Raw genomic sequence first — 69,656 nt, 5'->3', positions numbered from 1 at the left:
CTCTCTCCCCTCCTCTCCTCCCTCCTCTCCCCTCTCCTCCACCTCCCTCCACTCACTCCTCTCCTCTCCCCTCTCCTCCACTTCCCACCCTCCTCTCCTCTCTCCTCCACCTCCCTCCCTCCCAGACTTCATTGAGGGGAGCTCTGAACCCCAGGACTGGGTGCAGCAGCAGCAGGGCTAGTGTGTGTTTCTAACCCTGCTGAAACTCTTGGCTCCTGATCTTTTCAATATTAATAATAACAGACTTCATTGAGGGGAGTTCTAAACCCCAAGACTGGGTGCAGGGTTAGTTTGAAGCCTTGCTGTGCTGTGTTGAGAGGGCTGGCTCTCCCAGTGTCTTTTATAGTCCTGTGTATTGTATTTGTATGCAAGGTAAAAGGGAGATGGCCTATATTTGACTGCTCAAAATGTCCCGTTTGTGTCTGAGCATATTAGTAGTAAGAATCGTCCACAGCCACTGATACACACTCAGATAATCCAAAATATTCAACAACCCACTCTCTGGCCCCAGGATTTCATCCAAGACCAGGCACTTTTAAATGTCCCTTGAGTTGGGTTTTTTTTGGTTACTTTTCCCTGCGCCTTGTTTGCAGTGGTTTGTAGTTCTGTGGTTAAATCTATACAGAGTTGTTCTCTTTTGTCTCTGAATCTGCTTTGATCTGCATTGAGCTTGTCTGGAGATTCCTAAATGCCGGGTACAGGACTGCTTGCCTCGTTGTATGCAAGTCATGTGGCTTGTCTCTCTGCCAGCCCTGCCTACTCTCTCTGCATGTCCATACGGATCGTTTGAGAAGGGTATAGCCCATTCTGGTCCCATTCTGCCAGCCTCATTCTGTTGTAGCTGCCCTATGCTTGTGCTAGCTGTGTCCTGTAGTTTAATACAGAACTGGAATTGCATTGTCATTGCAGTGCTCTGTCTGTCTGTCTGTCTGAATTGCCATTGACAACAGGCTATAGTTTTAATATGGGACACTTATATAGGGCAGTGCCTTCCCTTTTCTCTCTCTCTCTCTCTCTCTCTCTCTCTCTCTCTCTCTCTCTCTCTCTCTCTCTCTCTCTCTCTCAGACAGCTAACACAGGGAACCAGGATCGTGTTTGTTTGTTTTTTCCCCAGTGGAAATAAAAGGTAATTCGTCCTTGAGATGTTGTCTGACTGAGGAGGGAGGAGGGGAGGAGGGAGGAAGAGAGACCCCTCTAAAAAGAAGGTTACAAATATAGTCAGGCAGAAAGACAGTGATTCTGTGCCAAGATGCAAAGTGACCAATGGTAGCCTCATACCGTTTCATCTTAATGTCCACTGTGTGAAGATCATTGAGGGTATAGTTAGCATACTGTGGTCCCATTCTACCAATGGTATCCTATTGCAGCTGCCCTATACTTGTGCTACCATTATAATAATACAGAATATAAAATAGTTAGTTCTAATGTATGGGTGCAGAATAATAATAATAATAATAATAATAATAATAATAATAATAATATAATAATAATAATAATAATAATAATAATAATTTGGTTGCCTCATATTGTAAATCACACAGTAAAACTGTTTTAATAAACACACACATTCACAGCCCCCGGTAACCATGGAGACGTCTGGGACGCTTACCAAGGCCCTTCGCCGCTTCTGTGCGAGCAAACGGTGCAGAGGGAGAGATTAAAGAGAGCGGGGACAAAAACAAAACCAACCAGCCGCTTCAAATAAATACATATTTAAGTGAATGAATGGATGTTTGTTCTGTGAATACTAATTAATACTACGACAGCAGAGAGAGAGAGAGAGAGAGAGAGAGAGAGAGAGAGAGAGAGAGAGAGAGAGAGAGAGAGAGAGACCATTTTTTTATTCTGGGGCTGGTTTTTATATAAATACATTGAAATGTGTGTGTGTGTGTGTGTGTGTGTGTGTGTGTTGTAAACGCTATTACTGCATTACATTAGAAACACGTCTCCCGTAGCGACAACCCGATATTCTGCCTAATTATATTAATTAGATTGTTAGGGTCTGAATCTTAAACAGGATCTGCTCTAAGTGCCGCTCTGGAGGCAGCTGTGCTAATCTGGGTTTGGAGTACATGTCAGTTTCTCCTCATAGTTGTAGGGTGGCTCTCTATTGTTCTTCAGGGGAAAGGGAGACAGACGAGAGAGAGGAAGAGAGAGAAATGCTTACCCATGCAGAAACGCAAATAAAGGACTCACGCACGCACCCTCTCACGCACATTGTGCGTTAAGGGAGCCGCTCGGAGCAGCTGGGTCTATTAACCATCTTAATGGCTTGTTCTGCTTGCTCTGAGTTACTTTAACGCACCCAGTCTTAAGACACACACACACACGCAGGCAGACACAAACACACAAACACAGTTGCGCACACAGGCACTGACACTAGAGACACAAGCACAGCTGTGTTTGTTTAGGATTTTTTTTTACATTGACTCCCCTAGAGTGTAGATGTCCTATTCTAAAAGTTCCAGACACCTCGCACCAGCACAGCGTGTGCGATCACGCTGTCTGCTCCAGACTTTAGCCCCTCTCTCCTCTGTCTCTCAACGCCAGCAAGTTTGTCTCTCTCTCCCCTCTCTCTCTCTCACGTTCCAGTTCAAGTTGAACGCTACAGGACAGGCGTGAAATAAAGAGAATTGTATTTGTGAGTCGGGCTCTGCGTGTCTCTGGGCCCCCCCCCCCTCTCCTCTCCCCCCAGAAAGACCTGCAGGTTCTCCTCTTAGCTCTGGAGACCTCTGTTCTGTCTGCCAGCCTGCAGGAGGTGGAGCTTCCTGTACCTCTCACAGCGGAGGAAGTGGGTCAGTCTCAATCTCACCGCTGTGGCACGGTACAGCGTCTCTCCTCTCTCTCTCTCTCTCTCTCATCCCTTTCTCCTCTCCCTGCAGCTCCGGTAAGGAGGTTTCCTCGGCGACGGTGGGGAAGATTCGGGACCTGGCCTCATTCCGGAGACACTTCCGGATGGGCTTCCTGACGATGCCGGCGTCCCAGGAGCACGCGTCCCTGCCCTGCGCCGGCAGCCTGGCCCCGCGCTCGCTGTCCTGCCACTCGGTGGGCAGCGGGGCGGAGAGCGCCCCGCCGAGCGGCAGGAGACCCCCGGCCAAGCCCAAGCGCCACCCCAGCACCCGGCTCAGCACGGCCAGCGACCCGTGGTGCCGCGAGGAGGGGGGCGGGGAGAAGAAGCCCGGTGAGGGTCCAGCAGGTCGGGTGCTGCGGCATCTCTTCAGAGTTCTAGATCAACCCTGTCAGGGTTCAGATGGTTATTAGCGGCTGTCGTCTCCAGTTAAAGGTTCTAGGGTCCTGCTTTGTGGGTTCTAGGTCCAGGTGCAGTGGATTCTAGGTTACTGGGTGTCCACTGCTTTTGTATAAGACAGCGTTGAGTTCCTGAGCCACTCTGATCTCGATATTTGAGGCTCGGGGGTCCAGTTGTTAAGAAAAGGGCTTTGTTACCAGGGTGTTCAAATGCGGGCTCAACCAGACTCGCTGTGCGAGGGACCCTGAGCGAGTCACTGAACCTCCTTGTGCTCCGTCCTTCGGAAGAGATGCAAAACAAACGAGGTCCTATTGGAAGTGACTCTGCAGCCGCAGTTGTTGATGAGTTCACCCCTAGTCTCTGTAAGTTACTTTGGATAAAAGCTAAATTAATAATAATGATAATATATTATATGTTTCTATTGTTCTTTCTTCATTTCCCCTGCAGCTCTGAAGAAGTCTGATTCCGGGGAGCAGCAGGGGAGGAAGGCACCCCCAGCGAAGCCCAAGAGGAGCCCCAACACCCAGCTCACGGTGTCCTTCAACGACACAGGGCACCCCAACACCCACCCCGTGGGAGGCAGGACCCCCCACCCTCGCTACACCCCCACAGAGCCCTCACAGCACCCCCAAACCCCGAGCCCAGCCGAGCCCAGCCAAGACGAACCAGTCTACATAGAGATGGTGGGGGACGTCTACAGGGAGCCCCAAAACCCCGCGGGGACCACCGATTCGGACTCTGACCAGAGCGAGGCCATCTACGAGGAGATGAAGTACCCCCTTTCGGAGGACACCTCGGGGATCCCCAAAACTAGAGACTGTAAACATTCCGCCAATCCCTCCCTGGTCCTCCCACCGCCGCCCTCCCAAAACCCCGCGAAGGACGGCAAGCCGAAACGGGACGGGACCCCGAACCTGGCCATCTCCCCAAATCCTCCGTGCGCTCGGGCGGCCACCCCCTTTTCCCTCTCCAAGAACTGCGAGATCCCGCCCCCTTTCCCCAATCTGCTGCAGCAGAGGCACCCCCTGCTGGCCTTCCCCCAGCCTGCGGCTTCGTCCAGCGGGGTCAACGTGACCCAGAAGGGGCTCAAGCTGGGGACGGTCAGTGTCCAGACTGGCCAGTCCAAACCCACAGTCCTCCAGAACAGCAACTCGCCGTCAGCCAGTCAGGCTGCGGCCAGCGCGGAGCCCACTCACACACAACGAGGAGGACCAGGAACAGGAGAGGGCGCTAAAGATCTCTTACTGCTGCCCTCAGGCAGGGCACGCAGCCACTCCACCCCCCTCCCCCATCCTCCCAACCCCCAAAACCCTCAGAAGCCTGAGAAGGAGCTTCCCAGCTCCCACAGCATGAAACTGAGCAAGTCCATGCTGCCAGTCTCCCAGCAGCAACCCACCGCGGGCAAAGACAAGGTCCCAAAGCCAGATAAAACTGACTCCTTCCCCCCTCGCTCTGGCACCCCCTCGTCCCGGCACCTCTTTTCCAACCGCAGCTCAACCCCCCTGCCGGACCACTGCATGGTATGGACCTACCCCTCCGGGGGGCTACAGAGACCCCCAGCCTATGAGAGCCTGAGGGGGTCGCCTGGACCAGCTTTGCCCAAAAGCAGTTCCACTTTCCTGGCCGCTCTGCCGCACTCCAAAGGGAGTCTCGGAGGTGCCCGTCAACAGCCCCCCTCTAGTCTCCCCGTCGCTCCTGGGTTGGGGGTGGGAGGTGACCCTAAGGGGGTTTCCAGCCCGGTCGATGAAGGACTGCACAGGCCGTTGCAAAGGAGGGCGTCTTGCAGCAGAAGCCGCAAAGACGCGGACAGTAAGTGGCAGGCAGGTTTAATAACAGCGGTTGGCATTAATTTATTTGGCGGATGCCTTTACTACTAGAGGCGTGCTGATGCCTTTTAAGAAGTGATTTAAAACCGACAGGTATGAAATACATCCTCCCATTAATGCAAAGAACTAGAAAAGCGGTCCTTCCCTCACTTTTACAACCGAGGACCAATCAATGGTGTTTAAACTCTGCAGTTAAAAGCCGATTGGAAGCCAATTCTCTTCTCATCCTGGGCGCTGGCGGGTTTTTTTGACTGACGTGCCAAGTCCGTAACATTGGCGATCGGTATATTGTAAAGGTGAAGGAAGGACAATTTTTGAAATCAGCACGGTGGTTAGTAAGTGTGTGTTAATCTATTTAATACCTGCACACAAACACTCCCTAAAGGCAATAATGAGTCGTTGTCCCATTTCATGGGGTGTCTCCCCTGGTAAAGGCAGAGCGGTGTGAAGGGCGGGGTGTCTTACACTGGCTGATCATTAGCCCTAGCGCCGCGTTAGGCAGGGACTGCTCCTCCTCTTCCCTTCCACACACAGAGATCCTTCCAGTGGAAACGTTTGCCAATGAGTTTGTGAAGTCTCTTCCAGCGTTTCTGCACGCAGTGATGCGGAGTGCTCAGTAGCTGTGGGAGGCTCTCTGATCGGTTTTGTGCTTCCTGTCCCCACCTCCCTGCGGTTCCCTCCAGAGCCAGCGGAGGACGCTAGAGCATGGAACGGCAGCGGCGACGCCCCCAAGGAGGAGAAAGGGCTCGGCCAATCAGGGATCCCCGTGCGGAGCCAGGCTGCGGAGGTGGGCTCAGTTAAGGGGGTACCCAGGTCCACACTACCCCAACCCTGTCAGACATTTCCTGCATACCATCGAAATGGAGGTAAGCATGGCCAGGGCAGCTGTGATAAGAGTTTCCAACAGGAAAACACTAAGTGTAATCAAGCACTGAGAGGTCTGGCAAAGCATAGGGAAGCATTTTAAAGCACAGAGAGGTCTGGTAAAGCACAGGGAAGCATTGTAAAGCACAGAGAGGTCTGGTAAAGCATAGGGAAGCATTGTAAAGCACAGAGAGGTCTGGTAAAGCATAGGGAAGCATTGTAAAGCACAGAGAGGTCTGGTAAAGCATAGGGAAGCATTGTAAAGCACAGAGAGGTCTGGTAAAGCACAGGGAAGCATTGTAAAGCACAGAGAGGTCTGGTAAAGCATAGGGAAGCATTGTAAAGCACAGAGAGGTCTGGTAAAGCATAGGGAAGCATTGTAAAGCACAGAGAGGTGTGGTAAAGCACAGGGAAGCATTGTAAAGCACAGAGGTCTGGTAAAGCATAGGGAAGCATTGTAAAGCACAGACAGGTGTGGTAAAGAATATTCAAAAACAAGCAATGGTAAACTAACCTGTACCTAGTTTTTTTTTTTTTTTTTTTTTTTTTTTACTTGTCGCTATATGAGCTCTCCATGCATAAAAGGGTTAAAACATTCCCAGTGGGAAAAGCATGTGTAACAATGACTTTGCAAATTTACCAGGGTACACTTTTATAAGACTGGACAAGGGTCTATAAGATGGGAATTATTATTATTATTATATTATTGTTATTATTATTATTATTATTATTTTATTTTTAGATTTTGCTTGTCTGGGTCGCTCGGCTTCCACCTCTGGAGTGAGACACGCCTCCACCAACGTGCAGAGACAATGCAGCCTCCCTCGAGGGGTCCTGGGACAGGTAGGGGAGGGGGGGGGGGGGTCCTTACAGGAGTGTCCTGTAGCAAAACCATAACACAGTGCAACACAGCACAAAGAGGTACGGTAAAGCATAGGGAAGCATTGTAAAGCATAGAGAGGTGTGGTAAAGCATAGGGGAGCATTGTAAAGCACAAAGAGGTGTGGTAAAGCATAGGGAAGTATTGTAAAGCATAGAGAGGTGTGGTAAAGCATAGGGAAGTATTGTAAAGCACAAAGAGGTGTGGTAAAGCATATTATCAAACCATGGTAAAGTATGGTAAATGCGTTGTATAGCCATGGGAAAGTCTCCTCTAATACAGACAGACAGTGAGACACACTCACTGAAACAAGGACAATGGCACATGCACAGCCACACACAGGAGGTATATTAGTACTGATACGAGGGCGCCCTCTTGTGTTATTTAATGAGATTGCAAGATTACATGTATAATAAGCCATGTTCTGAAAATAATAATAATAATAATAATAATAATAATAATAATAATAATAATAATAATAATAATAATAATAATAATAATAACAACATATTTCCCTTTCCCATCTCCCCTTCCTACAAGGAGGAAGAGGGGAGAAAGGGGGTGACTGACTATGCTTTTAGGGGAGAGTAAGAGAAGGGGGAGAGGAGTCTCCCAGCTAGAGGGGAGAGGGGTCGAGGTCGCCTCTGGGGGTGGTCGGGTCGGGAGGACGAGGGTCGTCCCGGGAGTTGCGTCCCAGCCCCAGGTCGTCCCAGGCTCCAGGCTCTTCGTCGAGCTCCAGCTCCAGCCCAGCCCAGCCGCCGAGCCCCGCCCCAGCCCCAGCTCCAGCCTCTTCCTCAGCTCCAGCCCCAGCCCCAGCCCCAGCCCCAGCTCCAGCCTCTTCCTCAGCTCCAGCCCCAGCTTCAGCCTCTTCCTCAGCTCCAGCCCCAGCCCCAGCCCCAGCCCCAGCTCCAGCCCCAGCTCCAGCCCCAGCCCCAGCCCCAGCTCCAGCCCCAGTCCCAGCCCCAGCTCCAGCCTCTTCCTCAGCTCCAGCCCCAGCTTCAGCCTCTTCCTCAGCTCCAGCCCCAGCTTCAGCCTCTTCCTCAGCTCCAGCCCCAGCTTCAGCCTCTTCCTCAGCTCCAGCCCCAGCTTCAGCCTCTTCCTCAGCTCCAGCCCCAGCCCCAGCCCCAGCGTGATGGAAAGCTGCTGGAGGTGATCGAGAGGAAGCGATGCCTCTGCAAGGAGATCAAGGCTCATCGGAGACCAGAGCGCAGCCTCTGCAAGCAGGACAGCATGCCCATCCTGCCCAGCTGGAGGAAGACCCCTGAGACACGCAAGAGCGGGACCCCGCCCTGCCGCCGGCAGCAGGCTGTGCTGGTACGGACGGGTCGACCTCCTTCTGGGGACCGTGTGCGTCTCGTCCGACACGGCTATTGGCTAGACTCTCTGGAGTGGGGGGGGGGGGGGGGGGGGGTCATGGGCTCGGGCCCGTCGGGATAGCACCCCGGAATCGAGGGGATGGCCGGAGTGGAGGGTCAGCTGTGTGTCAGGTTTCGCCTCCCTCCTGCCATAGCACTGTCAATGAGGAGGAGCAAAAGGGATGTCGCGTATACCAGGATTAAGCACCTGCCATAACAGTGTCAGTGGGGTGTGGCATTGGGGCTACCTGCCATAGCAGTGTCAATAAGGTGTGGTTTAGTGGCTACCTGACATAGCACTGCCAATAGGGTGTGGCATTGGGCAGCCTGCCATAACAGTATCAATCGGGTGTGGTATTGCGCAGCTTGCCATAACAGTGTTAATGGGATGTGGCATTGGGGGTACCTGCCATAACAGTGTCAATGGGGTGTAGTGTGGGGGCTACCTGCCATAACAGTGTCAATAGGTATGTAGTGCAGGGCGGTGCACAGGTGTCTAAGACATCCTCAATGGTTTTGATTCCCACAGTACTCCAGTAGCACCATAGACATGTATTGTGAAGGCTAGATGGGTCTGGCGTGGGTGGCTAGGTCTTGTTATGCATCTCTACGGCAGAGAGCTAGAAGTTGAAGGTTTGGTCACAGCTTTGATCGTCAAAAGCACGAGACATCGAACACTAAAGTCCTTGTTTGCGTCGCATCGTGTCGTCTATCAGATACAGACGCCCTGGAAGAGAAGCGCCTGCTCATGAAGGCTTGACCACAGAGACACGGACTGACCCCATGTCCTTGCAGGCAAGGCAAGAAAACTGAGAACGAACTTTCACCCCAGCGTGGCGCCAGACATGTGAAAACGAAAAGACATTTATTCGATTTTTTATTTATTTATTTATCTATTTATTTATTTATTTCTTATTGAAAAACTGTCCGCATGGCTGAGATAATGTATGGAATAATTTATTGAGCTGCTGTCACTTTAGCAGAGGGGGAGGGGGGTCAGCGAACTCAAAATAATTAACGATAGCTCGAAATCTCATTTTGAGTAACTGGCCTTGTGCCTGCCTGGGGAATCCTAAAAGCCAAGCACTGGACGGCTGTCCTCAAGGCAGCGTGACCTTTCAACTCTGCCTCTACTGGGGTGTATTAAATTTGAATCTACCCCCACATAGACTGTAACTGCAAACATTCATTGAAAAAGCTCGCTAGTCCAGCAGTTAAAGGGGGCTTGATACCAGGAGGTTCAGATCCTGGGTTGGCCACTGTGTGTGGGACCCTGAGCAAACAAGCGAGGTCCTATTGGAAGAGACTCTGCAGCAGCAGCAGCAGTTGTTGATGATGCAGAGTTCACCCCCCTAGTCTCTGGAGGTCTCTTTGGGTAAAAGTCCTGGCGATTAGGATCTTCCAGACAAGCTCAAAGCAGTTCAGAGGCAGTCCTGGGAAGCGTACGGATTTGTGAATGGTGTTTTAAGCTTGAGAAAAATATGATTTCTAAGACAAAAAGAAAACATATTGGTTCACATATAATTTTTTTTTAAAAGCGATATTTAAATTGTATTGGCGTAGCATAAATATTTTATAGTAAAGCGGTGTGATTACGTAAAGCATATATTTATATATCATTCGCCACACTGTATGCATGCCAATACTTATAGATATATATTATATATATATATATATATATATATACTATATCTAAATAGCGGTCTGTATATACCATATTACAGGCTAGCCAAGGTTCTGTATCCAAAAGTGTATTTTACAGGATATAATGCAAATATAAATGGAAAAATATAAAGGAAATATATTTTCCTTTCCGAATGGTGAAATGGCTTGTTTTAATTATAACGACGACATCGTGGGAGTTGTAGCTAACGATGCGTCGCACCTGGATACATGTATTTATCCGTGGTTTATCCCTGTTATGTATTTATGTGTTTATTTATTTATTTATTTATTTATAATCCCGTCTCGTATTATTTCCTGCTGTTCGCGCTTCATCACACCGCAGAACTTGTTTGAATCTTTGTTTGGTTTTCTCTGGTGAGTTTTAGTGCCGTGGTTCAACAGACCAGGTTAGGAAACTGAACACGCGTGTCGGCCATCTGGGCTCCAGCTCCTCCGCAGCTTTGTACGCGCAGCTGACTCTATGGTGGAGCCAAAATGACGTCAGTTTCCTAACGTCCCGCTTTACACTTCGTTCAACCGGCACTTTGCAGTACACGGGCCGACAGTGACACCTGGTGACCAGAAACGTGTACTGCCGAAAAACTCCTTCCATTTTGACATTTTGCAGGGGAATTATTGCAAAAGCGACACAAGATCCAGAATCAGTGGTGAGGGGCAGTCTTTACATTTTGCTACAAATTATGTGCTTTTTTTTTTTTTTCATAACATGTTGTTTTATAATGACTTGGAATGTGAACTATGAGGTTATTTAAGAGTAGCTGATTGTACAATGTGTTAATAGATTAGGAGAGGAGGGCTATGCATTATTATTATTATTATTATTATTATTATTATTATTATTATTATTATTATTATTACTGTAATTTTAAAGAAGTTCTAACCCATTCTCTTAACTCTTTTTAGCACCTGCAACATTATCATTGCACATTTTGTTTCCTGGTTTATTTTTCCATGTTTTACTTACAAACTTTCAAAACCAATTTGCAGTGGCAATGAAACCATAAAAACATATTGTTAACCAACAATAACTACCTGGGAGCAGCAGCAGCAGCAGCAGCAGGGCTAGTGTGAGTTTGTAACCCTGCTCAAACTCCTGCCTCCTGATCATTTCAATATTAATAATAATAACAGACTTCATTGAGAGGAGCTCTGAACCCCAGGACTGGGTGCAGCAGCAGCAGGGCTAGTGTGAGTTTCTAACCCTGCTCAAACTCCTGCCTCCTGATCATTGCAATATTAATAATAATACTAGACTTCATTGAGGGGAGCTCTGAACCCCAGGACTGGGTGCAGCAGCAGCAGGGCTAGTGTGAGTTTCTAACCCTGCTCAAACTCCTGGCTCCTGATCATTTCAATATTAATAATAATAGACTTCATTGAGGGGAGTTCTGAACCCCAGGACTGGGTGCAGCAGCAGCAGGGCTAGTGTGAGTTTCTAACCCTGCTCAAACTCCTGGCTCCTGATCATTTCAATATTAATAATAATAACAGACTTCAGTGAGGGGAGCTCTGAACCCCAGGACTGGGTGCAGCAGCAGGGCTAGTGTGAGTAACTCCATTGAAACAATGCATGTCAGTCAAACCTCTATAAAGCAATGGCTCAAGATGACATAATTATGATTTCTTAGCCCCCTCACCCTTGTAGTGTGTACTGTGTTTGTGTGAAGGTAACAGATTGAAAAATTAAAATGTACAGCTGTTCTGAACTTAGTGTGTGAGAAAAGAGGTATTGATAAGCTTCTTGCATTAAAGATTATATATATATATATATATATATAATATATATATATATATATATATATAATATATATATATATATATATATATAGTAAAAGTTAATAATTTAATTATATTCAAATAATTATTAATCTTACCACTACTACTAACTATATCTATTACCATTATTTATGTTTTTATTTATATTCCCAATGTTGCAATTTTTTTTTTTTTTTTGCCAAATGGTCCTGTATAAACGATTTTGTAAAATGATTCTGTGCACTGCTATTAAAAGCAAACATGACAATGTAACCCTTTGTTTTTTGTGTTATTTATTTTGATTACTTGTGCGAACTGAAAAGTCCTTCTCAAAGTGTATCAAAGCATAGAGAAGAGAATGAACCAGTCTCTTCTCAAAGTGTAGTGAAGCACAGAGAAGAGAATGAACCAGCCTCTTCTCAAAGTGTAGTGAAGCACAGAGAAGAGAATGAACCAGCCCCTTCTCAAAGTGAAGCACGGAGAAGAGAATGAACCAGCCCCTTCTCAAAGTGTAGTAAAGCACAGAGAATGAACCAGCCCCTTCTCAGTGTAGTAAAGCACAGATAATGAACCAGCCTCTTCTCAAAGTGAAGCATGGAGAAGAGAATGAACCAGCCCCTTCTCAGTGTAGTAAAGCACAGATAATGAACCAGCCCCTTCTCAAAGTGTAGTAAAGCACAGAGAATGAACCAGCCCCTTCTCAAAGTGAAGCACGGAGAAGAGAATGAACCAGCCCCTTCTCAAAGTGTAGTAAAGCACAGAGAATGAACCAGCCCCTTCTCAAAGTGAAGCATGGAGAAGAGAATGAACCAGCCCCTTCTCAAAGTGTAGTAAAGCGCATCGTAAAAGCACAATGCAGTAAATCTCGAAACCGCGTCCAAAGTGTCTTTATATTAGTAAGCAACAGCGCCACACAGTGAACAGCTTGTGTATTGCATGCACACATTTGGTGACGTTGACTCTTCTAGAAAGACTGTCGATCTAGCCTAGAATAAAATGTCTATAGCAAGCAGGACGGAAGAGCAGTTGCTGGATTCACGGTCAAAGACCCCTAAAACAGAAATCAAATAAAAATCAAATAAAACATTAATAAATAACACAGTATTCGTGTAACAGCAGTAATGAGAAGCGCTCAAAAGACAAGGGATTTACTATTGATTTTTAAAAACACACTCACACGTTTTAACTCGACGTTTACATTGTTCGAAACTAACCCAGTTCAGGCTGACAGGGAGGCGGTATTGAAGGCAGTTAATATTGAAAGAAATTAAGATTGAAAGACTCCCGGCAGGGTAGATCTTAAAACCAGTCCTCTATTGTACATGTACTGGGAACAAAGGGAGAGGAGAGGAGGGGACAAAAAAAACCCAACAACACAAAACTTTTTTCCCTGCATAATGAAACAGAGAGCGCTGCGGAGACTGTTGGGGCGTTAGTTCTCCCGGGTTGACACCAGAGGGCGCTGTTGCACTAGATTTCGTCGCCGACGAACGCACAGAACTGCAATGCATTTGAAGTTTGTTGCCGTCTACTAAAGCCTGGATTTTTGAGCAGACAGACTTGAGCATCGAATAGACAGTGAGGCAGGTGGACAGACAGACAGATATTGACTGGCTAAGGCAGTAACACGCATTTTGACCCACACCCACAAGAACACACATACAGACTCACACGTACACACTGTCACACACACACACACACACGCACACTAAAGCAGAGGGACTGAAAAATAAAAACTTGTATGAAACATTTAAAAAAAAAAAAAAATTTCTCGAAGTAATTTAGACCAACGTGCTTTTGAGGGTATTATTTTGCTGCCTGACAACCGAATATCCGCGTAAAGGTTTCCTATAGAAAAAGGCGCAGTTGAAAATATGAAACGCTCTGGAACAGATTACTAAACACGGGTATGAGATACTACCTTTATATTATTAAAAAAAAAAAACGGTTTTTTTTCGTTTTTTTTTTAAATAAAACCTTTAACATTTTAGACGGTATGGGGTAATGTGTAGAATGGCATCAGAACATGTTCGATAATAACTACGGTTTATGAAGGAAAACAACAGAGTGTTATTACACAACAGTGCCGCACAGAGGACAGAAAAGGAAATGCAGGCATCTTAATTTTTTAAGATGCGGGACCCAGTCCTTAAATCGAACGTATTTCACTAAAAGCACGATTTGCCAGGCACTGCCATTCCGTAGCGCGGTTTCAGATCTCCAGCTCGAAAGAGTCGCGATTGCAGCTCTGTCTCTGGTCTAATGGAAATGCGTAATCCGATGCAAATTGTAGCATTGCAGATCTATAGATGAGCAAACGAGGTGTTACAATGAGGGAGCTGCATGAAGTGGAATCGCTTCTTGCGTTGTCGGGGCAGGCACCTGTAAAAGTGGGAGGCGCGCAGACTGGCCGGAGCGCAGACACGTAGAGACCCGCTTATCCGATCATCCTGAAACTTCATATAAACGCTACAGAGGACAAATCGACCGAGAAAGAGAGCGTCTGTCTGCACGGCACGCCTACACTTCTCCGAAGCTCCTCAAACAGCCACCAGACATGGAATTTTCTAATTCTCAGTCTATTTTATTATTATTATTATTATTATTATTATTATTATTATTATTATTATTATTATTATTATTATGCACGAGGAAATTCTAATCGCGGTGTCGGTCGATGAATACCTATCTTCGCCCCACCCCCCCCCCCACCCCTCACAGTCCACCCCGGTGGGGGAGGGACAGTCTAGACGTCACTCGCGATAGGGAAATTTATCGGCCAGAGGATGGGTCTAGGTAGTTGGTCAAGAAGGTCCCCCCCCCCCCCCCCCCCCCCCCCCCCCCCCCCCCACCCCCACACACACGCACGCACGCACGCACGCACGCACGCCAGCTGCTGAGCGGGTTACTGCAGTCAAACAGACTGATACACCTTGAACTGGAAGAGACGAGCTCGGTAAAGCGGGGCTTCGCAGCACAGTGAAGACATCCTGTATGTAACCCTATATTTCTATGCGATCTATGCATGTTTGTATAGATCTATAGATACTTCGTTTATAAGCTAAAAAAAAAAGGCTACCTATAGGCTTCATATTGCTACTGAAGATTGATTCGTTGTATTAGGGTTATTAGTAGGGTTTCAAGGAAGAGCCATGTCAGGTAAAGATAAGAAAGCTTGCGGAGACGTGTTGGATGACTGGAAAGAATTCTTCTGGAACCCGAGGACCCGTGAATTTATGGGCAGAACCGGGAGCAGTTGGGGTAAGCCGATAGAGGGTTTATTTTACGGGCGTCGAACCTTCGGGCGCTCTTTGGAATTGGTATTCTATTCGGGTTCTGGAGGAGAACCGTTCTGCACACAGTGTTCCAGTAATGCTTCTGTATTCGAGCGCCCGCAGGGACAGAATCTTGCAGATGTTTCTGCGGTTCTGTCCGCATAGGAAAATGAAGGGGGGGGGGGGGGGGGGGGGGGGGCAGGACCAGGGGGGGGGGTGGGGGGGGGGGGTGGGGGGGGGGGGGGGGGGCAGTATTTAGCCCGGGGGGGGGGGGGAGGGGTGGGGGGGTGGTGGGGGGGGGGGGGGGGGGGGGGGGGGGGGGGGGGGGGGGGGGGGGGGGGGGGGGGGGGGGGGGGTGGGGGGGGGGGCGGGGGGGGGGGGGGGGGGGGGGGGGGGGGGGGGGGGGGGGGGAGGGGGGGGGGGGGGGGGGGGGGGGGGGGGTGGGGGGGGGGGGGGGGGGGGGGGGGGGGGGGGGGGGGGGGGGGGGTGGGGGGGGGGGGGGGGGGGGGGGGGGGGGGGGGGGGTAGGGGGGGGGGGGGTGGGGGGGGGGGGGGGGGGGGGGCAGATTTTATGTCATTAGATATAATAACAACAGGGCAATTAATTGCTATAAAGTTTGTGTTCAAGTTAACAAGAAACGCGTGTTGTATGTCTGTATTGCGAAGAAGCAGCCACGCTGTTTTTTTGTTTTTTTTTTTAAATCAGTTCTTATATATTTGGCAGCCCGGGTTTTGCGGTAGACGCAGTCAATTAAACCAGAGAGACTGCGCAGAGCAAACCTGGAATTGTAAAGATGCTTAGATTTAAAAAAAAAAAAAAAAAAAAAAAGCTTACGTGTTCACCTGCGATCGATAGGTCTGATCAGTTGTGGCTTTGTGCGCTGTTAAATCGATATGCTGCACCCCTTCACCATACAGCCGCACTTGCTCGATTAATAGTGGATACAGGCTTCTGAGAATTTCTTCAGTAATATGTGTGTGTGTGTGTGTGTGTGTGTGTGTGTGTGTGTGTCTCCCCCTATCCCTTCAAACCCCCCCTACCTCCTCAATCCGTATCTATTTTATGAAGCGCGATTTCAAAGGAATTATTATTATTATTATTATTATTATTATTATTATTATTATTATTTATTAGTAGTAGTAGTATTATTATTATAGCATGGTCAAGGACAGCCCGCGTTTTATAATGTCGTTTCATTAAGGGCAATCCGCATCTTGCTATCCCCTCTCGCCCTGTTACTCGAAGGTAGCATTGCTTGTCATAATCTGCTCTTAACTCTGCAGCGCAGCGTGGCGCTGGTCTCCCTGTGTGCCGGCATCAGTCGTTATTCCCAAGGAGTTTTTATAACTGCATAGGATATTCATAGAGATGTAGCCTAAACACACACACACACACACAGGCACACACGCAGACACACAGACACACACACACACAAAAGCGTGCAGTATGTCTTTCAAACACAATCGTTCTGCATTATTGCTTGTTTCTTTATTATTTGTACGATTACTCGAATGTTTTAGCCCCTCTCTCCTCTCTCTTCCTGTAAACCCCCCACCTCTCGTTTAATAAAGTAACCGCAATCAGATTATCCCTTCAGCCCGTTCTCCGAGCCGGCGACTCCCTTTCTGATATTTGTTTTCTCCCACTTTATTTGATATAAATGTGCTATTAATGAATGCAATTAACAGCATATTAAACAATCGCTTTGCGGTGTGAAATGACAGCATATTGAATTCGATCTGATAGCACTCCCTGTAACGCGTACCCACACAGAGAAAGCCCTTGAATTAATTAATCAATGCGGAGAGCGGCACCTCCTTCAGCTTTAGTACCGGCAGAATAAGAGGGGGAACGGGGGGGGGGTCAGAGAACCAGATCGACCGGTTAGTTGTCAAAAAAGAGTCCTGCGGCCGAATTTAGAATTCCTAAACGGGATAATTACATCTAGGTAATATAGAATTGGTGTTGAACTGTGTAGATATGTGTGTGTGTGTTTCTACTTTCTATTAGATATACTGCCGTCAAAAAGTATTTGCTGGTAAACGAATCTGAGACACAAGCAGGTGGACCCGTTTCTATACATTCCTATAAGAGCACTGCATAGGAGATCGCAGTACAGGCGAAACCTGTTTAATGGCTTCACAGGACGTGGTATATACAGTAACCAATTCTGCCTCGCTTGGGACTGCGCAATGGAGCGGAGTATCTACGCAAAATCTAACACAGCAGTCTACCTCCAAAAAATAACAAAATATTTAAATGACAAACTGTTGTAACATATGTGTATACAGCAGAAACAGTGGGCAGGTGTAATCCAGGTATGTATCCATTTTTAAGACTCTGTTATGTAAACACGCATTGACGAGGTACCGGATCCGATTGGACAGGTGCGTGTTTACGCAACACACTTCAAGATTCACTTGACTTGGTGTTGACCCGCGCAGTCCGATTCAAACTGGTTTTAGGCAGATCACCGCGGATTCCAGAATCGACAGGTTTCCGGTCTGTAGAGGCAGCAAGGATTCCACGAAAGGAATTTTTTTCGCTCCCCGTTTTGGTGTCTATAAGAAGGCGGCCAATCAATCTACAGAGGCAATTCAGTGTTGCAAAGCCCCACGATGGGGAAAAAGAAGCGGCACTGCCTATCAAAACAAGCCCAACCCAGTGGGGGTTATAGAAATTATTATTATTTTTTTTTTTTGGCAGTTCTAGTTTTGCATGTACATTGGCAGCTGTCAGTCACGCAACCCGCGACTCGCAATCTAAGCCCAGTTCCGCTTATTATAAGCATAGTGCTTCTGCGCGCGTAATGCGCTGGGTGCTAGGAAATAATTGTTTTCCTGCATAAACGTGACGACATACAATTTTAGGGGGGTCGTCTAGCAGCTGGTACCCCCTCCCCCCTCTTCCCTCCCCGCTGGAGAGCCAAGAGGATTTAAAGCTATAAAGGATTATGGTCATTAATGAGGGATTAGGGTTTCCAGTGTCTGTGCTGAACAGAGACAGTGTACAATATACAATGCAAAGGCTGGCACTGGGTTCATTTAATCTGTTACTGATTATGAGACAAGCGAACATTAGTCATATTTCACACATTTTTGGACAGCCCAAAAGTATATGAAAGTGCTACCACCACTCTCCACAGGGAGAAACTCCATACCAAGGGGCTATAGTGGAGACGGTTGTATTAAGCTCTGGCCAAAAGTTTTGCATCACCTAAATTTTAGGACTGAGACAAAACAACTGTATGGACATCATTTAGATCTTGTATTTAACGCCATGCAATCAAAGACACTGCAAAAGTCTATACCGGAAGCCAATACTTTCAGGGCGTCTGTATTTCGGGTTTTTATTCATTTCATTTTACGGTGCTTATTTCAGAGTTATTTTCGAGTTTCGTGTGAATCGTTTCGGGACTCTCGCTTTTTTATATGAAACGATTCGTTTTCGTTTACTTTCATTTTTTTCCTGTCACAGTGTGTACAGTCACTCGATAGTACTGTGCTGTCTTTGCCGGCTTCCACAATGAAATCCTAATGGGCACGGACAGCATTCTTTGGGGTTTGTTGTTTGTTTAGGATATTGCTTTACCAGACCTCTCTGTGCTTTACAATGCTTCCCTATGCTTTACCAGACCTCTCTGTGCTTTACAATGCTTCCCTATGCTTTACCAGACCTCTCTGTGCTTTACAATGCTTCCCTATGCTTTACCAGACCTCTCTGCGCTTTGTAATAATTCCCTATACTTTACCATATCTGTGCTTTCCCATGGTTTGCCATGCTTTTGCTCTGCTTGACTACACTGTGCTGTGTTGCTATGGGGAGCTCCTGTAAGGGATGTCTCAGGTGTGCAGTGAGTTGTTGTGCTGGCACTGAGCAGTTTGTCTCATATCTGCTCTCCTGTCTCTTTCCAGCTCTTATCCTTCTCTTCTACCTCGTCTTCTACTGCTTCCTGACTGGCCTTTTCGCTCTTACTATGTGGGTGATGCTGCAGACCCTGGATGACTACAAACCGACCTACCAGGACCGCCTAGCCACCCCAGGTAAGCAGGTGTGATAGAGGGGTCCGCGAGGGTCTCCCCTGGTAAAGGTGCGGCCGCATGGCGTGCAGGGGAGAGTCACACAGTCAGGGGAACGCAGGGGTCTCCGAGGGTCCAGCACCCAAATACAATCATTTTTGTTTAAAAAAAATCTATATTTTAGTTCCTTCAGATTTAAGACTGCACCACTGAATCTTTCTCTCTCTCTCTCTCTCTCTCTCTCTCTCTCTTTCTCTGCAGGGATGATGATTAGACCCAGATCTAAAACACTGGACATTACCTACAGTATGTCCAACACAGAGACATGGGACGGCTATGTCAACACGCTGAACGAATTCCTGCTGCGTGAGTACAGTCTTTCACTGCCTCGTTTTCCACGACATTCGGATTTCCCAAGTAATTCCCTTTAACATTTTCACGAGAAATAATTCAAACACACCCTCCACAACTATTAAACCCTCGATAGTGCTGAACTTAGTAAACTCAAAGACAAACGCTTCGACTAGAAGTCTTTCTCAGTGTCTTCAGTGTAAATTCAATAGCAAATGTTTCAATTAGAAGTCTTTCTCAAGGTCTTCAGTGTAAATGCAATGACAAACCCTAGCTAATGGGAAGTTAGCTATGACTCAATGTTCAAAAAGACAGTTTGGGAGAGTTCAGGCTTTTCAACTTGCGCGCGCCCCAATGCATTCTGGTCCGTTTTACCTGTCTCAGGTACCACTCACAGCAGGACTACGCTTCCCAGAATGCATTGGGATGTGAGTTGAAAATCCTGAACTGTCCCAAACTGGCCTAGTGAACACACAGGATATTAATTATTAATTAATAATAAATATCTAATCTAATTATTAATTAGTCATTTAACAGTCACCTTTATCCAAAGCGACTTACAGAGACTAGAGGGGTGAACTCTGCATCATCAACAACTGCTGCTGCTGCAGAGTCTCTTCCAATAGGACCTCGTTTGTTTTGCGTCTCCTCTGAAGGACGGAGCACAAGGAGGTTCAGTGACTCGCTCAGGGTCCCGCACACAGGGAATCAGCGGCTGAGCCGGGATTTGAACCTCCTGGTATCAAGACCCCCTTTCTTTAATCACCGGACCCCCAAGCCTGCTGAAGTTCCATCTCTCTCTCTCTCTCTCTCTCTCTCTCTCTCTCTCTCTCTCTCTCTCTCTCTCTGCAGCCTACAACGACAGTATCCAGGCAGCCAACAATTACTTCTGCCCCCCCGGGCAGTACTTCACTCAGGACGATAGTGACAATGTGCGTAACAACCCGAAACGCTCGTGTCAGTTTAACCGCACCATGCTGGAAGACTGCTCCGGGCTGGAGGATCAATACTACGGCTATAGAAACGGACAGCCCTGCGTGCTGATCAAGCTGAATCGCGTGAGTACCGGGAATCCGTCAAAAAAAAAAAAAAAACAACTATTGGATTCAAAATAAAATCGTAAAGACGAAAAAAAATTTTACAAAAAAAAAAACCGCCCCCCCCCCCCACTGACTGACTGGATGAGTAAGAAGTTGATTTAAAAAAAAAACAAACTATGCGAATAGTGAGGTAAAAAAAATTGATTACCAATATATAACAATAAAATATTGTTGAAAAATGTGTATTTAAAAAAAAAATATACAAATAATTGATCGCTTATGACAAGATCCCAGACCTTGCAGTGAAGCTGAGGGTCAGCGCTGAGGATCATGGGAGACTGCCCTGTAATGTTTTGTATGGTTTACAGGTTATTGGGATGAAACCGGGCGATGGAGAAGCTCCATATGTCACCTGCACAGGAAAGGTAACATATTTTCCCCAATTTCATTTTAACATTTGGCGAATCTCCTAACATTAAAGTAGCGAACAAAAATAAAACAGTCCATTAATTTTCTCTGCCATGCATATCATATAAGTCTCACACAAGCAGGTTTTGAAAAAAAAAACACTTGTTATGTCATATCTGGTTCTACACTAGGTTAAAGAAATCTCAGTTTGCAAGCCCTGCTTTTATCTTGCACTTCCTTCTTAACCTGGAGGATTGTCCTTTACTGGCTTCCTTCCTATCGGTCAGCTGCTCCCCCTATTGGCTGACACGTGAAATGGCCAAGGAAGTAAAGTAGAAAACGACTTCCTGGAAAGCAAGGCATGCAAACTGAGAACTTTCTTTAATGTACAGCTGTACCAGACGATTTGAAACACGTTTGCCGTGGCATATTCCTATCACAGCTGCACATCTGTCACCAGTGTGGCCAATAGAATAGGGGGTAGCTGCAGTTGCAACAGTTGTAATCTTGATAGCATGCCCCACCCCCCCGACATTCTAGTTTCATCGCTTCATTTTTTTTCGGCTTGTGTTCGTTTGTCAAACTGCATGTCTCCTCCATCATTTCATGCTGCCCCTCTTTCTCATTCACTCCCTTTCAGAAATACAAAGTGAGCAAGGATACCTGGGTAAGAGAAGCATGTGTGCGTGAGACTCCTTGCTGTCGCTGTGAGTGCTTCTTAATGCTGTTGACTTGATCAGTCTGCCTGGCTTTGACTGTGGGAGCTCAGGGGGCTGCTCTTCAGTTCGGGTTGTAGGCTACAGCCTGAAAGCCTTTTAGTAAGCATCAGCGCCACCTAGTGCACAGCTAGGGTACTGCCAGCAAAGCAAAAGGAAACTATCCAAAGTGATGGATCAAAACACAGCCACTGCCTTACAATTGAAACATTGAACATCTTGAATTAAACACGAGATATGAGTAACAGCAATAAGAACCATCAGGGAAAAATCTAGTCTAGTCTTTGATTCATAAAACATCCGAGCATTCGAGCATTTTACAGCTGCTGGGATTACGGGGTTAATGCAGTCTGGCTGGACGCCCCGGTGCAGCAAAATGCTCTAACTTGCTCCTTAGTCAAGTAGATAGTAACGACAAAGAAGCTTTTGTGTTGTTGAAGTGAACAGGCAGGCAGGAGCCAGGAGTTTGAACAAACAGGCCCTGCTCAATCTGAATGTGAGCGGGTCTCCTCTCTGTCATTCCCTGGTGTTGCGCTTCAGACATTCCGGGTGGTTGTGGGTCCCGCTGCTCCAATACTGAGCTGCCATCACCTTGACTTTAAGCTGCTTGGAGCTTGTCTGAAGAATCCTAATTGTTGGGTACTGAACAGCCTGACTCATTCCATTCAACCTTTCACCTCTGTCAGCCACGCCTACCATGTCTATAAATATATACTATATACAATATGTATAATTGAGGGGAGTTCTGAACCCCAGGACTAGGTGCAGCAGCAGCAGCAGCAGGGCTAGTGTGAGTTTGTAACCCTGCTCAAACTCCTGGCTCCTGATCCCCAGGACTTGCAATAGCAGCAGCAGGGCTAGTGTGAGTTTCTAACCCTAATCCTGGCTCCTGATCATTGCAATATTAATAATAATAGACTTCATTGAGGGGAGCTCTGAACAGGACTGGGTGAGGTGAGGAACTCTGAAACTCCTGATCATTGCAATATGATAATAACAGACTTCATTGAGGGGAGCTCTGAACCCCAGGACTGGGTGCAGCAGCAGCAGCAGGGCTAATGTGAGTTTTAACCCTGTTCTTGTTGTCTGTTCACAGAAAGAAGACTCTGATAAGATTGGAGAGATTGTCTATTTTCCTCCAAATGGCACCTTCAATCTGATGTACTACCCTTACTATGGCAAACAGGCCCAGGTAAGCCACAAAATGATAATGAAGAGATACAGTCCAGCACTAAACAGTTGATTCGATCTGCCTATACCCTGATAAACCACAGCTGGCTTTTTAGAGCATTTTACATCACCAGGATTTACCCTGGATTAAAGAAATAAGGGTCTGTTACAAAGAACGCTAGAGAGAGCGAGGCAGGTTTTAAAATATATTGAACATGAAGGGCAGTGAATATACTGTCAGGGGAACACTGGAGGTCTGCGAACGGATTTCTAAACAGTGATTAATACAAACCTGCAATGCAGACATGGGGCTTGGATTGGATTAGACTGCAGATGGAAGCGGCCACAGTTTGATCTGGAGATTAAATGTTATGGATTTGTATGGGAATTTGAATGGGAAATACCATTGTGACACCACCTCACTCTTTTTTTGTTGTCCCCCTCTCAGGTGAACTATTCCCAGCCACTGGTTGCGGTGAAATTCCTCAACTTGACCATGAACACCGACATTAACGTCGAATGCAGGATCATGGCAAAAAACATCAAAGTCGACAACGAGCGAGACAAATTTGCCGGCCGCGTCTCCTTCCTATTGAGAATTGACAAGATATAAAAAAAAAAAAAAAACATCCTGGCCCTCATCTCCCCTTTCCTTCTGCTCCCCCAAACCAACCCCACCCCCATAAACACCCTCCTCCATATATATCATTATATATTATATATATATATATATATATAATATATTATATATATAAAAGTGATTTTCAATGACTTGCTAAATCGATTATAGCAAGCTCTCTGGATATTCTGAAGAGGACAATAACACTGATGAAGAGATTGTGAAGTGGAATTGTGGGTAAGGGGTACAGGGGGGCAGGGGCTGTTCTGAAGAGGGGTGTCTCTTGTTGTTTGTTTGGGGGAGAGGGCTGTTAGAATGTGTTTTCAACCCCCCCCCTTAATGTCTCCTACATCCACCACACCAACCAGAAAAACTATTAGAACCCAGAAAAGAGGCGGTGGCCACCACGGGACACACTTCTTTGTAAACCAAGGCAATGCTCACAGAAAACTCACTGGTCTTTTTCTTTCTTTCTTTCTTTCTTTCTTTCTTTCTTTCTTTCTTTCTTTCTTTTCTTTCTTTCTTTCTTCTCTTCTTTTACTCACTTCTCTTTCTTTCTTTCTCTCATTCTCTCCTTTTTTCTCTCTTTATTTCTTCTCTTTCTCACCTCCTCTATTTCTTTCTCTTTCTCTACTCTTTCATTTTCTCCTTCTTTCTTTCTTCTCTCTCTTTTCTGCTTCGAGTCTTGTTGCCAACACAATTCACAAACCACCTCCTCACAAAACATACAAAAAAAACATTTATGTATATATCAAGAATTAAATCAATACATTAATTGTTTAAATGAGAGATGTGTGGCAGAGCAGGGGGAGGAGAGGGAAAATGTAGTCCAGACCTTTTAAAGCTGGCTTAAAAATGATTCTGAAGAATAACAAAATTTCAGAGTTAACCACGGGCTTGTGGTCCGTAGAGGATTCCTGACACATTGCAGTTTGAAACCCTGCATTAACATTGCGATCTGTGAGCAGAGATCATCCTGGAGACAATTAAAAAAATTAGAAATGCCTTTTAATAGCTCGAATCTGGGACTATGAACACTCGTTCTCAGTGGCTTCTTTCGTTCTTCTTTTTCACTCTCTCCTTCCTTATTGGTCACATCACGACCCTTGTCTTCGACTGATAAAAAACCCAGACCTCTCTCTCCTGCTTCCTCTTAACAGTCAATTCTTGCATCTCTTGTCTTTTTTTTATTTTACAACAGGCTGTTTCCTATACTCTGCTACAAAATTAATTCCCTCTCTCTGTCTTCTACCCTTTCCCATCTCTCCTCCACTCCATCTCTCCTCCACCCCCCCCACTCCGCACCTTGCAAATACTGCCTTGGCTTTTGGCTTTGTTATTTTATTTCCCCTCATTTTGGTTATGAAATAAAAATGGAAATCCAAATGTGTGCACAGATGTAGTTTAAACGTTTTACCATAAAAAAGCAGGGATGGGAATAAGACTCCCATTATTGTTCAGCAGTTTCACTATGAGTTTAATAAGACCATTCCTGGGCTTTGAATTAAGATCTGGTGACTAATAAGAGTTTAATAAGACTCACCGACCTTAAAAGCTGTGACACGATAGTTCGTGCTGCTTTGCACTTAGAGTCTTATTTCCAGACCACTTTGACGAAACGTATATTCTATATATGTATATATATATATATATATATATATATATATATATATTATATATATATATATATCTATATATATATATATATATATATATATAGTGGTAGAGTAGTGGGAGGAAAGAGGAAAAATGTAGTCTAGGGTTGTGATAGAGGACTACATCACCCAGAATGCATTGGTGTTTCCAATCCTGGTTCTAATTACAAGCTGAAGGCATTCCGGTTAATGTAGTCTTCTCGCATACCCCTGGACTACATTTTCCCTCCATTTTTTCTCCCAGTTTTAATAGTAAAGGCTATGTGAGAAGGTATTCATTACAAAGCCCTGCTTCTTACTCCTTTATGAACCCTTGCACGGCTTATTTGTAAATCTTTGATCGATGTAATCAGACTCAAGTTGTTGCTGAGAATGAATTTGTAAAATGCTGAAATGCATCTTTCCCACCCTTCAGTTAGGCTGCCCAGACCAATTCAGACATCAAGGTATCTTGTTTAACTTGACAAGCGAATAAAATGGGGCACAAACAAAAATAAACAGTTGTTCCATTTAAGTGTGTTATTCATTCCTGCTTCTCCTTCCTGTACTGCTAGAGCGCTCCGCAGTGTGGAGAGTGGAGTTCTCTTTCCTGTACCGCTACGCTCTGCTAGAGCGCTCTGCAGCGTGGAGAGTGGAGTTCTCTTTCCTGTACCGCTAGAGCGCTCTGCAGCGTGGAGAGTGGAGTTCTCTTTCCTGTACCGCTAGAGCGCTCTGCAGCGTGGAGAGTGGAGTTCTCTTTCCTGTACCGCTAGAGCGCTCTGCAGTGTGGAGAGTGGAGTTCTCTTTCCTGTACTGCTAGAGCGCTCTGCAGTGTGGAGAGTGGAGTTCTCTTTCCTGTACCGCTAGAGCGCTCTGCAGTGTGGAGAGTGGAGTTCTCTTTCCTGTACTGCTAGAGCGCTCTGCAGCGTGGAGAGTGGTGTTCTCTTTCCTGTACTGCTAGAGCGCTCTGCAGTGTGGAGAGTTGAGTTCTCTTTCCTGTACTGCTAGAGAGTGTGGTGAGTTCTCTTTCCTGTACTGCTAGAGCGCTCTGCAGTGTTGATCCCCTTACTACCAATGCAGAGTGGTTGGGTGAGAAACTTTCTCTTCAACCTCAGAAATCTGTCTAAGGAGTGCCAAGGACAACACTACATTGAATACTGTACCTCTCTTGCTAGTCAACACTGAAGAATTTTTGGGGGGTAAAATACAGAACAAATGCCCACCCCTCCACCCCCAGCCATTCAGCCTTGTTAGTTACTGAATAATATATTTCTGAACCTGTAGTACAGCTCCAGAACTGCCAGGAACTAGAGAGGATTGTGATGACACAAAAGTATGACATCACAGTGGCCTGGGGTCAGCTGGCATCTCCAACGCAAAAAGCTTCTGTTTGAAAAAATTCACTAGATGTGATCGAAAAATGACAAACTCTGTTTTAGATCAGCTGCAGTGACTTTTTATTGTGCTGATTGACAATTGACATCACGAAGATGCTGCAGAATGATCGGTCCATCTCGGGCAGGCGTTGTGACTCTTGGTCTCCCGGTTGGTGGCCCGTCATTGACAGAGTGGGTCTGGTTATACCATCTCGCCGGGTTTGAAATCGCTGGCTGTGAGCCACAGTCCGCTGCCCCAGTCCAGCCTCCAACATGCCGATCGCACGAAGGCGCTGCTCTCTCGACAGACGTGGCATATTGCTTTTTTTTTTTTTGTGATTTTCTTTATTGCTTTTATTCAAGCTTGTAATTCAACAGCTGGAATCACTCCATATCCAGCGTCCAAGCTACTGTCTCACTGATTAGGTGATTAAGTGCATCAGTCTTTCACAGTCACTCAAGCGTGGTCAAGGATGAATGAACGAGTGACTGAAAACAAGCCAAAAACATTTCATCAAGGTCCATCATTTATAGACCTTATTTTTGTTTCGAAAATAAATGTGTTATAGTAGTGATAAATTTATTTTGATGCTCAGTGTGTATATAATATATATATATATATCTATATATATATATATATATATATATATATATATATAGATATATATATATATATGATATATATATATATATATTATCTATATTCATATATATATATATATCGTTAAAAAAGTCTTAGTGTTTGTTTTTTTTGGCATGTTAATTTTAGCAGAATTAATAGCATAGCCACATATCTGGGACTATCCTAGGTTAAAGAAATCACAACTGCTCTGACAGATATATAGGAATTATTTCTCAGCTGCGTTCCCTTTAAATTTCTGCAGCAAAGAGAGAGAGCGAGAGCGAGAGAGAGAGAGAGAGAGAGAGAGGAGAGAGAGAGAGAGAGAGAGAGAGAGAGAGAGAAGATGGGTGGATTTTGCAGAGCTGCTGTTTCGGATGCTACAGACCCCCCACCCCCGCAGACTGTCTCTCTAGCTGCTCATGCTCGGTGCGTCTCTCTGCATCTCCCCGCAACATGCACAGAGCTCAGGGCTGTCGGGGGGGGGGGGACGGGGGACTGCACCTCATCGTTATGTAAAACGATTAGGATTTAAATCCTTCATTCCTGTACAACTGTATGTGTGTTTGAGTGTGTGTGTCTGTCTGTCTTTGTGTGTCGATGTGTCTCAGTGTGTGTGTGTTTGCCTGTGCGTCTGTCTCTGTGTGTGTGTGTGTCTGTCTGTGTGTGCTTTGTTGTGTGGAGTGTGACAGACACACACAGCTGTGTGTGAGTGACAGTGTGACGGACACGCAGCTCAGTCTGTGTTGTCACAGTGTGTGTGTGTGTGTGTGTGTGTACGGACTGACAGACTGTCACACAGGTGTCTGTCTTTGTGTGTCGATGTGTCTCAGTGTGTGTGTGTCTGCCTGTGCGTCTGTCTGTGTGGTCGTTTGTGTGTGTCCAAGCCGGACCGCAGACAGCAGACAGCAACACACCCCAACAGCTGTCACACACACACACACAGCACACAGACGGAACACACACACAGGACAACACAGGAGTGTCTGCACTGGAAGTCTGTCTGCTGTGTGTCTCTGTGTGTGTGTGTGTGTGTCTCTTAAATAATCCCCTGCTGTGTTTTCTCTAATCTCGTCTCTTCTCAGTATAATCTTGCTCGCTCTGCCTACAATATATCTCCTTTCTTCTCTATTGGATTTTGATGCCATTCTCCTCTCTTCCCCTCATCCATCCCTCCATCTGGAAAGAGTTGAACCCCCAGCTCACCCTCCCACCCAGCCTATTAAATCACTAGCTTTAATATCTGCTAACCCTGCACTGTGCTGCAGTGCTGTCATTCACTCTAGCTATCCCCATCTCTCTCTCTCTCTCTCTCCCCATCTCTCTCACTCTACCTCTCCCCATCTCTCTCTCTCACTCTCCCCATCTCTCTCTCACTCACTCTCCCCATCTCCCGCGCTCACTCTACCTCTCCCCATCCCTCTCTCATCTCTATCTCTCCCCCTCTCTCTTCATCTCTCCAGATGTGTGCTGCAGACTGTGCAGTAATGAATGCTTAGCAAATCTTTCATTGTCTTTCTCTGCAGCCCTCCACCGTTTCCACGGCAACTCAGCTGTCACTCACAGCCAGTCCTGCAGTCGCCCTGCGCAGCTTAAACATCTGTTTATCTCTCCCCTCCCCCCTCTCCCCTCCCCCCTCCTCTCCTCCCCCTCTCCCTCCCCCCTCCCCTCCCCCCTCTCCTCTCCTCTCCCCCTCTCCTCTCCTCTCCTCTCCTCTCCTCTCCTCTCTTCTCCTCTCCTCTCCTCTCCTACTCACACATTACTGTACAGGATCAGGCTGAATGGTCTATTTCTGATGCCCAAAGTCTTACTGACCTAATCCTCACCAACCCCCCCCCCCTCTCTCTCTCTCTCTCTCTCTCTCTCTTCATTGGAGCAGAAAGAGAGAGAGAGAGAGAGAGAGAGAGAGACAGAGAGAGATAGAGAGGAGGTGAATGGGTGAAGGATGCCAGGCAGCAAGAGAAGACATGGGAAGAGACATAGAGAAGGAGAGGAAAGACAGAGGGACAGCGAAACAGCAAAGAGGGAGAGAGTGTTTTTTAATAGTATTTGATGGCAATATTGAGTTTCCCATTAAAACACGACCGTTTTTAATAGATCACTAAGGTAGGGATTTCCTGGAGCTGCAGTGCTTGTGTTGCCCACTGGAGGGCAGCGCTGGCTTCTCCCTGGTGTTGCCTGTGACGTCACAGTGACGATAGTCTCAGAGATGATGACGAGAGTGCTTACCAGCAATACCGCAGGGCTTGCAATGTAAATTATTATTAGGAAGCCTTTTGGAGACTTTCACGCGATTTGATTGGCTCTTGCACTGCTGAAATGTGCATATACCCATTACCCACAATTCTATAATTACTGTTCTCTCCCACCTTAACAGACAGACAGACAGACAGCTAGACAGACATACAGACAGACAGATAGGCAGACATACACACAGATATATAGATAGACAGATAGAAAGACAGTTATATAGATAGATATACAGACAGATAGACAGATATATAGATAGACGACAGACAGACAGATAGATAGAGATAGATAAACAGACATACACACAGATAGAGAGACCGATATATAGCTAGACAGATAGAAAGACAGACAGACAGATACAATTATTGTTCTTTCACTATTATTTATTTCCTTATATTGTTGCGATTATTCGTTTTGTTTATTTGTATTTTATGAATATCATTCATGTCCTTGTCATTGTCGTAGTTTACTGATAAGGACACACTGCGCTCTTCTCTTGCATGAAGAATTGCAGTGATTCAAAACGGGTTCTTTTTTGTCAGAGTTCTGATGCCACCTTTGAATGTCAACACCAACCTCGGCTTCTTCCTTTCACCTCAAGAAGAGACCTCTAATTGCTGTTCAGCTAGTCCAGTATAAAGCATCGCCTCTCCTCTTTGTCGATCATCTCCGGGCTGATATGGCTCCCGCAAGAATGAAGAAATTGGAAAAGATTTACGCCGCGTACTTTATATTTTGCTTGTATGTTTTCGTCTCAGTCAACAGCGAGGCTGACACCTGTAACGGTAAGAAACAAATATTAATGAATTAATATGAGACAGGGTACATAAATACAGGCTTCTATTATTATTATTATTATTATTATTATTATTATTATTATTATTATTATTATTTAATAGAGAACTAAAGCCTTTCTTATATATGCCAACATGTACACTGAAAATATGTAGTTTTAGATTGTAGTTTTATACATCAGGGGGGAGTCGTTTAACCCCCTCAGCAGATTGCTCCTCACAACACTTACAGCAGTTGGAGGTTATAAAACCGACGTCATTCGAGCTTTGCAACAGCCTTTCAAAATGGAAAACAGTAAAAGCCTACATTAAAAATAGATTTACATTGTAACAAATAATAAATAATAATAATAATAATAATAATAATAATAATAATAATAATAATAATAAAGCCTTTGGTTGTTAATATTACAATGTAATTGTATTCTTTAAGTGGGGTATTAATAATATTTTATTTGTGTATTTATGTCTTTCTTTATTTTGAGCCGCTGGATGTGTGCGTTTGAGGCCGGGCAAGGAGCGCTACCCACATTATCGGCGGGATTATGGCGCAAATCTACATACAAAAAATATCCCTTGAGACCGGACTAGCTGCCCAGTCTGTGACCAGGGACAGTGTCCATTCGAGGAGCTCGCAGACACCTGCAAACTGCTGGTTTGAAAAACGCCCTGAATCTACCGTTTACCTTAAAAACGCAAGAGCTGACTCGGGTGTTATTAATCGACCAGCCGCTAGGGGGTGTGCATTACAACATAGTGTAGCAAACATGCATTCGAATTATCATCATGACAATTAGTACACTAAGTTAAAAAAAATATATACCTTTACCGCGCACATATAATCACTAAATAGGTCTCAGACGTGCAGTTTTAAACAGAACCTCGTGTTTTAGCAAACGTGGCACTGATTAATGTGACTCTGTTTTCAGCGGGACAGTTTGAGACTGTTCAGGTCTTTCAACACGCAACCCCAATGCATTCTGGTAAGTGTAGCCCCGCTTCTCTTAAAGGTAACAGTGGTACCTGAGACAGGTAAAACGGACCAGAATGCATTGGGGTTGCGAGTTGAACAGCCTGAACTATCCCCACCTGTCCCGCTACACTGAGTTATATGGGCACCTTACCATTAGTAGGACTAGTTAAATTAAAAAAAAATACCCCTCATTGCAAGCCATGCATTTTTGGTGAGGGGAAATTGTCCCCACCCTTTCTTTCCTGTCAGTAACCAACCAGCTGCTTTCCCTCCGATGACTGGCATGCTTTCCAGCCAGTAAGATGCTTGGATCCTACATACACGTTTGTGGTGAAATAACTTAGGTGTGAATTGTGTTTTTGTTTTCTATAGCACTAACATCAGAAAAAGACGTCAAGACTCTCAATGGAACCGGGGCACAAAAAACGACGCAACGGGCGAAAACAAATTTGGGGAGTGAAAGAAAGGAAGCCGGGCTGGATCTAGCGACGCGAGTCGAGATGGAAGAGGCGAAAGTAGAGAAGAAAGTCGAGAGGGAAAAACTGTTTTTGGAGAAGCTTATAGGACTTGAAAGGAAACTGTTAGAGTTGGAGAAAAGGGAAAACACGACAACGCCTACATCCAAAACGACAACACATAGACACAAAACAACAAAACATACACACAAAACGACAACACCTGGACACAAAACAACAAAACATACACACAAAACGACAACACCTAGACACAAAACAACAAAACATACACACAAAACGACAACACCTAGACACAAAACAACAAAACATACACACAAAACGACAACACCTGGACACAAAACAACAAAACATACACACAAAACGACAACACCTAGACACAAAACAACAAAACATACACACAAAACGACAACACCTAGACACAAAACAACAAAACATACACACAAAACGACAACACCTGGACACAAAACAACAAAACATACACACAAAACGACAACACCTAGACACAAAACAACAAAACATACACACAAAACGACAACACCTAGACACAAAACAACAAAACATACACACAAAACGACAACACCTAGACACAAAACAACAAAACATACACACAAAACGACAACAACACAAAACAACAAAACATACACACAAAACGACAACACCTAGACACAAAACAACAAAACATACACACAAAACGACAACACCTAGACACAAAACAACAAAACATACACACAAAACGACAACACCTGGACACAAAACAACAAAACATACACACAAAACGACAAAACATACACACAAAACGACAACACCTAGACACAAAACAACAAAACATACACACAAAACGACAAAACCTACACACAAAACGACAACACCTACACACAAAACAACAAAGGCTACAAACAAAACGACAACGACTACACACAAAACGACAACACCTACACACAAAACAACAAAGGCTACAAACAAAACGACAAAGACTTCACACAAAATTATAAAGCCAACAGAGGAAACGACAGTGACTACAAAAACAACAACAACAACAACAAATGCTAAGGAAAAAATAAAAACAACAGAAACAAAGACAAGCCCTCCAGAAAAAAACCCGCAACATCTCCAGAAAGCTCTGGAAAAATTGCAAATGATCCAAAACCCAGATTTAAAAAGTCTGGAGCTGCTTTTTGAACACTGAGGATCTGAATTTGTTAATTGAGAGAAAACAAAGTCTGATGGCGATAGACACGTATGCATTTTAAAATTTCTGTATTAGACCCCATGCCAAATAATATGGTATTTTTGTATTTGTGACAGATTAAAAAAAAAAAATTGTATGCCAATGTTGTGTTCAGAATTGAATCACTATGAAAGGAAAACTTTTATTTATTTATTTATTTATTTATTTATTTATTTATTTTTCCTTTTTCAAGAAAACTAGAATCGACATTTAAAAAGCCACAAAGATTTGAACAGTGTTTACAAGTCCAGCATTATTTTGTACCTGACACGAATTGTAGTTTTACAGGTAATTACCAAACACGCAGCATAAGTCTGAAATGTGCGGTTTGATAGAAACATTTTTTTTTTTTCAGATTCGGAGATCTTGTACTGTCTCAGTTTCACGCGTTTGACTTGTTGAAAGGGTGTCAATCATTTTATTGATAGGGAGGAAGCCACGAAGGAGTGGGACAGTTGAACTCACCCGAGGACCAATTAGATGCAACACTGTCTGAAAGCTTGGCTTGCAAGCAGATAATTATTTTAACCCATGCAGTACCGGATATCGTGAATGCGTTTTGTGCCATAACGCGTTTCTTTCCAAACTGCACATCTGAACACTTTATAACGCATGGAAGTGCGCAACGTGATTTTCTTACATGTCTCTGTAATCAAAGTGTAACACCGCGTTAGTATACTTTACCTCTCTCTCTCTCTCTCTCTCTCTCTCTCTCTCTCTCTCTCTGTTACTTTACTGTTACAATTACTTGTACACTTCTCAAAACATAAAGTCATCGAGTAATCGAGTTATTGCAAAACAGCAAATTAAGGGGGTCCCCAAAAGATGAACTGGTTTCAAGATGACGCGGTCTCCTGCCAGTTACCCAGACTCAAGTAACACACAACAGTACGGATGATAAGATTTCTACAACACCCTGCCGGTGAAAAGATTACAACAATGTTTCAGCCACAGTGTTTATTGTAGATTGTGTTTCACTCCATTCAGCTCTACAGTATTATTTGATGTATAGGGACCTACTGTATTATGTGTCTTTAGATTATTAAATACCGTTGTTGTAACCAAAACTCTCTCTGAAGGTTTGCCAGATTTTCCACGGCTCTGCCTCGGGCGTGTAGGAACGGTGAGCACGCTGCTGTTCGTCAGCAATTAAGATAATTACAATAAACTGATTATTAAGCCCGGGTGCTCCTGTCCCGATCAGTCGCACGCTGATTCAGACGGCTTTATCTACCTGGAGCCAACCCACCTCTAACAAGCGAGTGTCGGATTCCTGCCATACCGTGGAGAGGCAAAACTGCAGCTTGTGGTTTGTCACGAAGGAAGGGTCTCATAGATTTTAAACTCCTTTCAGGGTGAGTTCGTGTGTTTTTTTTTAAAAAGTGTGTTTTGTTCTTGTTAATATTTTGAGCATGTGCTAGATATGCGCTTTTATTGTTTAAATTCAAGTGCAGCTGCGCGGTTTTGGATGTGTCCAGCCTGTGTTGCTGTATTAATTTCTAAAGGTGTGAGCGGAGCCGAGTCTGTGTCCATGACTAACGATTTTATTCGCTCTCTTCAGAGCTGTGTTGATGTGTATACAGCTGCCTTTGGATGTGATGGCCCAAGCCCCGCCAGGTAAGTGGCGCTTATTTTATTTCTTAAAGCTTGGGTGTCTAGCGCTTGGTAATCTAATTCATTTAGTTTTTTTAAACGGGTTTTTTGACTGTCGATGCACGGTCTTGCGTTTCGAAAGCGCGCTGCGCTCGGCATTGGAAGTAAATTATAATCGAGTCTCGTGTGACTCGAATAGTCTTGTGAAGAATGCTAGTTCTGTTGTACAATTCTCTAACTGTGCATAATGAGAATTAAATCCTCTCTCCACTCGCAAGAAACTTTGTTAATAAGTGTCGGGACCGATATCATTTTCGATATCATTGGTAAGGAAAAATCAGAGCGCAGCTCGGTGGAAGTGAGCGATTTAATTGCGTGATATATTGCTTTTTCCCCCCTCAAGCTAACGACGGCATTCACTCTCTGGATGACAGATACGCAGCGTCCTGAGGATTTACCTACAGCTTCAATATCCCCGGTGATCTGACATTCTGCGCGTCTTTCCTTGCATGTCACGCAAGGTGAGTCCTGTGCGGTCACGCTTGTCACAAGCCCCAGTTATTACAAGCGGAAGTGTCGCCTGCTGAACTCGGACTGGCTTCATTCATTCCAGAATGACGCAAAGTTTGGATTGAGGTTCCCCTTCGCTCGCCAGTTCGGCAGAGAGACCTGCTACCCGTTCTCTCTGAGCTGCAGTACGACCTAGCCGTGGAGCCCCCGCGAAATCGTCTGCGAGGAGAATTACATGGAGGCAAGACCGCTCTCCAGGCCTGGGTTTGAGCTGCGGCCCCACTAGCTAGATATTTCGTTGCCACAAAATGCTATTATGCCTCTACCAGGTTAGCCCTTTGGTACATGTATCCTAATGCCTTTCTAGGCAGCTTTTACATAGCTGTTAAAATCCACCCACAATGCATTGACTCATTTGGTGCCCGAGTTCCCACTGTCTTCCTTATTCTTCCAGGTTTATGGAATCCAAGCGGAAGCAATCCCGGTAACTGTCTTCTACAAGCAGGGGTGGATGGTGCTGTTGGTGGACACTTCTGCGGCCTGTACCAAGAGTAAGATCATCTGAAGCTTGGGTAGCTTACATATTGTTCCATATAAGGTCCATATTGTTTGTGCCAGAGGGCATGTGGAACTACAGTCATTGTGTGGTGCTTTTAATTGGGCAAAGTACTTTTACTACAGCAATCTTTTGAAACTTGACTTTGAAGTAACATGTGTGCATGCTCGGACCCTACAGAATCTTGCCAGCTCGTTCCAGGTATATAAAGCCGTCTGAGTCAGCGTGCGCCCAGTCGGGGCGGGAGCACCCGGGCTTAATAATCAGTTTATTGTAATTATCTTAATTGCTGACGAACAGGAGCGTGCTCGCCGTTCCTACGCGCCCGAGCCAGCGCCGTGGAAAGTCGGGCAAACCTTCAGAGAGAGAGTTTTGGTTACAACAACGGTATTTAATAATCTAAAGACACATAATACAGTAGGTCCCTATACATCTAATAACTGTAAAATTAAGACCGTTTTAGGCTACTGTTGTAGTTACAGTCCAATAAAAGTCTCAGCTAATGGAGAAACAAATTAGAAACGATTCATAATTCTATTGAGAACTCGGTTTATTATGTCCATATGAATATTTTCACATTAAGATCAGTGTACTGTAGTTCATGGACCGTTTGGGACGAATTTAGTACAGCAGATTGAGATTTGAGAATTGGTCTCTCTAACTGCTCGAGCGTCTGAAGTAGATGCCGGTTATTAGCAACCCGGATAAAGACAACTTTCGGTTATTGGTAACATTTTCCCAGGAACCAATCCTATTGAATTTAATGTTAATGGGATTCTGATATTAGCAACTGCACGCCGCTTAATGACAACTTTATTACTGCCAGCGCTACAGAGCGCACTTCCATGATTTCTGCGCATGATCCATGGTGCTTTTATAACGCACTGACTTCGCAACTGCGTATTTCTAGCGGACTCGGACAGAATGGTAGCTTTGAAACCGGCTACGAAGCTGCACGCAAAATTAAGATGGATTTACAGCGGGAGGTGGTGCATTGTAAAAAGCAGACAACGCTGCACAAGTTCTTGTTTTATAATTGTGTTCTTTAGGATTGATTGTAAGGGCTATTGTAGTACTATTTAAGAAGAGCTGAAGTCACTTGTATGTGTAATTAACTGCCATCTCAAACCATTATTAATATTAATGAGTCATTTAGCAGACGCTTTTATCCAAAGCGACTTCCAGAGACTAGGAGGGTGAACTCTGCATCATCAACAACCGCCGCTGCTGCTGCTGCAGAGTCTCTTCCAATAGGACCTCGTTTGTTTTATGTCTCGTCTGAAGGACGGAGCACAAGGAGGTTCAGTGACTCGCTCAGGGTCTCTCACACAGGGAGTCAGCGGCTGAGCCGGGATTTGGACCTCCTGGTAACGAGCCCCTAATCTTTAACCACTGGGCCAGCATTGGACTGAAAGGAGGGACGAGGGGCTGGACGCAAACCATACAGATCAAAGAGGAACGACTTTCCCTTCAGCTAGTGACGAGCAAGCTTTGCAGGCAAGAGGCAAGTGCGGGTCTTGTGCTGATGTCAGTATTATTATCTCATCCGTCGCTAGGAGGAGATTCATTACGCATGACTAGCAATGGTATGTGATAACTGCGGTGTCAAAGCATGTTATTGACTGAAATCATGTCAGTCAACAGGGGGAAGCAGCTGGTTGGTTAACGGCAGGGAAGAAGGGGCGGGGACAATGAAGCGCAAGGCTACCTGAAAACATGTCTTGCAAACAGATTTCTAAAACTACCAGATTTGAATAATGTGTTTCTTTCACAACTGCCCAGACCATTCTAATGAGGAGAACAACTGGTAGGATTTTGAAAATCATTTTTTGTTAAATGATACTTTCCATATCTTTCGATAAAATGTTAGACTGCTGTAATTAATTAGGCAATTTTTTTAATATATATTTTTTATTGATACAAATACTGTGGATACAGTATAGCAAGGATGGGATACATACACGCGTTCAATGCAGTGATACATATTATATTATAGAAAGCCTGGAAGATCAGCACAACAAAGATTAACCCTAAATCTTAAAGCAAAACCTTTATGTACACAAGTAAGCCAAGTTTGTAACTTCTACATGGGAGTACATAGCTGTGAATGTAATTTGAATCGTCTTTTTACATTTTACCTTATTGATTTCTGGCCATTGCAATTCTTCTAATATATTGATCTTCAAATCTGCCTTTACCTGGCTTTAGGCTTGACTGGAGAATCCTAACAGCCAGGCACCAAACAGCCATTCCTTTCAAATCTTGTGACAACGCGATCTTTCAACTCAGAGCCATGCCCAATCTACACATGTAGAACGATAGCTGGGCTTCAGTGTGTTGCAGGAAAATAATTCCATCTAGGGTTGTCTGAATAAATGTGCTGTAGTATGTCTGTGTGTTTGTACCTGTGATCACTGCTGGGTAGAATACACCCAGACAACACGTTCGTGTGTGCAGCTATCTCGTTACTGCTTGGAGTAACTGTCAATGCAATTCATTGTAATGGAACACAATTGGAATTTGAATTGGATTTGGGATTGGGATTGGGATTGGGAATGGGATTTCAGTAAACCGTGCTGCTGTAATTGTATTTGTAAATCCAATTCTAACTGACGCCAGGTCTGATCTGAAGCTGCCTTACTTTCTGGTCGTGGCCGCTCCCTTGCCCATGAGGTGGTCACGGGTGTTTCTCTCCGGCCTCAGCAAGATGACATAACACTTGGGGAAGAAGATGCAGGCCAGGAGGCCCATGCTGGACGACAGAATGGCGAATATTTCCACAGCCACCATGTACTTCCCCCCTGTGCTTATGTAGGCGGGGATGAACGACAGCCACACGCTGACGAAGACCAGCATGCTGAAGGTGATGAACTTGGCCTCGTTGAAGCTATCCGGCAGCCTCCTCGCCAGGAATGCCACCACGAAGCTGACGCTAGCCAGGACGCCCATGTATCCCAGCATGCACCAGAATGCCAGGGCCGAGCCTTCGTTGCACTCCAGGACAATCTTGGCCATGTGGGTCGCTGTATTGTCCTCGGGGTATGGGGAGGCGAATCCCAGCCACGCCCCGCAGATGCCCACCTGGACTAGGGTCCCGACGGAGGCGACGGTATTAGGCAGACGGGAGCCCACCCATTTCCGCAGGCCACTGCCCGGGATGGAAGCCTTAAAAGCAATGACTACCATGATGGTCTTGGCCAGAACGCAGGAGACGCCCAGGGTGAAGACGATGGCGAAGGCGGTCTGGCGGAGCATGCAGGAGGCGGGCGAGGGTCGCCCGATGAAGACTAGCGAGCAGAGCGGGCACAGGGTCAGGGCGCATAGCAGCACGTAGCTCAGCTGGCGGTTGTTGGCCTTCACAATGGGCGAGTGACGGTGGCGCAGGAAGACCCCCAGAACAGAGGCGGGCAGCAGGGAGGCCAGTACGGCCAGGAAAGCCAAGGTCGCGCCCAGGGGCTCCTCATAGGACAGGAACTCCACCAGCCTGGGCACGCAAGCGTCCTGCTGTGCATTGGACCACTGATCCGATGGGCAGCGCAGGCACTTGGTGGAGTCTGCAGCAGGAGAGGAAGAGGATAGGGACTGAGAGGAGGGTCACTGGGAAGTCGAGCTCTCCACAGGAGGGTTTGTGACGATCGCTGCTTTTCTCAGGCTCTGCGGAGAACAGCGATCCACGCAAACCCAAGCAGCTCGCTTCACTCGGAACACCAAATGAGCCAAATTTGGGTTTGGGCGTTTGCCTCTTCACACACTCACCTGTTTGGTTGGAGATCTCCCCCACTGAACAGGGGATGCAGTCGAAGCAGCAGACAGGCTGTCCGCGGCGCAGTGCTGTCCGCCAGCCAGGGAGACAGCTCTCACTGCACACTGAGCGAGGGACCTAGGAAGTGCGGTTTACAGATATATTCAAAATGCATGCACAGTTTTGAAACCGACCCATGTTTTGGTATTTTAAAACATCTGGTGCTTAATCGTGTTCACGTTTCACGCCTTGCTCCAAAGACATCTTGCGCTTCCAGTAGGTCAGTTCACCCGGACCTGGGCATTACAGTGAAGTTGACCTACAGCGCACGACTCCAGCAATTTCCACAGTATTTGAAATGTCAGCCAATTCCAAAATAAAGTAACAAAACAAATATATAAATGTAACAGAATTCAATATGTAGGAGAGACAGGTACAGCGTTAAATAGAATACAGAATCACCTGTAAAATAGGTAAATAAATGAACTAATAGTTCAAAACTTTACAAAAAATGAACAGATAAAATAATAATAAAATAAAGCAAAAATAACGTTCAATACAGAAGAACAAAGGAAAATGCATGGGAAGTTGGCAAAAAAAAAAACTCTGAACGCGATTGAAATCCAACCTGCGATTCGCCTCCGGGCCACACGATGGCGCTCTCGTCGAGGGAGAGCTCTTGCCCCGGGGGAGATCTGAAGTCGTAGCTGCCCACTTTGACGTAGTGGATGTCCCCTGTGGGGGTCGGCTGCCAGTTCACGATGTCGTAGACGGCGGGCGGGTCACCGTTGTCATCGAAATACACCTCCTCGCCCTCCGGGTTCCTGAACCGAACCCTGTGCAGGTAGTGCAGGAGCTGTAGGCACACACAGGTGACGAGACGCGGTGTGAGACCGAGGCTGCGCAGAGCTGCCGCGCTCAACCCAGTGGGCTTTGCCATTTTAATCGCCGATTTATTACTGCAATGCTTCCACTATGCTCTTACCTGCCAGGGTTTGAAGTCCTTGACATTGGCGCAGGCTCCATCTCCGAACGGCCCTTCCCCGGGGGTGCAGGCCTGCAGATCATGTAGGGCGTGGGCGACCGCGTACACAGCATTGTAGGTGTTATACGTGAGCCTCAGGCTGGACACATCCAGGAATATGTTTTTCAGAGCAGCCAGGTCCTCACTGCCGGTGCACAGCCTGACCCCGGCGCCACCCTCCTGCCAGCTGCACTCGAAAGCCTGCTCCCAGAAGAGCCTGAGGAAGATATCCTGGGGGTTCTTGAACGGATGGACGGCGAGAAGGTAGTCCTTGAATCCAGGCAGGGTCCCTCTGTGGATGGCGAAGCCGATGGTCCCTGTTAGCATCTCGAAGACCCTGTTGTCGGACAGGGCTTGGGCTGTGGACCACGCCTCGCTGGCCAGCCAGGCCTTCCCCGTGATGTTCTGCCTCTGGATCTCCTCCATGACCGGGTACAGGTAGGTTTTCCAGGAGAAGACGGCGATGGCTTTGGCTGTGGAGGCTTTGATGACCTGGTCAGCATGTGCAATAAGAACAGAGAAGCAAAGAATGGGTCTCTAAGCCCACGCCCTGCATTACTGTAGCTAACAAGATCATTCCACATAGCTTGCCTGGTTTGTACTTTCATTAGCTGTGCAGGTATTAAATGTGCACTTTAAGTAACACATGTTCTCAGAATGACTCGGGGTTGTTCATTCGAGCACCATGCAACCTGTTAATGATGCACCAGGTTTGAGATTAGGAGTTGTTTCTGACCCTCTGCGATCGAGGGGGCCGGAGCTGTCTAAAGCCAATCAGAAAAGAGTCAGCTATGATTGACACCCGTTTCATTTGATTTTCCTTAGCTTGGATATCTCTGGGCGGAAGCAAAGAATACACTGAAATGGATCGAGCCAAGCAGCAAAGCCCCTGCAAGCCAGGGCACAATCAACTGGTTTCGTGACATTTTGATACCCGTTTTTAATCTGTGTAATACAAGCTATTCACTCACTGTGTGGGACCCTGAGCGAGTCACTGAACCTCCTTGTGCTCCGTCCTTCGGATGAGACGTCAAACAAAACGAGGTCCTATTGGAAGAGACTCTGCAGCAGCAGCAGTTGTTGATGATGCAGAGTTCACCCCCCTAGTCTCTAAGTCGCTTTGGATAAAAGCGTCTGCTAAATGACTCATTCATAATAATAATAATAATAATAGGCTGCAGGCTGACCTTGACCAGGCGCTGCGTGCGACTCGGGGAGTAGAGAATGGGGACAACCTCCACGAATTCCACACAAATCCCCAGACGCAGTGCCTCCTGCTGGAACTCCCTGGCGATGCCCTGGCCGTAGTCGTCGTCGTCGGTCAGCACCCCCACCCAGGTCCAGCGGAGCCGCGAGGCGAGGTGCGCCAGCCCCTTCCCCTGCACCACGTCGCTGGGGATCGTGCGGAAGAACGAGGGGAACTCTCGCTTGTCGCTGAGCATAGGAGCCGTCGAGAAGTAACTGATCTGGAGAGGAAGAACCAAGGGGAAGGCGAAGAAGGAAACGGCAAGCAGTTTGATGGTGGTTTTGTGTAGAGATTCACAGTTGCCCCAGAAATTCTCCACCTTAGCTCAGGGGGTGAACTGCAGGTCAGCGCGCGTAATCCGATTCCCCAGTCGCCTCTTTCTACACTCCGCAGCGGATGTGAGCTACCGCCCCCTGGAGGACAAGCCCTGCAGGTGCTGAACTCTCCGGGTGCCACTAGGGGTCGCTGTAGCGTGGTGAGGAGAAACAGTCCCTGCTGATTTTGCCTCCGTAACCCAGCACCAGAGCTAATGATGCCTGTGGCATATCCAGCGAAGATCGACACAGCCAGGAACCTGCGCTCCCCTGACTGTGTGACTCCCCCCTGCACACCACGGAGCCGCGCCTTTACCAGGAGAGACCCTCGGGGACCCCTGCGCTCCCCTGACTGTGTGACTCCCCCCTGCACACCACACGGCCGCGCCTTTACCAGGAGAGACCCTTGGGGACCCCTGCGCTCCCCTGACTGTGTGACTCCCCCCTGCACACCACACGGCCGTGCCTTTATGGGGGGAGACACCCCCTGGTGGTCATCCTGTAAAATCCTACTTCAGAGATTCAGCTTTTTAGAAGTATCTGAAAGGGGGTGCATTTTTGCAGGAATAACCCTGGTAAATACGGACCGAAGCAGAAACAAAATCTAGAATGCTAAGGGCTTGCATACAGTAAGCTCCACTCCTTACCTGTGGATAACCATACAGGCCCAGCAGTCTGGCCATAGGGATAGACACAGAAGAGGCACTGTCTCCGACGATAGCAGCAAGAGGGGCGCTGTCGTGGCAACGGTAGTTAGGCACCAGCTCGTCCTGGCCCGACACCAGCCACATAGCGCCCTCTAGCCCCCGGGGGATGACATCGCAGGAGTCGTAGAGGCCGTATCCCAGAGAGATGTTGGGAAGCAGCTTCGGATTCTCGTTGATTTGCTTGATGGCGAAAATCATGGCATGCAGCCAGCGGTAATTCCGGAAGCTGAAACTACAGTCGAACCCGCGTTAGACAATCGCAGCTCCCAAAACAACCAGAGCTCTTGTCTTGAAAGAAACACATTCTCGTGGTGGAAAGGTGCTAAAGAAAGTTTTCACGCCCACTTCTCCCTATAGCTGTTGTTCCACCACGGCCAGTGTATTCTGGGTCAAAGCTGGCTACCGACTGGAAGTATGTCCGTCTATTCAGGAAACACTTTTTTTTTTACCAGACCTCTCTGTGCTTTACAATGCTTCCCTATGCTTTACCAGAGCTCTCTGTGCTTTACAATGCTTCCCTTGTGCTTTACCAGACCTCTCTGTGCTTTACAATGCTTCCCTGTGCTTTACCAGACCTCTCTGTGCTTTACAATGCTTCCCTATGCTTTACCAGACCTCTCTGTGCTTTACAATGCTTCCCTATGCTTTACCAGACCTCTCTGTGCTTTACAATGCTTCCCTGTGCTTTACCAGACCTCTCTGTGCTTTACAATGCTTCCCTGTGCTTACCAGACCTCTCTGTGCTTTACAATGCTTCCCTATGCTTTACCAGACCTCTCTGTGCTTTACAATGCTTCCCTATGCTTTACCAGACCTCTCTGTGCTTTACAATGCTTCCCTTGCTTTACCAATGCAATGCTTCCCTATGCTTTACCAGACCTCTCTGTGCTTTACAATGCTTCCCTATGCTTTACCAGACCTCTCTGTGCTTTACAATGCTTCCCTATGCTTTACCAGACCTCTCTGTGCTTTACAATGCTTCCCTATGCTTTACCAGACCTCTCTGTGCTTTACAATGCTTCCCTATGTTTACCAGCTCTTGCTTTACAATGCTTCCCTATGCTTTACCAGACCTCTCTGTGCTTTACAATGCTTCCCTATGCTTTACCAGACCTCTCTGTGCTTTACAATGCTTCCCTATGCTTTACCAGACCTCTCTGTGCTTTACAATGCTTCCCTATGCTTTACCACAATGCTTCTCTCTGTGCTTTACAATGCTTCCCTGTGCTTTACCAGACCTCTCTGTGCTTTACAATGCTTCCCTATGCTTTACCAGACCTCTCTGTGCTTTACAATGCTTCCCTATGCTTTAAGACGGTATGTTTTTACTGTGGTGAACTTGCGCTATCGGCTTACCTTTGGCATTGCGCTGGCTGCGGTTGCTGGGTGTAGTTTATTTCTGGGAACATCTTGTTTTCGTGAACCCCGAAAGTGCCCCCGATAATGACATCCCCTTCCACCATCACTCCTTCGCGACGCAGGCTCCCCAGCCGACACCCGGGCTGAACCACGGTGCACAGGAGCGGGCAGAGCCGAAGAACGAAAGCCGCTAAGAAAGTCACGCCTCGCCGGTCCATTCGCATAGCCCGGGGCAAGCGCTGCTCGGATATATACCTGAAGTTTTAGACAAACCGCTCGCTCAATAAATAATAATTACACGGGAGAATTAGTGTTCCCACCTGACGCATGTTTATATAACAAAGTTTTCAAGCATACAGGTATATTATCCAGAACATTTAACATGTATGTTTATATCATAGTAGTTAGAATTGTCTCTGTACCTTAATATGAATTCGGTTTTGGTTCGGCAATATTCAGGTACCGATAATAAAATTAAACCCAGCTAAATCTGCGGGATTAAGTAACCGTCGTGTGGTTGACGTTTCCAAAAAGTATCAAACTGAATACCGAAAACTGAATATTGAAATATTGACCTCCCTCTTTGGGGTGTTTTTGATTACCTTTGAACACAAGTGCAGTTACTGTAGGAGAATATTGATTTTATAAAGATAATTAATTGTGTTTCCCTTAAGAATGAAGTCAGGCCTTTCTCCGTTGAAAGACAATATATAATATATGATATATGATATAATATATAATATTATCATTATATATCTATATATAGAAGGAATTGATAAAGCAAAAGACAAAATTTCTATTTTTAAATTATTTAAATATTATAGAGAAACGAGAATTTATATAAATCTAGGTTTTTGTGAGATTACTGTATCCACGTTAGAATTTACTTCTATATAATTACTACTTTCTAGTAATATATTCTTTTGTAAAAGTACAACAGCAATAACCCTATTTAAAAGTCTCACTATACACGAAATGAATGCAAATGAATACGCAGCTATTGTTGCCGGAGATAGCGTGTGCTTCTAAATCCTACTGAAAAAAAGAAAAAACAAAACTATAACCACTTTTAGCATCGATAAGAGTTTGAAGCCTGCTAAAGTAAATAAAGAGCGACACGTCGTACAGCTTCAGAAGGAAGGACGCTAAACTTTTATACTGCATCCTGCAATTCCCAAACGCGGACCGCCTTCTTTTTTTTTGTCAGATGGCTTGCCCTGTTATTAAACCGTTCATCTTAATTTGAAAACATGCTGTTTCTCGCTAAGTGTGCGTGTTTTTAATCATCAAACAGGTGCATCTCCGAGGGAGAAGGTAGGGATTATCACTCTGATTGGCTGGGAGTTCTGTCCATCACCTCAATTAGGAGCAAGGTGGGGGCGGGCTCTGAGATGCCAAGGTTTGTAATGGTTTCTAAAGGGAATTTCTTTGCTAGTCCGATCTGCCCAGTAGGTGCTGTGGGAGCCCGCAGCTAAATCGGATTCTGAAGTAAACATGATTTGTTTATTTATTTTAAAGTAAGTTGCCTGGCCACTTTATCAGGACCGGTGCCTAATATAGAGGTATCTCAGGTTTGATCGCAACCTGGACATGTTCTAGCTGTGGCCAAAAGTTTTGCATCGCCAAAAATTTTAGGACTAAGACATACATATATGTCCCATGCGGTCATCTTTGTGGCCGAGGGTCCGAAACGATGACTTGGTGTAAAAGTTTGCAAACACGTGTTGCTGACGGACTTGCGGAAAGGACAGAACCAATTCGCTCTCTTATCCACGCAGAAAGACAAAAACACAACGCACACAATGTTTGTTCTGTTTTTTTTTCCCCCCTTTTGCTAAATGGAAAAACAAAACGAAACAGTGTTTTTGTAGACGGCGTGTCTGCTGGTCCATTGAAAACAAACCCGACTATTGTTTTGCGTTTGTTGAGTTGTCGGTACGTTAAGACACCTTGCTAATGTGTGAGTGAAAGTTTCTAGTTTAATGACGGGCTGTATTTTCGAGTAGACTGCTATAATCTTCGCATTATTTTCTATTTCCACACATGCACGGGTTAGCACTGCCGTTGTGGAATAGCGCAGATAAAAACAGAAACGTGGTACTCGGTGTGTTCATCACAAAACGGCATTTTGCTGTACTGGAAAACGATAAATGTACCGTGTTACAGTCTAGGGTAACTTGCTTCTCGCTTTAGTTAGTAAGTATTAGGAATGAATAATTACTGTCAACTGATGTTATAAAAGTTTACCACATATGTGTTTTCAATTTTCCCATGGTTATGTATTTACCAGGCTTTTTAATATGCTTTACCAGACCTCTCTGTGCTTTGCAATGCTTCCCTGTGCTTTACCAGACCTCTCTGTGCTTTGCAATGCTTCCCTGTGCTTTACCAGACCTCTCTGTGCTTTACAATGCTTTCCTATGCTTTACCAGACCTCTCTGTGCTTTACAATGCTCCCCTATGCTTTACCAGACCTCTCTGTGCTTTACAATGCTTCCCTATGCTTTACCAGACCTCTCTGTGCTTTACAATGCTTTCCTATGCTTTACCAGACCTCTCTGTGCTTTACAATGCTTCCCTATGCTTTACCAGACCTCTCTGTGCTTTACAATGCTTCCCTATGCTTTACCAGACCTCTCTGTGCTTTACAATGCTTCCCTATGCTTTACCAGACCTCTCTGTGCTTTACAATGCTTCCCTATGCTTTACCAGACCTCTCTGTGCTTTACAATGCTTCCCTGTGCTTTACCAGACCTCTCTGTGCTTTACAATGCTTCCCTATGCTTTACCAGACCTCTCTGTGCTTTACAATGCTTCCCTATGCTTTACCAGACCTCTCTGTGCTTTACAATGCTTCCCTATGCTTTACCAGACCTCTCTGTGCTTTACAATGCTTCCCTGTGCTTTACCAGACCTCTCTGTGCTTTACAATGCTTCCCTATGCTTTACCAGACCTCTCTGTGCTTTACAATGCTTCCCTATGCTTTACCAGACCTCTCTGTGCTTTACAGTGCCTAACTACACTTTACCATGCTTTCACTGTAGTTTACTCCACTTGTTCTCGCTGTCCCAGCAGTTGGGATGGTGTTATAATTGCTGTGTTGTTGTTTCCTATAGATATTTCCCTAGCTGTGTTGGAGATTGCATTTCTGATTAAAAGTGACGTTTGTGGACGCTCTTTAGCCTGTGCTTTGTCTAGTGAAGTGTGTTTGACAGTCCCGACTTTGACGACACTGGCAGCCACCGGTTTACAAGAACGTGGGGTGGTTACATAAAGGCTAATTGCTGCTGTTGTTGGGATGGTGTTATAATTGCTGTGTTGTTGTTTCCTATAGATATTTCCCTAGCTGTGTTGGAGATTGCATTTCTGATTAAAATCTTGAATTGCACCCCCTCTAATAGGAACTCCCTGTGTGGCATAGATCCAGCAGTGCTTTTTAAAAATGTTCCCTTGTTCAGTCATTGATTGTAACACTCTATACAGAATGAACTCCCTCAGCTTCATAGACATGTTTATTTTGAAAGCTGCTGTATAATGTTCCCTTGTTAAATATTTTTGCACCCCCTCTATATAGAATGAACTCCCTCAGCTTCATAGAGTCCAGTGAAAGCTGCTGAATAATGTTCCCTTGTTAACATATTGAATTGCACCCCCTCTATATAGAATGAACTCCCTCAGCTTCATAGAGTCCAGTGAAAGCTGCTGAATAATGTTCCCTTGTTAACATATTGAATTGCACCCCCTCTATATAGAATGAACTCCCTCAGCTTCATAGAGTCCAGTGAAAGCTGCTGAATAATGTTCCCTTGTTCTCATATTGAATTGCACCCCCTCTATATAGAATGAACTCCCTCAGCTTCATAGAGTCCAGTGAAAGCTGCTGGATAATGTTCCCTTGTTATCATATTGAATTGCACCCCCTCTATATAGAATGAACTCCCTCAGCTTCATAGAGTCCAGTGAAAGCTGCTGAATAATGTTCCCTTGTTAACATATTGAATTCCACACCACTTTGTAGTTTTTAATGTGCTTAACGAAAAACTGATACAAATTGAAAAATGTGACATTTCGAAAGCAACGTGAAATACTACTGCAGTACCATTATGGTACTGGTACTGTTGGTGAGGTTCTGGTACTGTTGGTGAGGCACTGGTACTACGTAGACACACAAACAAAAACCCAGTTAAACCATTAAATGAGAAATAGTTTAATACAAAATGTAGTAAAATGAAAATTGAAAAAAGCGACAAAAAAAAATATGAAATGATAAAGATAAGAAGCCAGTTTGTAAAAATTTAAAAAAAAATAAAATAAAAAAACATCTTGCTCGTTTGGTTCAGTAGCTTATTGATCCCAGAATCTCATCAAAGGCTTCTTGAAGGATCCCAGGGTGTCGGCTTCAACAGCATTACTGGGGAGTTATATAGCTTAATTTGTAACATTTGATGTTTTAAATGAATTTGGGCGACCCCCTTCTCCCCCCTCTCAGTGGTGTCAGTAGAGATGCTGTATTCTTGAAAGACACTTGCCATGTGTTTCCTGTGCAGTCGAGTAATGAATTAAACCGGACCTTGACGATGGCATTCCAGGTTGCCACACCTCCAGAACCCCAGACCTTGACGGACGAACAGCCCTGGTCAGTCTGCCTTGACAGGACGGCGCTTCCAAACGGGGTGTCTCACACTGCCCTCCTCTGCAGGTAACAGCCCCACTTTGCCATTCCTGCCAGCTGTGCCCTTGTGAAACCTGACCCCAGTACATCTGCACGGTGATTTTGCGCTCTTCAAGGTGTAATGAATGGCTTTTGATCAGACTGGCTGATCAGCAGCAGGGCTAGTGTGAGTTTGTAACCCTGCTCAAACTCCTGGCTCCTGATCATTGCAATATTAATAATAATAACAGACTTCATTGAGGGGAGCTCTGAACCCCAGGACTGGGTGCAGCAGCAGCAGGGCAGGGCTAGTGTGAGTTTGTAACCCTGCTCAAACTCCTGGCTCCTGATCATTGCAATATTAATATTAATAACAGACTTCACTGAGGGGAGTTCTGAGCCCCAGGACTGGGTGCAGCAGCAGCAGCAGGGCTAGTGTGAGTTTCTAACACAGAGAAAAGGCAATGCTGACAATTTAGTTTAATTATTATTATTTGCTTTTTTTAAATGAAGGCTTGTTTTAAACTTGATAATACTTTTTTTTTTTTTATTATTGTTACTGTAAATAGTTTGAATAAAAATAAATGCTTGATTTGTATCAGGTTTTATTCCTGTGTCGTTCTTTCCTATTTCCAGCAGGGGGCTCCATACACAGCTGTGCTGTGGTCTTGCATCATGATGAATCCCTTCACCCCTACAAGTCCCACCTTTATCATTACTTGTCACAACACACCTTTGCAGAGAGTTGATACTTTTAAATATTTAGGTGCTAATATCAATGCAACTCTTAAATTTAAAAAAACACATGAAAGAAATACATAGTAAACCTAGGATTGCTGTATGGCCAGAGGCATTGCTCACATTTTACATCAAGATTTAAATTAGCAAAGCACCTTTTGTTTTCTGTGCTGGACTATAATGATGTGATTTATATGACTGCTAGTAAATATTTGCTAAAGACTGATACGACTCTGAATTTGTAGAGTTTGTTTTTCAGGGCAGTCTTTCAGACCATCACTATACCTTGTGTTCGAGGCGTTGGTGTCACCTGATAATCAAAGGGAGTTTCAATGAAATGGGATTCTTTTTAAAAGGGGTGTTTAACAGACTTGCCTGTATGTTTGAGTCATCTCTTCCAGGAGTTTACCTTGGGTGTAATAGTGTCTGTGGAACCGAATGTTTTAAAATTGCCAACGGCAACAAGCTCTACTGGAAGGAAATCTTTTGCTTCTGAATCGTATTGTGATTAGCCACAGTCTAAAGCTCAGGTGTGTCTGATTTAAACTCACAGTAAAGTCAGGGATGGGTCAAACTGCTAAATACTAAATAATATTATAATCTCGATCGGTCTGTGCATTCAATCATCTTAGTCCTGCACCAAGCATACTGCTGGAAGCCAAAGCTTCAAGTATTGTGTTCAGTTCTGGTCACCTCTCTACAAAAAGGATATTGCCGTTCTAGAAAGAGTGCAGAATCAGAATTATTCCGGGTTTAAAAGGCATGGCTTATACAGGCAGGCTAAAAGAATTGAATCTATTCAGTCTTGAACAAAGAAGACTACGCAGCGATCTAAAAAGTATTGACAGTGTCGACCCAAGGGACTTTTTTGACCTAAAAATGGGAAATCCGGAGACTTCCCTAAAAATGACCTACAAATGGGGAATCCAGAGACTTCCCATCGTCAAATTCAAAATGTGTGCTTCCACTGTCTGAAGAAGCCCTGTGGGCGTGTTTGATGTGTGGAGTTTTTTGTAAAACGTGTGTTCCGTGTTTTTGTAATTTGCAGTTTTTAAAACGAGCTAATTATAGCTCACACGGCCTTTTTTTTCCCAAAAAGAATAAATAAAATGAAAATAAACGGGTTAGGATTGCACTTGTGAGACAGATTGCAAAGTAGTAACAGGAATGGACTGAGACTCCTGTTGCATGGCAGTGTCACCCATTCCAGGCTTTACTACCAGCTTGACCAGGTGTGTCTGGAGAAAAAAAACATTTTTTGTAAAAAAAAACAAAACAAAAACAAACACTCAATGCCGAGAATTTTATTTTCTGTATCAAATTCTTACTCACTCCCCTGCAAAGATATCTACAGTTCAGCGCATTTATTTTAAAAAAAGGGTTGAAATGAACAGATTGCATTTAGAGTAACATTAAGATGGATTATATTTCCTTACTCAAAACACACACTGTATATACACACACACACACACACAGCTACGGTACTAAAACAGCTATGCGTCACACTTAATTTTAAGGGCAGTTTCAGTTTTGTAAAAGCTGATCTCTTCAGTGCTTGAAAAGTATATTTTAAATAGACACCATTTCAATGACAAGAACTGATCAAACACAGCTGTGTAACGATCTGATCTTCTTCCTATTGGTTTATAAACAGGTTTGCTCTACATTAATTTAACACTCGTGAATTTGTTCCCAGGCCAGTTAATTAAAATGAAGTTCCAAAATAAAGCGTGGCTCAGTACAGCATGGATAGGATCATACAGGGATGGGAATAAGACTCCTTCCAGGTTTTACTACCAGCTTGATTAGCCACAGTCTAAAGCTCAGGTGTGTCTGATTTAAACTCACAGTAAAGTCAGGGATGGGTCAAACTGCTAAATACTAAATAATATTATAATCTCGATCAGTCTGTGCATTCAATCATCTTAGTCCTGCACCAAGCATACTGCTGGAAGCCAAAGCTTCAAGTATTGTGTTCAGTTCTGGTCACCTCTCTACAAAAAGGATATTGCCGTTCTAGAAAGAGTGCAGAATCAGAATTATTCTGGGTTTAAAAGGCATGGCTTATACAGGCAGGCTAAAAGAATTGAATCTATTCAGTCTTGAACAAAGAAGACTACGCAGCGATCTGAAAAGTATTGACAGTGTCGACCCAAGGGACTTTTTTGACCTGGGGTCACAAATGGAGATTAGATAAAGGGGCATTCAGAACAGAAAATAGGAGGCACTTTTTTTACACAGAGAATCGTGAGGGTCTGGAACCAACTCCCCAGTAATGTTGTTGAAGTCGACACCCTGGGATCCTTCAAGAAGCTGCTTGATGAGATTCTGGGATCAATAAGCTGCTAACGACCAAACAAACAAGATGGGCTGAATGGCGCAGGGGTCCCCGAGGGTCTCCCCTAGTAAAGGCACGGCCGCGTTTTGTGAAGGGGGGAGTCACACAGTCAGGGGAGCGTAGGGGTCCCCAAGGGTCTCCCCTAGTAAAGGCACGGCCGCGTTTTGTGCAGGGGGGAGTCACACAGTCAGGGGAGTGCAGGGGTCCCCGAGGGTCTCCCCTAGTAAAAGCACGGCCGCGTTTTGTGCAGGGGGGAGTCACATAGTCAGGGGAGCGCAGGGTTCCCCGAGGGTCTCCCCTAGTAAAAGCACGGCTGTGTAACTTTTAGAAACATTGAGGAAGCACCTGCCAACCGAGAGCCTGCTACGTCAGCTTCCTGTCCCAGTCCTTTAAGAAAGAGCTGGCAAGTGGATTGCAGCAGAGAGCTGTTACTCATTACGGTATGTGTGTGCTGCCCTGTAGAATGCGCAGGGAGGGGCTGGGTGCGTTGGCGCAGTGCCCAGCTCTGTCCGCTAGGAGATGGTCCTGCTCTTGGTCAGCTGCTCGGCTGCCTGAATGACCCGGTAGCGCTCGCGGAGGTTCCGCCGGCGCACGTGCTCGTTGGTGATCTCCTGGACAATGCTGCCCGGGAACCAGCCCTTCTGACCGTCAGTCAGGCGAATCCCTTCACACCAACCTGCAGGGAGGAGGGGAGGGAGGAGTGAGAGAGAAGCAGAGGGAGAGGTGGAGAAGGGGGAGGTGGGGAGAGAGAAGGAGAGGTGGGGAGAGAAGGGGTAGGGAAGATAGACAGGGAGAGGAGGAAAGAGAAGGAGAGAGAGAAGGAGAGGTGGGGAGAGAGGAGAAGGAGAGAAGGAGGAATTGGGGAGAGGGAGAGAAGGAGGTGGAGAAGGGAAGGGGGAGAGGGAGAGGAGGAGGTGGGGAGGAAGGGTAGGGGAGATAGACAGGGAGAGAGAGAAGGTGGGGAGTAAGGGAGGGGGAGAGGTAGAAAGGGTAGGGGAGATAGACAAGGAGAGGAGGAGGAGGGGACAGAGTGTAGAACAAGAGAGTCAGAAATGCATGGATTTACTGGGTCTATAACAAGGATCCCAGAATGTGTTTGTGTTTTCCTCTGCTATCGTTGAGTCAGGCCTGCTCGCTAACCTTCTGTCGTCTTCCTCAGCACATTGACGACATCGGTGCGCTCCAGACTCAACTCGTCAGCCTGCTGGGCTGAGTATGCCTCGATACACTGAACCTGTGGACAGTCTGAGAGAGGGAGAGAGAGTTATGCTATAGTACCCTACATATCCTTATCAAGATCTGCTATATATTATAAAGACATTTCAGAGGGCTGGATCTCATCAATATCAGGGTCTAGTGCTGTATATTATAAAGACATTTCAGAGGGCTGGATCTCATCAATATCAGGGTCTAGTGCTACATATTATAAAGACATTTCAGAGGGCTGGATCTCATCAATATCAGGGTCTAGTGCTGTATATTATAAAGACATTTCAGAGGGCTGGATCTCATCAATATCAGGGTCTAGTGCTGTATATTATAAAGACATTTCAGAGGGCTGGATCTCATCAATATCAGGGTCTAGTGCTGTATATTATAAAGACATTTCAGAGGGCTGGATCTCATCAATATCAGGGTCTAGTGCTGTATATTATAAAGACATTTCAGAGGGCTGGATCTCATCAATATCAGGGTCTAGTGCTGTATATTATAAAGACACTTCAGAGGACTTTATGGCAGAGTCTGTGCTATGTTAGTACAGGACAGTATGGGACAGTCTGTGTTTTACTCACCCCAGTCCTCGTAAATAGTCTCATCATTGCATTTCTCTGGATCACCAGGATTAGGGAACGCTGCCATCCAGCGATGCATATCCGATCTGGGGAGCAAACCGGAACAATCAGGTGTTGCAGAGACCAAAAATCTGGATTTATTACATTCACTAATACAGGACCGCCTGCACAGTGCACAAGAATCGCATCACACTGCCTCTGCTATGAGCATGGAGTTGGGGTTGGATTGAAGGGGATACTGACTGGTTGGGGTTAGGGGTGGGGGTTGGGTTTGGGTTTGGGTTTGGGTTTGGGTTGGGGTTTGGGGTTGGGGTTGGGGTTGGGTTTGGGGTTATGGTTGGGGTTTGAGGGGATACTGACTGGTTGGGTGCTTTCAGAAGACGTTCCATCATCTTGCCCTGGTGGTTCTCCAGTAGGGTCAAGTAGAAGCAGTGATCCAGCCCGGCGCCCAGAGACGCCTCCTTATTGGACTGAACCTGAACCAGAGATCGATGGGCATGATCAACCGCCACATAGCGGTCACCACTAGGAGGCGACAGAGAGAGAAAACAAAAACAAGAAACATCAAAACAGTATTCAACACTTAACAGAGATTAGTTTAGAAATACTACATGAAACTTGAATTCAATGACAAACGTTTTGACAAATTTACGAGTTGAAATATGCTTTATTATTATTATTAGTAGAGTAGTAGTATTTAAAATTGAAAAACTGAAATACTGCTATTATGGCTTCCGGTTGCCCTTTTGCGATATCATTTTGTAGTTTTTGATTACATGACATTAAATAAAATGTCTAAATGTAAATGGTCTCTCTCCTACAATTCTCAGCGGTGCTAAGCCTTTGGCCAGACCTGTGGAAGCTCCATTCCCCTGGCCCTCACCTCTTCTTGTTGGTGATGAGAAGTAGGTCATTGAAGAGGAAGAGGTAGACTGGGCTGAACCTGGGCCTGGAGCTGAACACGGTGCCCCCCCTCACCACCTCCGACAACTCCCCTCGCTTCTCCAGGTACCGGGTCTGAGAGATGAGAGGCAGGGCCTGCGGACAAACAGACAAGAAGAGCGGGCATCAGGCAAAGAGACGCCCACGCTTTATTTTCGTCCTGTAAAACCTTTCAGCTCCTTAGCGTGCCGTCTGTTCCTCTTTTATCTCGTTTTGTAATACAGAACGACGGGCTGAAGATGGAAGTCGTTTAACCCTTTCGTGGTTGTGGAGGCTGGCTGGCTGAGGGCGAGCTGCTTGACCGCAGTGCAGCAGTGTTGCTGGACCCCGCTTACTTTCAGCTTGTCGAACTCCACCCTCTTGGCGATGTGGATCAGCTCCTCCACCTGTTTCATCTTCCCCACCTCGCTGTTGCACTCCGCGATGATCTGGGGTGGGGAGATATTTAAAATAAAAAAACAAAGTATGGTAAAGTGTAATAGTGAATGCATGATAGAGCTAAGCTATGTAAAGCACAGAGAGGTCTGGTAAAGCACAGGGAAGCATTGTAAAGCACAGAGAGGTCTGGTAAAGCATAGGGAAGCATTGTAAAGCACAGAGAGGTCTGGTAAAGCATAGGGAAGCACTGTAAAGCACAGAGAGGTCTGGTAAAGCATAGGGAAGCATTGTAAAGCACAGAGAGGTCTGGTAAAGCATAGGGAAGCATTGTAAAGCACAGAGAGGTCTGGTAAAGCATAGGGAAGCACTGTAAAGCATAGGGAAGCATTGTAAAGCACAGAGAGGTGTGGTAAAGCATAGGAAAGCATTGTAAAGCACAGAGAGGTCTGGTAAAGCACAGGGAAGCATTGTAAAGCACAGAGAGGTCTGGTAAAGCATAGGGAAGCATTGCAAAGCACAGAGAGGTCTGGTAAAGCACAGGGAAGCATTGTAAAGCACAGAGAGGTCTGGTAAAGCATAGGGAAGCATTGCAAAGCACAGAGAGGTCTGGTAAAGCATAGGGAAGCATTGTAAAGCACAGAGAGGTCTGGTAAAGCATATAAAAAACATGACAAACCAGGGTAAGCTCTGGTAAATGTATTTTATAACCATGAGATCGTGTTTGATCTCTACCCGTTTCTGGTAGGCTGTTTGCAATGGTGCGGCTCCCAGTTGTATAACGCTGCGTGGATCGCATCATCACTCTAGACAGCCCCTAATCCAGAAGATTATAAAACAGCAGCGACCCTCTCTGCAGCTCCCTTACCTTGGACACAGAGACCAGGGCTTTGGAAGCAGTCTGCTCTTTCCTCGTCCCCTCCTCTGTCCTCTTCAAGATATTCTGTTAAAAAAACAAGACAGGGTCAGCAAAATGCTGTATCTGCTGCCTTGAGTGAAATTCTACCAACCCACAGCAGCTCAGTCTATTAATTAGTAATTAGTCATTTAGTCATTTATCCAAAACGACTTCCAGAGACTAGGGGGGTGAACCCTGCATCATCAACAACTGCTGCTGCTGCTGCAGAGTCTCTTCCAATAGGACCTCGTTTGTTTGGCGTCTCATCCGAAGGACGGAGCACAAGGAGGTTCAGTGACTTGCTCAGGGTCCCACACACAGGGAGTCAGTGGCTGAGCTGGGATTTGAACCTCCTGGTAGCAAGTCCCTTTCTCTAACCACTGGATCAGCCTCCTATCTCCCCTTCATAAACCGAGCCCAGACTGATTGGGAGTGGCGTCGAGGCCAGTTACCTCCACCAGCATCCTGATGCGGGTGATTCTCTGGAAGGGAAGCAGCAGGAAGGATATGAAGGGCAGCCGCTGGCACTGTGGGGACTCCTGCAGACGAGTGATCACTGAGGCAAACTGAACATTCGTCTCCCTGAGATAGAGAGAGGGGAGGAGGGACGGGGTCAGAGAGAGGGGGGCAGAGAGAGAGAGGGACAAGGGGGAAGAGAGGGAGAAAGGGAAGATAGAGGAGGGATAGAGAGGTAGGAGAGAGGGAGAGGAACCGAGACACATTACAGTTCTGTCCACTTAAAAGTCAAAGCAGAAATATCAAAAACAACCCTCCCCAAAAACCCCAGTGAATTCAGTCTTTATTCTTTTCTTCTTTAAGAGAAAAGCAAAGTGTTGTTTGAAATGAAAGTAACTCTGTTTCCGCGGAGTGAATGCTAATGTCATTGGGAGAAGGGGTGGACCCCCCTGCAATACAGTCAGCACTCACATGAGGGCGCTGTAGGTCTTCTCCTGGTAGATTTGGTTCCTCACGTAGTCAACATACACTGGGAAGTGGTGCTGGGCGTGGTAATGGATAATATCACAAACATCCGAGATCACAAGGCTCTCCTCCACCCTCTCCTCCAGATCCTTCAGGAACCTGCCAGGAACGCCGGGAGAGATGGGATCACGACCGGGGAAAGCACTCCAGGGACAGAAATCAGCCTCCCACTTATCCAAACATTGACGGTATGCGCAGAATAGGAAATGACAATGAAATATATTGATCGCTAATCTCTCCAGACGTACGCAGAAATGTAGGTGTGACGTGCCGTACATGTGCAAACAGACAGACTCCAACCTATCAGCCCAGAATAACTCAACGGCCTGTCAGCCCGTCAGCGCTAACCAGGTCCCAGCTGTTGATTGATCTCAGAACCTTGCCAAGTCGGGTCTTAAAGGAAGAAGAAGAGTCTCCTTCAGCAGCATGACTAGGTAACCCATTCCACCCCCTCACCACTCTCTGTGTGAAGAAGAGTCTCCTTCAACAACATGACTAGGTAACCCATTCCATCCCCTCACCACTTTCCAGCTGTGTCCTCTGGTTTCTGTATTGGTTTGGGCTAACTAAGTCAATGCGTTTTGAGATGTTAAAGATGTCAATCAAGTCCTCCCTGATTCTTCTTTCCAATAAGCTAAATAGATTTGGTTCTTTCATCTTATTTTAACAGTTTAGTCCTTTAAGCCCTGGCATTAGTCTGGTTGCACAGATTTTAAGACATTTTGTTTGGGGTGAGTATAGATCCCTTAGAGGACTTAGGGAGAGGGCGGGGCTTCAACCGAGGGACTGCTGTGATTGGATACAAGTCCTCTTAAAGGCTTGTCATCTAAAGCTCCCAGTTGGACCAGAGATAAAGTCAATGCTGTCTCAGAGATGGTTAGATTAAGTCAATCAAAACTTTTATGTAGCCAGAATGAGTCAATTGAGAACAAATTCTCATTTCCAATGACCTGGCATTCACTACACCAGCACCACAGCAAACAACATGAAATGCCATGAATAAGGATCAAAACAACAGAAGACCCTACTTGACATAACATCATCAGTCCGCGTGCTCCCGGGAGCGCGTGCGGGCGTGTGGGGCACTCGTCACTGACCTCTCGCTGACCTCCTTGACCCGGGTGATGTTGGAGAAGAGGATCTTCCTCTCGCGGATGATGATGGTGTCGCTGAGCTCCCGCGAGCCCAGGAAGTGATCTGTCAGCACGCTAAGAGAGCGCAGGTACGAGGCTTCGGACGTCAGGACCTCGAACATGCTCTGAAACACCGCAGAGAGGGGAGGGGGGAGAGAGAGGGAGAGAGAGGAGGGAGAGAGAGAGAGAGAGAGAGGAGAGAGAGGAGGGAAGAGGGAGGGAGAGGGAGAGGAGAGGGGAAGGAGAGAGGGTGGAGAGGGAGAGGAGAGAGGGGGAGAGGGAGAGAAGGGGAGAGAGGGAGAGGGAGAGGAGAGAGGGGGAGAGGGAGAGAAGTGGAGAGAGGGAGGGAGAGAAGGGGAGAGAGGGAGGGGGAGGAGAGAGGGTGGAGAGGGAGAGAAGGGGAAAGAGGGGGAGAGGAGGAGAGAGCAGAGAGGGAGAGGGAGAGGAAAGGAGAGAGGGTGGCGGGGGAGAGGGAGAGAAGGGGAGAGAGGAGGAGAGGGAGAGAAGAGGAGAGAGGGAGAGGGAGAGGGGTGACACAGAGACACAGGTTAGAAAGAAATTAGAAGTGAAATAGTCTGTGGGGGGGGTTCCCAAACTGGGGGCCGGAGAATGGTTTCAGAGAGAGCCGTGGCTTATACAAAAAGTCTCTCTCAATTGATCCTGACAAAGTAATGATCGACCAAGACCGGCTTAAACACTGGATCATCCTGGAAATAAAAATACTAAAAGAAACTTCCATTCTGTGACAAATTAACATCATTGAGATCTTTTATTTATCCTCATGCAACCCCTGCTAAATGATCTCGCAAAAGTCTACCTGAAGCCATAATAGTACCACAGCAGTATTTCATGTTAGATCTGGAAATTTCTCCATTTTTGTCAGTTCTTTCGTTAAGTATATATGAGGGGAAATTACAAAGCGGTGTGCAATTCAATATGTTAACATTATTCAGCAGGTTTCATTCGACTTTATGAAGCAGAATCAGTTCAATCTACAGGGGACAAAACTTTTGGTCACAGCTGTACGCTGCTCTTGTTTCAGAGCCATTCAAATACTGCCCCCTGGTGGCCCTCCTCACCTCCTGGAATTTGCACTCTGCGAGGGTGAGCTCCGCCAGCACCCCGCTCTCCCGGACGGACTGCAGCTCCTGCCACAGGGAGCTCTGAGGGGGCCCCGTCCGGACCTGGCCCCGAGGAGGCCCCTGGCTCCAGGGCTCGCTGCTGTAGTCCCAGCTGGTCTTGCTGAGGTTGCGGGACACAGACTGCCGCCTGATCTCCTTGGAGATGACCGACTCCCGGTAGGTCTGGTACAGCGGCTCTGTGGGGAAGCAAACAGAACAGCTGTCCTTCCCTCACTTCCAATCAGCGACGAAGCAGTTGCCTTTGTTAGTTTTGGAACATATTGTTCATTCAGAATGACCGGTAACATCATACAAAGGCATAGGGTCAGTTAAAAAACCAACCAACCACCCACCCAACTACCCATGGTAACCACCCACCCCACCAATCAACCAAAAGAAATTTCAGTTGATTGAATCCCTTAATGTTGGAACGCCATTTTAAATTGAACATAAAACCTTAAAAAGACACACAGTCCCAGTAAATGCCTTGTGTCCTCCGATGGGATCGATTTTTCACCTTACCATCCTGCAGTTTGGCCTCCCAATCTATCGACACCCGACGAGTTAGAATCGGCTCACTGAGAGAGAGAGAGAGAGAGAGAGAGAGAGAGAGAGGCTTGTTGGTCCAGTGGTTAAAGAAAGGGAGGTTCAAATCCCGGCTCAGCCGCTGACTCCCTGTGTGTGAGACCCTGAGCGAGTCACTGAACCTCCTTGTGCTCCGTCCTTCAGACGAGACGCAAAACAAACAAGCTCCTATTGGAAGAGACTCTGCAGCAGCAGCAGCAGTTGTTGATGATGCAGAGTTCACCCCCCTAGTCTCTGTAAGTCGCTTTGGATAACAGCGTCTGCTAAATGACTCGTTAATAATAGAGATACTAGGAGTTTAAACTCTGATCTTGTGTCTCCCTCTTGGGTTCATAGCGTTCTCACACAAGCATTGCCAGTTAGCTCAAACACCACACACAACTAAAGCAACTAAAACGCTTTCTAGAGATCCTACAGAAACTGGAGAGAAACCTGCTTCCCACCTCGAGCTCCGAATCGGGGTCCTACATGCAGCAGTAGGGGGCTACGTGTTTGGAAATGTTTACCTGATGTCCTTTATATCATCAAGTTTGTCCCAGTGACTGTCGATCTCATCCCGCTGATCTGCAGGAAATACAGAACGTAAGCTCATAACATAGCAATATATGTATATATGTGTAAAGTTTTTGCTCTGCTTCCCAAATTTTCGGTCTGTTTAACACGTCTTTATCAGCCTGCTTGAAAACAAACAGAGGAGGTAATTCTAGGCTTTTGATGCCATGGTAACCACACTCGCTTATTTCTATTAAAATCTATTAATGTTTGTGATGTTACTATATGATGTAATGATCTGTTATTTCTGCCTATTTCGACTCACAGGCATCGTAGTTACGGAGTCTGATCAATTTATTTTTCGCATTGTACACTAAAGGTTTAAGTCATTTCCGACATAATTTCTTTTGGGACGTTTTGGACACAAATCCATTCTTCAGCTGTGCAGAAGGAAAAGTAAAGAACACGGCACAGAAAACTTCTCACAGATTCTGCCGAGGATGTCATGTCAGAAGGGAATCGCTCCCGTACCTTTAGAGGGGTCCCGGGACAGTGAAGATGGGACCCCTTCCTCTGGACTCGGGGAGCAGGGTCGCCTGACCACAGCGGGGCTGCTGGGGGTGAGATTGAGAGATTGCCGTCCCTCCGCCTGCAGTACCGCTCCCTGGCCACCGTGTGGCGCCGAGTCTGGCCAGGGGGGCTTGCGGGGCAGTCTGGGAGGGAGTGCGGGGGGGGGCGCCTCCTCCTCCTCCTCCTCCTCCTCCTCCTCCACCTCTCTCTCTGTTGACGAGGTAGCCTGGGGGGGCTGCTTGCCTTTCCTGGGAGGCTTTAGAACCGTTTCCGGGGCGACCTCAGGCCTACGGGTTTCGATGGTCGATTTGTAGACAGTATCCTCCGCTGCGGGTGAGTTGGGGGTCTCTGTTCTCGAAGAGGGCTGGGAACTCTGGGAGCCGGACTGACCCCCAGCTGGGCTATCCTGGACCAGTTGGGTCTCCCCCTCTGAGAAGGAGTCTGTGTCCCTCTCTTCCTCCTCTCCCCAGGACTCTCCCGCTGGCACCCACACGAGAATCATTCCAGCCCGCTTCTGGTGACACAGACAAGAGCAGTCCCTCCGGCAGCCACCGGGGGGAAACAGAGATCTGCCTGCCTCCACGCTGCAGCTGTTTGGCTGAAGTTGCTGCCGTTTTGCTTCCTTCCCATCCAGGTCTAAAGATTAAAAACACAATTTATTGTTATTTTGTTTTTTTAATTATTATAAGGGGAAACAGGAAACAGAAACACAACCGGGAGAGACTTCCTGTTTTGATTTACTTGGTTACCGTGGCAACTTTCCACTGTGTAGTTTCAGACATCTGAGCAGACAGCAATTTAAATAAAGTTTCTGTTGTTTAGAGTTGAGAGATTAAGAGGGAGGGAGGCAGTGTGGCTCTAGTGGAGCTGAGGAGGGACTGGGAGGGAGTGAAGCAGTGTGGCTCTAGTGGAGCTGAGGAGGGACTGGGAGGGAGGGAGGCAGTGTGGCTCTAGTGGAGCTGAGGAGGGACTGGGAGGGAGGGAGGCAGTGTGGCTCTAGTGGAGCTGAGGAGGGACTGGGAGGGAGGGAAGCAGTGTGGCTCTAGTGGAGCTGAGGAGGGACTGGGAGGGAGGGAGGCAGTGTGGCTCTAGTGGAGCTGAGGAGGGACTGGGAGGGAGGGAAGCAGTGTGGCTCTAGTGGAGCTGAGGAGGGACTGGGAGGGAGGGAGGCAGTGTGGCTCTAGTGGAGCTGAGGAGGGACTGGGAGGGAGAGAGGCAGTGTGGCTCTAGCGGAGCTGAGGAGGGACTGGGAGGGAGGGAGGCAGTGTGGCTCTAGTGGAGCTGAGGAGGGACTGGGAGGGGGGAAGCAGTGTGGCTCTAGTGGAGCTGAGGAGGGACTGGGAGGGAAGCAGTGTGGCTCTAACGGAGCTGGGAGGGAGGGAGGCAGTGTGGCTCTAGTGGAGCTGAGGAGGGACTGGGAGGGAGGGAGGCAGTGTGGCTCTAGTGGAGCTGAGGAGGGACTGGGAGGGAGGGAAGCAGTGTGGCTCTAGTGGAGCTGAGGAGGGACTGGGAGGGAGGGAGGCAGTGTGGCTCTAGTGGAGCTGAGGAGGGACTGGGAGGGAGGGAGGCAGTGTGGCTCTAGTGGAGCTGAGGAGGGACTGGGAGGGAGGGAGGCAGTGTGGCTCTAGTGGAGCTGAGGAGGGACTGGGAGGGAAGCAGTGTGGCTCTAGTGGAGCTGAGGGTGGCTGTGGCTAGTGGAGCTGAGGAGGGACTGGGAGGGAGGGAAGCAGTGTGGCTCTAGTGGAGCTGAGGAGGGACTGGGAGGGAGGGAAGCAGTGTGGCGCTAGTGGAGCTGAGGAGGGACTGGGAGGGAGGGAAGCAGTGTGGCTCTAGCGGAGGTGAGGAGGGACTGGGAGGGAGGGAGGCAGTGTGGCTCTAGTGGAGCTGAGGAGGGCAGGGAGGGAGGGAGGCAGAGCTGCTCTAGTGGAGCTGGGAGGACAGGGAGGGAGGCAGTGTGGCTCTAGTGGAGCTGAGGAGGGACTGGGAGGGAGGGAGTTTGGCTCTAGCTGAGGAGGGACTGTGTGGCTCTAGTGGAGCTGAGGAGGGGCTGGGAGGGAGGGAGGCAGTGTGGCTCTAGTGGAGCTGAGAGAGGACTGGGAGGGAGGGAGGCAGTGTGGCTCTAGTGGAGCTGAGGAGGGACTGGGAGGGAGGGAGGCAGGTGATAGTGGATGATCAGCTCCTCTGTGTGACCGAGACACATCCCTTCTCGGATACTAAGTCCGTAGTGATTAGCATTCCCTGACCCCCTTCCCTCTCTCGGTAGTCCATCCCCTCACCACTCTCTGTGTGAAGAAGAGTCTCCTTCAGCAACATGACTAGGTAACCCATTCCATCCCCTCACCACTCTCTGTGTGAAGAAGAGTCTCCTTCAACAACATGACTAGGTAACCCATTCCATCCCCTCACCACTCTCTGTGTGAAGAAGAGTCTCCTTCAACAACATGACTAGGTAACCCATTCCATCCCCTCACCACTCTCTGTGTGAAGAAGAGTCTCCTTCAACAACATGACTAGGTAACCCATTCCATCCCCTCACCACTCTCTGTGTGAAGAAGAGTCTCCTTCAGCAACATGACTAGGTAACCCATTCCACCCCCTCACCACTCTCTGTGTGAAGAAGAGTCTCCTTCAACAACATGACTAGGTAACCCATTCCATCCCCTCACCACTCTCTGTGTGAAGAAGAGTCTCCTTCAACAACATGACTAGGTAACCCATTCCATCCCCTCACCACTCTCTGTGTGAAGAAGAGTCTCCTTCAACAACATGACTAGGTAACCCATTCCACCCCCTCACCACTCTCTGTGTGAAGAAGAGTCTCCTTCAACAACATGACTAGGGAACCCATTCCATCCCCTCACCACTCTCTGTGTGAAGAAGAGTCTCCTTCAACAACATGACTAGGGAACCCATTCCATCCCCTCACCACTCTCTGTGTGAAGAAGAGTCTCCTTCAACAACATGACTAGGTAACCCATTCCATCCCCTCACCACTCTCTGTGTGAAGAAGAGTCTCCTTCAACAACATGACTAGGTAACCCATTCCATCCCCTCACCACTCTCTGTGTGAAGAAGAGTCTCCTTCAACAACATGACTAGGGAACCCATTCCATCTCCTCACCACTCTCTGTGTGAAGAAGAGTCTCCTTCCCTCTGTCCTGAGTCTGTCACACCTTTCTTTCTATCTCTAGTTTATTGGCTCACTATGACTGTCATAAAAAGATAAGGTGTGTTAAAAAAAAATTAATAAAGAACGAAAAAGGAATGAGAGAAAGGGAAAGGAAAGACGGGGGTACCTGGTTTGTCATGTACCTCCCTCCCTGGCGACGCCTCACACTCCCCCTGCTCTTTCCTTTTCTCTTTGGCAGGGAGGGAGGACATTTCCTGCGCTGGCTGTGGGGCGGGGGGCTCCGAGGGGGGGGCACAGGCCCCCCTGAGCAGTTTGGGGGGCTTGGCGGAAACGGGAGGGGGACATTTCCCAGCGTTCTTCACGACGTTCTCCTTCTCCTGCTGTCTGAACTGATTCAGAATCCTCTGCACCTTCCCGGTGCTCTCTCGCTCCCCCGCTCGCCTCACGCCGGCACAGCTGACTGTTAGGGGAGGCCGTGTCTCACTCGGGAGGAGGGGCAGGGCTGGCTCTCTCGGTCCGTTCTCAGGGGAGCGGGAGAGGCTCGGTTTGCACGGGACGGCTGGTTTTGGTTTGACAGGGGGGAGGGACCGCCTCTCGCCGGGGTGTGGCTGGGGGAGGGGCATAGACTTAGCGACAGACATCCTGGCTTCTACAGAGAGGTCAGCGCGAGGTCAGGCATCTTTACCTCCTGTAGGAAAAGAGGCCGTTTTGAAAAAGAAGTACAAGTCCTAATAAAGTGGCCAGACAGCCCTTATAGAAGGTTACAGCAGTCAATTTGCATGGTCGTTTTTAATACGATTTCCAATGCCTCCCTGTGCTTTTTTATTACTGTGCAATGTGTTGTCCATTGTAACACACACAGCCATTGTGCAGAATTAGGCTACTGGCTGCTCTGAATACATTTCCTTACCTGCTTATCTGAAAAATGCCCCTTTTTGCAAATGTTAAGCAGTGAAATTGTTCCTCTCTATATACAGATTACCTGTGTCAGGTGATGAGACACAGGCTGGCTGGTTCCCTATATCAAAGATCAATTCCATTCAAGCATTCAACGAAGGTCAATAGCTGCAGTTTATTTGTTCTATAAGTTTATTGCGGTACCCCTTCCATATCCACACAAAGGAACCTATTGTTTGAGAAGTGGAACCACAATATTAATAAAGAAAACAGCAGTAAGAATGTCTATTGAAACTGCTTACAGCTACAGATAGTTCACATTACAGAGATATTGTTTTCGGTTTGGTGTGGCTGCAGCTGGAAATATTCTCTGAAGACCCGGCTATGGAACCCAGTCCTTCCCTTGTCCGGACGCGCCAGGGAGATGATCTGCAAAGCGCGTTGGCGTGACGCGGGCCGCTGCTGAAGCTCTGTTTTTACGCGTTCCCGCCGCAGTCCTTTATTTAAATGTGTCTAAAAATTAGCAGGTCATTTTTTTGTAATCGGATTACTGTTACAAGCTACTGAAAAATGTAACCGCACTACAGTTACAAGTTACTGAAAAATGTAACCGCACTACAGTTACAAATTACTGACAAATGCAATCGGATTACAGTTACAAATTACTGAGGAATGCAATCGGTTTACAGTTACAAATTACTGAAAAATGCAATCGGTTTACAGTTACAAATTACTGACAAATGCAATCGGATTACAGTTACAAATTACCGACAAATGCAGTCAGATTACAGTAACGCGTAAATCCCCGACACTAGGTAGATTTGATCCTCTTTTAAGTAAACTAAGAACCGAAGAACATTTTCCGCAGCTGCTTCCTCGTTCGATCATGTGCCTTGCCTTGCCTACGGTTATTTATATACCTTTCAGGTCGTAATGAATCACTGAAACCTTTTCATATTTCAAAATTCAAAACGCGTGTCATGTAATGTTCCTGCGGAACCTGTAATTGCTCTGATGAAAAATGCACCTGCCGCTGTGAATCGTGAGGTAACAGCCGATGGCCACGACGTATTACCAACACTACCGACGGCATGAATAAAAATTAGCAGTGCAGTGTTTCACAGCTGGAAAAGTGGTTCAAAAGAGTATGACAGACAGACGGCTGGACAGACAGACATCCCTGGGATCTGATATTCTCAATATCTCGCGTCAGATAATGTTAATAACAAGTTTCATGGTAATTGGATTAGCGGTTCTCCAGCTAATTATATATATATATATATATATATATATATATATATATATATATATATATATATATATATATATATATATATAATTGAGTGTTGCGCTTTAAGAATTCTTCGTGAGTAAGCCGCAGCCGCGCATTAAAATAGACACGTCGATACTATGATAAACTATTTGACAAACGCGTGTGTTGCGTGTTGCGGGTGCGTGTTAGTGTGCACAGCACAAGCACACGCACACGCACAAGCACACGCACAAGCACACGCACACACACACATTCCCCACAGTCTCTCGCATTCAATTACCACCAGTTCGCTACCGATTGACGTTTAACAGCAAAAGTTTCTGGCTTTCAAAATCCCACAGCAAAAAAAAAAACAAAACACAAAAACAGGCATGTCTTTGTGTTTGAAACAATAGTGTTTTTCTCAGCTGAACTTGCTAAAGATTAAGCGCTTGTATTGACGCGTTTGTGACTCATTAACCTGTATTTTACGGAGTTTGTGAAAAGTGGTTCTGGGTTTTGAGGCTCCAAAACCGAGCTCGGTTTTCTGTACATCTCTATTGACCTGGCTCTGAGCAGCTGTGGGTTTGTCTGGAGAATCCTGAACAGCCTGCCTCATTTCTCTGCAATCCTGTGACAGTGTGACCTTTCATCAGACACACCTCTCTCTGTCTCCCTCTTAAAGCAGGTAAAAAAAAAAAAAAAGGTCACACTGTCACAGCTCGAAGCCAGATAAAGGCTGATTCGGAAAACAATGACAATACAGTAACAACAACAAAAAAATAAATACATATAATCCAGCCTCTCTACAGACGGGCTGTGACCGCGACTGTCACCTGACCTTTCTATCGGGCTGTGTTGTGTAAACACCTCGCCCGTCTGCCGGGTACGGTCCGGCTACAGTAACACCCCTTGGGTGGGCATTTGTATGCAAACAATGTTTGGAACATCATAATATTTCAATTTGAACCCTTGATAGAGATCACAATTTCTAGCATGCTCAGATGCCCCGTGCGCTTGCCTCAGACCTATCTAAAAGCATAAGAACGAAGTGTACAAACGTCTTTATTATTATTAGTATTCTTTATTACTATATACCCCGGCAGCAAAAAAACGCTTTTGAAACCACCGTGGCTGGCATACATTGCTGAGATAGTAAAGGATTATCTATCGGCGCCGATGTGTAACCTTTGAAATATTCTATCAATTCTCTCACGCAGGTAATCTCCGTGCGTAACTGCAACTCTATTATCTGCCCTTGGACAGAGACAAGGGCAGGTGGAACAGGTTTCTGCTCAGAATATAGACTGACTCAGTGAACGAGGAAACAAGCCTGGAAGTATATATATATTTAAATTCCCTGAACTGTTTGCATCACGGTTTTGGTTGAGAACTGCTTTGCTGATTCCCTGCGCGTCTGGCAGATCGCTGAAACGCTTCCTCTTAAATACAGGCAGGAAACCGAAGATTTTGCAATGCTGGTGAATGACAACTGTGCTTGCAGGCTGTTCTCTATGGGGACTCGTGTAAAAAAAAAAAAAAAAAATAAGCGTTCATATTTTAACATCTTTTTAAATGTCTTTAATAACATCTTTAAATGTGCGCATTCAGATATAATTTATAAATCTAGTTACAAGATTCAACATTTAGCTAACTGTTAACTGGCCAGCTAAATCTGGAGTTTGTATGCAAATCAGCCTCGCCCGCTTTGTGCTTGGATTGGCATTTGTAATGCTAATTGGGTAATATGCAAATTTCAGCATTACACAAGTCAATCAAATTGGTTTCGCAAGCGGGGAGAGAGGGGGGGGGGGGAGACATGTTAAAATATTAACTTTCTTTTACACACGCACTACATAGTCCTCATGCATTACTGTAGGTAAGACTTCGGTACCCCTGAATCTTCGATCCCGGGGGCACATATATTCCGTGACACAGGTACAAACCCATTTCTCTTTCGCGTTTTTGAAACACGCAGCAAAATGAGAAGAAAAGGAGAACCCCGGAGATTGGGAGAGTCGGACTAGCTTTGGAGAAGTTCTGTGTTTTTACCGCATTTCACGGTTCTATAAAACAAAGCGGTGTGTAATTCAGCTGGTTTCGTTCGGCTTTACGAAGCAGAACGAGTTCATTCTATAGGGAGATGACGCAAAACTTTCGGCCAGGGTTGTAAGAGCAGTGCCTGATATTTCTAAATGGAAACGGGTGTTTGTTATGTAGTAAACAACAGATTTGAGTCATCCTTCGATTGGTCTTCTGTGCCGCACCATGATGCGTACAGATCTTCTCCTTAACAGAGCGGCTGTAAATATCTCTTGCCCTCTGTTATCAAAACAATGTTAGAGCTGACTTCAAATCTGTTTAAGAGCTGAAAACAATCACAAAGGTCTAATTAAGCTAATGATCAGTTTAATGAAGAGTTTAGTTCAGTAATTGAGAGTTCAGTTAGAATGAAAACCGGCAGCCAGAGGGGGTCCCCCAGGACCTGGGCTGGGAACCCTTCGTCTAGCCATAGATCGTCAAGCAGGGAAACTACACCGTGGCTCCGATTCAGACTCTGAATGAGGTACTGGGTGCTTGTGTGGTCAAGAGTGTGTCTCACTTCCCAGTCGTGTGCGTAACAACAGACCTTGCCAGTGCAGAATGATTTAACCAGTGCTTGTCCAGTTAGCTCAGTGACTGGTTGTAGCTTACAAAATAATGCGATACTTTTTTTTTTTTTTTTTCTGAAACCAGATGTTTTTTAAATTCTTTAAGAACGTGTTTCTTTCAAAACTCCACAATTGAGACCTACGCCGTGAACGGACGTGCAGGACAGGTGAAGATTCATGACGTTAACTCGCTTCGAGACGACCCCTAAGCTGCTGCTGTCTGGCGCCTAAACATGTCCTGCGCTGTAGGTCAACCTCACTCTAGCGGTCCAGCCCAGGGTTTCCCAAGCCCGGTCGTGGGGACGCCCCTCTGTGTCTGCTGGTTTTGCCAGTCTCTCGCCAGCAGCACCATGAGCCCACCGCAGCATCACCAGCAACGACAACACAGTGGATTCGGATCAAACATTGTACAGACAGCCGGTGGCCCTCGCCTTATTGATTGATATTAATGGCGGCAGTATAGGATTAAGGGCTTAAGGTTCGGGTTGGGGTGTCGGGAGAGGATTATTCATCGTTTTATTAACAACAACGTGATAGCTATTCAGAGCGCACTGACCTGACAGGAGAATTTCGTGTTACCTTTGAAAGAACAGCATAATTCGCATAATAACACAATAGAGATTAAGCAGATGTTTCCGGCTGGTTTTCGGTTCATATAGAGCACGCATATCGCAAAGAGGCGAAGTTGCAATATAGATAATACAACAAAGGCACTCCTTCACTTACCCTCAATCATTGCCATGAAGAGACGCCATACACTGCGCTCCGGATCAAAGTGCGCTGGGTCTCCGCTCGATTCGAAACATCCGTTCTGAAACAAAATCCTTCACACCAATAATAATAATAATAATAATAATAATAATGTACTATATTGCAATGTGCATGGAAGATTCGGGAGCGGAGACGGCCGGAGTGCCGCGCTGTTCTGCTTGCTGTTAGCCGGAGAGAGGGCGGGTTGCAGAAAGAGAACGGCTCCTCCACACGGGGATGCTTCCTTATGTTTCCGAGGGATCGCGTTGCTCCAGAAGCAGGCGTGCTCGTAGAGTAAAGAGCGGCACAGCCCACGGGGAATGAACTGCGCTCAGCTATCCCGGTGCAGGCGCTGTATCGCTTCCCTGTGTGTGTGTGTGTGTGTGTGTGTGTGTGTGTGTGTGTGTGTGTGTTGTGTGTGTGTGTGTGTGTGTGTGTGTGTGTGTTGTGTGTGTGTGTGTGTGTGTTGTGTGTGTTGTTAAAAAAAAAAAAGAGTAACACCGGGCCCGCAGGCCGTCCCGCCTCGCCTCTCTATTCTCTCTCCCTCAACCTCTCATCTCTAAACCAAACCCAAAACCAACGGAGAGAGATACCCCCCTAGAGAGATAGAGAGAGGGATTTGGAGAGGTAGAGGGTTGGGTTGGGTTGGGTTGGGATGGGGGTATGCCGTGCTTGTCTATTACCCGGCAAGCCCCGAGTCCAGATGTAAGACGGGGGTTGTAATTAATTATAACACCCCTCACAAC

General features: G+C 46.3%; 4 protein-coding genes across 8 annotated transcripts in view; 2 read left to right on the top strand and 2 right to left on the bottom strand.

The window, feature by feature from the left end:
- LOC121306482 (neuronal tyrosine-phosphorylated phosphoinositide-3-kinase adapter 1-like) overlaps nt 1-8,254 on the top strand; it is a 13,101-nt gene extending 4,847 nt beyond the window's left edge. Inside the window, exons 3-7 of the mRNA XM_041238203.1 lie at nt 2,883-3,181; nt 3,695-5,056; nt 5,757-5,939; nt 6,680-6,780; nt 7,742-8,254. Coding sequence (XP_041094137.1) covers nt 2,883-3,181; nt 3,695-5,056; nt 5,757-5,939; nt 6,680-6,780; nt 7,742-8,254 — 2,458 coding nt within the window. The remainder of the gene's footprint in view (nt 1-2,882; nt 3,182-3,694; nt 5,057-5,756; nt 5,940-6,679; nt 6,781-7,741) is intronic.
- A 6,254-nt stretch (nt 8,255-14,508) lies between these two features.
- On the top strand, nt 14,509-23,285 carry LOC121306623 (sodium/potassium-transporting ATPase subunit beta-2-like). Of its 3 annotated transcripts, none has more exons than XM_041238445.1 (8): nt 14,509-14,605; nt 18,803-18,931; nt 19,169-19,273; nt 20,111-20,316; nt 20,667-20,723; nt 21,347-21,373; nt 22,519-22,614; nt 23,041-23,285. In XM_041238445.1, exons 2-8 carry the CDS (start codon nt 18,865-18,867, stop codon nt 23,203-23,205), a joined length of 723 nt encoding a protein of 240 aa, XP_041094379.1. In that variant the 5' UTR covers nt 14,509-14,605; nt 18,803-18,864; the 3' UTR covers nt 23,206-23,285. The 3 variants fall into 3 exon arrangements, with proteins under 3 accessions (XP_041094379.1, XP_041094376.1, XP_041094377.1); XM_041238442.1 differs by lacking the exon at nt 14,509-14,605 and adding an exon at nt 14,612-14,874; XM_041238443.1 differs by lacking the exons at nt 14,509-14,605; nt 21,347-21,373 and adding an exon at nt 14,612-14,874.
- A 14,549-nt stretch (nt 23,286-37,834) lies between these two features.
- On the bottom strand, nt 37,835-43,830 carry LOC121306481 (extracellular calcium-sensing receptor-like). Its single transcript, XM_041238202.1, has 7 exons — nt 43,610-43,830; nt 42,194-42,485; nt 41,174-41,452; nt 39,948-40,478; nt 39,591-39,818; nt 38,977-39,100; nt 37,835-38,774 (listed from the first exon to the last, which is right to left on the bottom strand). The coding sequence occupies exons 1-7, from the start codon at nt 43,828-43,830 to the stop codon at nt 37,858-37,860; spliced, it is 2,592 nt and encodes an 863-aa protein (XP_041094136.1). The 3' UTR covers nt 37,835-37,857.
- A 7,554-nt stretch (nt 43,831-51,384) lies between these two features.
- On the bottom strand, nt 51,385-69,294 carry arhgef15a (Rho guanine nucleotide exchange factor (GEF) 15). 3 transcript variants are annotated; one of them, XM_041238151.1, is made up of 16 exons: nt 68,887-69,294; nt 63,527-64,048; nt 60,192-60,866; nt 59,675-59,732; nt 59,106-59,161; nt 58,542-58,780; nt 57,427-57,587; nt 56,276-56,428; nt 55,801-55,930; nt 55,319-55,393; nt 54,411-54,503; nt 54,017-54,171; nt 53,494-53,658; nt 53,134-53,219; nt 52,481-52,585; nt 51,385-52,016 (listed from the first exon to the last, which is right to left on the bottom strand). In XM_041238151.1, the coding sequence occupies exons 2-16, from the start codon at nt 63,999-64,001 to the stop codon at nt 51,853-51,855; spliced, it is 2,790 nt and encodes a 929-aa protein (XP_041094085.1). In that variant the 5' UTR covers nt 64,002-64,048; nt 68,887-69,294; the 3' UTR covers nt 51,385-51,852. The 3 variants fall into 3 exon arrangements, with proteins under 3 accessions (XP_041094085.1, XP_041094088.1, XP_041094086.1); XM_041238154.1 differs by lacking the exon at nt 68,887-69,294 and adding an exon at nt 63,352-63,439 and having other exon boundaries at nt 63,527-63,616; XM_041238152.1 differs by lacking the exon at nt 63,527-64,048.
- Between the last annotated feature and the right edge of the window lie 362 nt (nt 69,295-69,656).

The sequence above is a fragment of the Polyodon spathula genome, chromosome 48, assembly GCF_017654505.1.
Source record: "Polyodon spathula isolate WHYD16114869_AA chromosome 48, ASM1765450v1, whole genome shotgun sequence".
Lineage (NCBI taxonomy): Eukaryota > Metazoa > Chordata > Actinopteri > Acipenseriformes > Polyodontidae > Polyodon > Polyodon spathula.
Note: the sequence above shows the minus strand (reverse complement) of the source record. Positions and strands in the feature narration are given on the sequence as shown.

What these genes read in the sequence shown, in the direction of transcription:
- LOC121306623 (XM_041238442.1), top strand. Translation starts at nt 14,766, where the DNA reads ATGTCAGGTAAAGATAAGAAAGCTTGCGGAGACGTGTTGGATGACTGG. An exon ending in CAGAACCGGGAGCAGTTGGG is followed by an intron (nt 14,875 to 18,802) that starts GTAAGCCGATAG and finishes GTCTCTTTCCAG; the next exon opens with CTCTTATCCTTCTCTTCTAC. An exon ending in GCTGAACGAATTCCTGCTGC is followed by an intron (nt 19,274 to 20,110) that starts GTGAGTACAGTC and finishes CTCTCTCTGCAG; the next exon opens with CCTACAACGACAGTATCCAG.
- LOC121306481 (XM_041238202.1), bottom strand. Translation starts at nt 43,830, where the DNA reads ATGGACCGGCGAGGCGTGACTTTCTTAGCGGCTTTCGTTCTTCGGCTC. An exon ending in GCCTGTATGGTTATCCACAG is followed by an intron (nt 41,453 to 42,193) that starts GTAAGGAGTGGA and finishes CTTCCTCTCCAG; the next exon opens with ATCAGTTACTTCTCGACGGC. An exon ending in AGGACTTCAAACCCTGGCAG is followed by an intron (nt 39,819 to 39,947) that starts GTAAGAGCATAG and finishes GTGTGCCTACAG; the next exon opens with CTCCTGCACTACCTGCACAG.
- arhgef15a (XM_041238151.1), bottom strand. Translation starts at nt 64,001, where the DNA reads ATGTCTGTCGCTAAGTCTATGCCCCTCCCCCAGCCACACCCCGGCGAG. An exon ending in GCATCAGGATGCTGGTGGAG is followed by an intron (nt 55,394 to 55,800) that starts GTAACTGGCCTC and finishes TTTTTTTAACAG; the next exon opens with AATATCTTGAAGAGGACAGA. An exon ending in TGGAGTTCGACAAGCTGAAA is followed by an intron (nt 54,172 to 54,410) that starts GTAAGCGGGGTC and finishes GTTTGTCCGCAG; the next exon opens with GCCCTGCCTCTCATCTCTCA.